Source organism: Megalobrama amblycephala, linkage group LG4 (genome assembly GCF_018812025.1).
Source record: "Megalobrama amblycephala isolate DHTTF-2021 linkage group LG4, ASM1881202v1, whole genome shotgun sequence".
In the NCBI taxonomy this organism is placed as follows: domain Eukaryota; kingdom Metazoa; phylum Chordata; class Actinopteri; order Cypriniformes; family Xenocyprididae; genus Megalobrama; species Megalobrama amblycephala.
The window spans coordinates 38,229,285-38,301,373 of record NC_063047.1 but is presented as its reverse complement, the minus strand read 5'-3'; the positions used below and the strand labels follow the sequence as shown (position 1 = coordinate 38,301,373).

At 37.7% G+C, this 72,089-nt stretch overlaps 2 long non-coding RNA genes across 2 annotated transcripts; both read left to right on the top strand.

Annotated features, from left to right (window-relative positions):
• Window positions 1–25,056: 25,056 nt before the first annotated feature.
• On the top strand, window positions 25,057–46,009 carry LOC125267488. Its single transcript, XR_007184684.1, has 5 exons — window positions 25,057–25,503; window positions 34,111–34,253; window positions 37,708–37,790; window positions 38,004–38,220; window positions 43,203–46,009. It is a non-coding gene; the product is annotated as an uncharacterized LOC125267488 (long non-coding RNA).
• Window positions 46,010–46,421: 412 nt separating this feature from the next.
• LOC125266130 lies at window positions 46,422–52,875 on the top strand. Its single transcript, XR_007184445.1, has 2 exons — window positions 46,422–47,188; window positions 51,965–52,875. It is a non-coding gene; the product is annotated as an uncharacterized LOC125266130 (long non-coding RNA).
• Window positions 52,876–72,089: the final 19,214 nt, after the last annotated feature.

The following is a 72,089-nucleotide window of genomic DNA, read 5'->3' as shown; positions in this document are numbered from 1 at the left end:
TTACGACCCAGACTAATTTGGTCTTAACCTCTTCAGCGTCGACTTTCTAACACCTTCATTATGACATTTTCCCAGTCCGGACTACAAGGTGGATAAATGCATACTGCTGCATACTCACTCACGCACTCACACACCTCAGTGAACTGTGAGCTGTCCTTCCTCCTCTCTCCGTTAACGTGGGCTGACAACACTCTCTAATCCAAAGGGTTTCAAAGGTTCTCTCCTTCGTGAATACAAAACATACAGGGTTCTGAACTTTTGATCATGGTTGAAGAGAGAGAGTGAGGGAGGGAAAAATCGAAGCACCTCTTGACGTAGTCTTCACAGGCTTTGGGTTCAAGCACAGTTCATGCCAGGCTTTTTCTGTTTCTCAAACACTCAAACAATTTATTCCCCGAGTTCTTCAGAAAAAGTCAAGGCCGAACTGCAAACACCTGCTATTCAAGACCAAATGGATAGCACATCCAAATCGTACAATACACACTTGCATACATCCTAAAGGCCTACAGAGACAGTTCACCCAAAATGAACTTTCTTCTGCAAATTTAAAAGAAGATATTTGTGAAAAAAATAGTAAGTTAATACAGTCCACTGTTGTTTTGATCCCTTTGGCCTTCATTTTATGTACAAATGTAGATTTAAAAATATCTTCTTTTATGTTCCACAGATGAAATAAAGTCATGCAGGTTTGGAATGAGAAGGTGAGCTAATTTTGGGTGAACTATTCCTTTAAGACATACTTTAATAAACTGTCCACATACATGAAGAAAAAATCTTGTGCTTTGTCGAAATAATATCAAGCAGCTAATCAGTTCAAAGTCAGAGGCCTTTGCTTGCTCAGTAGCTCTACGTGTCTTGTTTTCTGATTAATCAGAGACCATTACGGGCCTGTATTGTCAAGGATAGCGAGAACCTTCCAATTGTCTCTCAGATGTAAAGCAAACAGGTTTCTGTTCCATATGCTAATCTCATTGTTTAATGGCTACTCATAAAGTGGCCTAGATAATGAGGATCATTAATATAACCTCTGTAAGCACAGGATTTGTCAATTCTTAGTCACTTGCATAAGGCTGCATTAAGTCCAGCTCCTCCCTGGGAAAACAGCTGGAGTGGTGATGGAAACACTTTTCTTTTCTTCCCCCTCATCTTCAGCTATTTGTTTATTTTCCCTTACTCTAGAATGTACAAGAAAATCTCTTAGCTGGATGTGATGTGATTTTTTTTTAACCCACCCTCTCTTATTTTCTCATATTTGGTTCTGTGAGAATTTTCATGACAAGCAGCATATATCAACAGGAATGCAGTGAAAAAAGCAGACACTGGAGTTCCCCGAGAGGAGAGACTGAGAGAGACAGGAAGAGTGAGAGAGACATCTAGACAGAGTGACTAAGGCAAATGATATAGTCAGCGGATCCATCCTTGTATCTTTCCAGAGATGGGAAGACTCTTATAATCCAAACATCCAAATCTTCACACATTCACAAAATGTGGTAATTGGGGTGACCTTAATTACAAAATGTTTGCAAATTAAAAAAATAGTACACAGACAATTTCATTCATGTTTTAACTAAACCATTTAAATTAATTAATTAATTTATTTATTTATTTATTTTAATTAAAGCTACAGTATGTACATTTTTCGCCACTTGATGACGCCAAGTTTGAGCGCGGAATCTTGGGAAATGTAGTCTTCACCTCAGAGCCACTGGAAAAGAATAGGGATAGGACTCAAGCAGAAATCATGTTCATTGATTTGATTATTAATGTTACTATAGTATGAAGCAGAGCAGGGCCGAGTGATGTTGGAGCTGAACGAGACTGCTGGAGAGATTGCTAACGAAAGACGAACTCAACACGCCTCGCGAGCAGCGGAACTTTTATTATGCTGCAGTCGCCAGCGCCGCTTCTTCCGGTCAAGCGTATGAGCTAACACAGTGCTGTTTATCATATTAGATACATTTGACTGTTGAAAATGATGTTATAACGTTACTCTGTGCATTCGCTCTGTGGCTGCTGTGAGATACTTGTTGCACACTGCAGTAAGCTAGATCGATTTTAGAATATCATATTAATAAATGCTGGGTGGCTTGTGTTGATAAATGGCATGCAATTATTTTTAAACCATATAGTATGATGGAGCAAATGCGGTATTAATTAGCTACTTAGGCATGGTAAAAGCATGGTACTCTCGGAAAATCAAGAAAACTAGACTTAAATAATAAGACTAAACTATATATGTTACTATACTTATTATATGTTTAGCTATATAACAATAAATTGTTTTCTGTCTATAAATGTAATCAAACAGTTTTCCCTTGTCTGATAAAACATGTAATATATTACAGCGTCTTTGGTGTTTGCATGGTTTCTACAGTGGTTCAACCTTAATGTTATGAAGTGATGAAAATACTTTTTGTGCGCCAAAAAAACAAAATAACGACTAGTGATGGGCGATTTCAAAACACCGCTTCATAAAGCTTTGAAGCTTTATGAATCTTTTGTTTCGAGTCAGTGGTTTGGAGCACGTATCAAACTGCCAAATTCACGCCCCCCCAGTGGTGAACCATTGAAATTTCGAAACACTTATGACGTAACAAAGCCTCATTTACTGAAATCACATGACTTTGGCAGTTTGATCCGCTCTGAACCACTGATTCGAAACAAAAGATTCATAAAGCTTTGAAGCTTCATGAATCTGTGTTTTGAAATCGCTCACTAGATATTGTTGAATAAAGTTGTTATTTTGGTTTTCGCCATACAAAAAGTATTCTCGTCTCTTCATAACATTAAAGGCAGGGTAGGTAAAAAATGTATAAAAAACTTTTTTTTAAAAATTTGTTTAAACTTTATTTATATATCAATACATATTTAAAATGTAAGTACTCTGAAAAAGAAAGTATAAAAATCGAGTGTCTGTAGACCTCTCACGACTGTTTTAAAGACAGCTCATTATTTCCATTCACTCCACCCCCTCCCTTCTGGGCTCCTTCCAAAGCCACGCCCCCAAAACGCATGAACGTGCGACTCCGACCACTGAGCTGGAAGACGCATTATTTACCTGAGACGAGCGGAGAGGAAGGAGCACAGTGCATGTAGTGACATCATGTCAGAATCACATGTAATAAAAATAACTTTATAATTATGAAGATAAACATAATTTAATTCGCTAACGAGTTAGTTATCTATAAGGCAAAGCTAAAAACAGGTTGCATGATACACGTTTTTCCATTACCATCATTTACACTGTGATGAAGATGAATTTCGTGTAAGATTCATAACATATACGTTGTTCTACAGATAAACAGAGTAACATACACTCAAATATCAACTCACAACTGCATTGCAGACACAAAATAATAACACACACAATATACAAGATAAAGACATCAGTAAACATAGGTAGAGAATATAAAAACAAAACAAAGGCGGAAAAAAACGTGCAGGTAAACTTACAGGTGAACATGGTAAAAGAGTTAGACAGAGGGTAAATATAGTTCTAAGAAAAGTTCCTAGATGCGGAGTAACGTTAGGCCTACTATCTGTTAAACATGTATTTAGTTATCTAAAGCAAAATTATGCACAATTCAACACTATAGCTATCATCTTGTGCTAGGCCTATAGATTATTTATCGTCTCTACTACGGCTCGCTAAGTAATGTTATGTTAGCTATATTACGCAGCTACGTGTGCTAATGACACATGCTTCATGAAAAAATGAACAAAAAAATATGTATGATCAAAATACAAAAAGAAAGATTTACCTGTCCAGCAGAAATAAAGCCATCAAGGAGTCACTTTTCAGCCCCTTGAGTTCCCTCAGTTCTCGCCATCGCTGGAGAGCCACGCCGATATTAACTCGTGTTTTATTTCTTTGTTTATCCAAAGACTTTTTGTTCATTGCCTTTTCTTGTACTGTTACTGTCTTCCTTTTTTGCCTGGTTTGCCTTCACTAACTGCATAGGCCGGTACTGTGAATTTTGCTTGCTGTTTCTCTGCCATTGTTTTGGTATTCCTAGGATCCATGCCTCTTGAACTCCCCAAATCAAACGTGCGCACGCAAGTGGGCAGGTCATGTGTGGCAAAAGGGTGGTTGCCATGGTTGCGAGAGAGTGACAGCCGCCTAACCCAATCCTATGTTTCGTCCCGGATGGAAATAATGAGCTGTGTTTAATACAGATTAAACGGTCTAGAGTCACTCGATTTTTATACTCTTTTTATCAGAGTTCTTACATTTTAATTATGCATGTATATATATAGAAAGTTTAAACAAATTTGGAATAAAATTTCTTACCTACCCTGCCTTTAAGGTTGAACCACTGTAGTCACATGAACTGTTTTAAATATGTCATTAGCTTTCTGGGCATTTAAAGTGTTAATTGTCTTGCTGGCAACGCAGACCTCATTGAGCCATCGGATTTCATCAAAAATATCTTAATTTGTGTTCCGAAGATGAACGAAGGTCTTACAGCTTTGGAACGACATGAGGGTGAGTAATCATGAGTAATTAATTACAGAATTTTCATTTTTAGGAGAACTAACCCTTTAAGCTATTAAACTAATTTTAAAATGGACAACTGAGTATCCTTTATTTCAAAATAAAGACAGAATCACCAGTTGTCCACTACTTTGAGCGGAGCAGCTGTATCCTACGGCATCTCATAAATCTGGCTCTATTAAAAGTGTTTTTCAAGCTTTTATAGAGGAAGGCAAAATGAAAGTGGAGAGTTCACCACACCTCCACCACACATGTAGTATTAAAACTCCCCTTTGGATTTCTTTGATGCCTCTAGCTGAGGCAGATGTCTTCCCTTTGCCTTGTCCAGAGCTGCGATTGGAAATAATGTATTTTCACCCCTTTTTGCAAGAAGAACATTACATGTCCAAATTCTTCAAAAGATTATAAGAGCGAGTGGAGGAGGCATGCTACAGTATTTAATAAAACACAGCAAGCGAGTGTGTGGATTTTCTCAGCAGAACTTTGAAAGAATGTTTATTAAGGGGGTGTTGAAGAGGTGTTGAAAGCGTTGAGAGGACAGAGGGGCGGCACAGAGGTCTGTCGGCTCTGGAGCATGTGGGCAAAGCCATCGTTTATTTGCAGATGTTATCGGGTCACAACTCCAGCGAGGCCTTAGTGTCCCAATAGAGACATAAAAACCCAGATGTTAAAGACATCAGGTGAGAAATCTTAACTTTGATTGGAAAAAGAATAACAGCTTTGGGCAAGACATATCTTGCCTGATGTTTCACCAATTTGGGGCCTGTTATTATTTTAATTTTATCTATAATGAATGACATAAACAGTATCAGGAAAGAGGTTTTTTTTTTTTTTTTTGTCTAAAAACTTTTAGTTTTTAGATGCTTGTGGAAATTTAATATATAGTATTGCAGAAACAATTGCTGAAGTCCTAATTATAATACCAAAAAATATCTGTCAACTTAAAGCGATAGTTCACCCAAAAATGAAAATTTGATGTTTATCTGCTTACCCCAAGGGCATCCAAGATGTAGGTGACTTTGTTTCTTCAGTAGAACACAAATGATGATTTTTAACTCCAACCGTTGCAGACTGTCAGTCGTATAATGCATGTCAATGGGAACACAATCTATAAGAGTCAAAAAAACATGCACAGACAAATCCAAATTAAACCCTGCGGCTTGTGATGACACATTGATGTCTTAAGACACGAAACGATCGGGTGCAAGAAACCGAACAGTATTTATATACATTCTTTTACTTCTAATACACCACTATGTCCAACTGCCTTAAGGGTAAGGGTAAGCAGATAAACAATAATCAAATTTTCATTTTTGGGTGAACTATCCCTTTAACAAGTGTTTTTGACTTTGCTTGGTGTTTTAACCTAACCATTGCTATTTTAAAAAAAAAAGGACATTGCTTCTTCTGGAGTCTTCTTCTGAATGATGTCCTGATATCTTTAAGATCCTTGTGGTCATCTTCAACTCGAATACTTGAGAAAGTTTTGCTCTCTAACAACCCTTGGAAAAGACATTATGAAAGTAGGGTCATTTCTGCCAAACAGTGATCCCTTGAAGAAACTTTTGGAGCAGACTGGGAGGAGGGGCTCTGTCTTTTAGGAGACATCTCCAGACATGGGAAAGTCAAAGTGCACTGCCAAAAGATCTTGGAAGGGTGTTTCTCATGAAGATGAATGTTATGTCTGGAGTTTCTCTGCTAACTTCCTCTATTGCCAATTAGGCCACAGTATTCTGAGAGAATGCATTTAGAGACAACACAGGGCTTAGATTTTGAAGACAAAAATATTTTGTTTTGCAATTGGCAGATTAGGATTTAAACATGCTATCATAATTAATGTTTCTAAAATGTGGCAATATGGTACATGGCTTTGAACAAATGTCTCAGCTGGTTATAGATTATTTTCTACAACCAAAAAGTTTAAATGTGCTCCAGAAGGATGTCTAATAATGTTGCACAATTTGATTTTGCTCATATATACAGTATATTTTGTTATGCTAATTGTCATTTTGATGACTGATACATTTTTTCAAGCCAATATCCAAGAGAGTAGCATAAATGTGACTTCCTATTCTTGTGTTTATTGAAGAAATGTTGATGTTGACAAATAAGAGCTCGCCCCATTGGCCCCATTTCTTTAATAATGCTCTTTTGCAAAACTGAGGGATGTCATCCATTATGGATCAAGAGATTTTTCTGTTTGTTTGTTTGTTATGTGTGCAATGTCAGTACGCACAAGTCAAAGGGAAAAAGCCCTTTGTCTATCATGCCGCTAATAAACACGGGGAGTTAAATATTTCATCTCACGAGGAGGCGCGGCAAAGGCCTCCGAGATTGCGACGCCAGTGAGCTCTAGTGAACCGAGTTTGTGTAATCCTCCTTCTTTGGTGTTTGCTGGTAAACTTGCAAGTACTGCCGTGGAGACCTCCTCATTTAACTTATTTAACAAGGGCTTGTTCTTCTGAAAGCAGATCCACCCTGAGGATAGACGTTTTGACTCGACTTTGTGTCTGTCTATTAATAAATTAGCCATTCTGTCATAATCGGCCAAGGAAATATTCAATTATTCACAAAAAGTGATGCATAATTTCATTGACTTTGTCTTAAGTGGCTTGTGAATAATTTTGAGATTTTACTTTTGAGTAATTGAAGCTGTAAATCTAATTATGAGACTAATTGTGAGACAGGGCTGACCAACTTACACATGGCAGGAAATAGGCTTTCAGTACCGGTGTGGTAAACATTACTCAGCAGCACTTTATATGACTATATAATCTAAATGTTTTGGATTGATATTTGGGCTCAAATTCCGTATAAACAGATAACAGAAGTCAAGTCCCTTTCTATTATTGTAGTAGCAATGAGTCTCTAAGTACTGTAAATATCAAACATCCACAAATATCCATAAGACTGAAAATTATTATAAGGATTTGCACAGTACTATTGGTATTAAATATATAAGTCTAATTAAGATGCAAGTTCATCCATGAAATCTTAATTAATGAATAGTGTTGTGGAAAACTTTTTATTTTTTATTATTTATAAGCTAGTGTAAATGCAGCCTTTTGGTCACAACCAGGCCATGCCACTAGTGGCAGCAGCTTCAGTGGAAGAAAGTGACCAGCTCAACAACCTTCAAATGCAAACTCCACATGAAGTAAACAACACACGCACACACACACACACACACACACACACATACAGGTTTTCATGTTTTATGGGGACATTCCATAGACATAATGATTTTTTATACTGTACAAACTTTATATTTTATCCCCTAACCCTACCTCTAAACCTACACATCACATAAAACGTCTTAGGTTACATATGTAACCCGGGTCCCTGAGAGGGGAACGAGACACTGTGGGAACGGTTCGCGTGAGCCAGTGTCTAAATCACGTGTCTACACATAGCAATTTCTGATTGGCTGAACATGATGACGTAGTGATGTAGCACAGTACATCATCAAAATCATAAATAAATGCAAGACCAGTACATCGTCAGATTCAAATTGTCTGAAGAAGACGCACAGGCATGACTGGGTCATGGCAACATGACGCTGCATCTCAGGGAACCTGGTTACATGCGTATCTTGAGACGTTCGCTTTCTAGTGGAACTCAACACCACGTCATGATGTTGATGCTATGGGAACAACGCCGCCAAAAGGCAGGATAGTGCCTGCCCCACAAGGCTGTGTATCTGTACAGACAGTTGTTGAGCACAGGCTGAGTCCGGATCAACCCTGAAGGACTTAGACCCTGGGGTTTGTCCAGATGTCCAGATTATAAAACCCGATGAATGTGAGCGGAGAGGACCATCCTGCCTCAGCACAAACATCTTGTAAGGATGCACCCCTGGTAAGATCTTTGGAAGATGCAACACTCCAAGTGCAACTGTCCTCTCCTTTTGAGCCAGAACTGGAATGGTCTCATGTGCAGTAGGCCTACTGGAATGATACTGGCCGCTGCCGCCATGAGACCTAACAGTCTCTGAACCTGTAAGACTGAAAGCTCCTAACCTAGCCTAATATCTTTCATAGTGGTCAGGATCAATTCTACACGTGCAGGAGACAGACATGCCTGCATTGTGGTCAAATCCCACACCACCCCCAGAAAAAAAGATTACTCTGGACTAGAGACACTCATCTTGGAGTTCAACCTCAGCCCCAACTTCTTCATGTGGGCGAGCACAACATCTTGATGCTGTGCCCCCAACTCCTCAGATTGAGCTAATATTAGCCAGTCGTCTATGCAATTTAGTACACAAATACCCTAAAGTCTCAAAGGAGCCAGAGCAGCATCCTTGCACTTGGTGAATGGGCATGGGGGTAAAGCTAGCCCAAAAGGAAGAACTCAATATTGATATTCTTTGCCCCCAAAAGTGAACCTGTGAAACTTCCTGTGTTCTGGCAGAATGTCGATGCGAAAGTAGGTGTCCTTTAGCTCTATCATCACAAACCATTCCTAACTCTCTTGTGACATGATTAGGTTAAGGGTCAGCATCTTGAACCTGTATGTCCAGAGTATGATTCAGGTCCCTCAGATCTAAAATCGGAATCAACTCCCTGTCCTTTTTGGACACAATAAAGTATCAGCTGTAGAACTCTGTATCTCTAGGAAGGGTACAATTTTCTATGGTCTCTTCCGCCAAAAGAGATTGTAGTTCTTGGTTGAACAGTGGTGGACAGTGCCAGCTCCTAGATCTGGTGAAGGGATCAGTTTTCTGAAAGCCGCAGACTGTTCTTGGCCTTCTGCTACCTGTTGATGACGATGTTGACAGCGTCAATGAACAGGCCAGAAGGCAATTTGGGGCATCCAAAGGAAAGCCTTGTCTCTTTCCTTTATGCCCATGAGGTTGAGCAACAGGTGCCCCTCCATTACGATCATAGCAGCCATTGAACGGCAAATGGCATGGGCCACCTGCTTGGTCACATGGATGGCAAAATCTGTGGCCCTACAAATTTCTTTTACTGCCTCAGGAGCTAATCCCTCACAATAATCCAAATCTTTATGCAGGTCAGCTTCTTAGGCCTGCAAGAACATCATGGTGTGCAGGGACCAGCCTAACTTGCTGCCGCATATGTCTTACCCACAAGGGAAGATGTTGCCTTTCAAAGCTTGGTGGGTAATGCATATTTTCTCCATGATTATGCACTTGAGATGTAGAGATAGCCTGCAAGCATCTCTTCCACCCTTGGCTTTGCCCCGTATTCAAGCATATTGACCACCATGGAGTATGTTAAGGTGTGGATTCCTCCAAGACCTCGACACTTCAGGAGAGCCAAGCGGGATCGGAAATTGTGGATGTTGAATCTCTTGCAATGAATGTAGTCAGCCCCCTCAAGGACTAACCTTGCATGCTTCCCTCCCATCCAAAACACACACATCTCATGTGAGACGTCACCCGTAATATAACGCGGGCACGGCATCACACATCTCCTAAACTTTGAGCCTGACAAGTTGAAATCTAACTCCTGACTGAAGACAGACAAACATTCAGATCAGCAAAAACACGCTCAAATATGCGGCTTATATGCGGCTTCTGCATACAAAGAAGCTGATTATGTGCTGGCCTGGCATCTATTTATGATTTCGGAGATGTACTGTGCTACCTGGCTACGTCATCGTGTTCAGAAAATCAGGAATCGGCATGTGTAGACGTGCTTCAGACACCAGCTCACGCGAAGCGTTCCCATAGCATCAATGCCATGATGCGGTGTTGTGTTCCTATTGAAAGGGAATTTTCTGCATATTTAGATTTTCAAAAAGCATGACTTCGTATTTTTTATAACCTGTTTTTCTCATGTGGACCAAAATATTTCCCCACAAGGACAAGGATTTCAGATATTGCCATCTTTGTGGGGACATTTTGTCCCCATAACGTAGGGTATACCTGAACCACACACACACACACACACACACACACGTTCAGTGTGGAGTAACTCACTGTGACTCATGTGACAGACAACTAGTTGTTCCGTTCACACAACACAAGCTAACCATTTGAAATAATAAAAAGAAAAAAGAAAAGAGTGAAAAGAGAAAAGCGGGAGGATAGAATAAACAGAGCTTGTAACTAAAAATTCAAGAAGCACAAGAAACTATGAGAATTTAATTAAGACCTTAAAATGAAAGAAAAACAATGTGTGTCTGGGAGAGAAAAAGGAAAAGGGAGACACAGAGAGAAAGAGACAGAAAGAAAGAGACAAGAGGAGCATTTCCTCCGGCCTTTTCCCATGCTTAGTTAGTGATTTGGGGGTATTGCTCGAACTGTATCAGTGGGAAACCTCTCTACACTGCATACTTACTACAGATGAAAGACACCGGAGAGAGGGTTAGATTGCAGCTAAAGAGCTGAAACTTTTCTCTTGTTTTGTTTTCCGTTTAACGTGTTTGTTCTCCCCTGTTGGACACCATTTCCTCTGGACTGAGCTGAGATGATATATGGACTTTCCAACCCCATGGATCACTTCAGCAACAATTTTCAAACCATATCATGTTTTAACTGTGAAAGTATATTAACAATGCCTGGAAATGTGAATAGGACTTTTATGCACAGATTCATGGAACTAATCACAATTTTGCACTTTAACAATGTATTTAATCAATTTTAATTGTACTGTAAAGAAATGAACACCTGCCCTTGCATTGGTCAGGTCCATGTTGCTGTCTCAGAATGCTTGGGATGCTCAAATATGTAATAAAAATATCCTTTTGAGCCATTGAAATGAATACCTAAAACATTACTGGGAAGAGTTGGAAAGCATTTACCAATTCTCAACTCAATTTTTATTTTACTTATATTTATACTATATGCTGCACTTAATATTGAAAATAATTAAATATAGACATTATTTCATGTGACACTGAAGACTGGAGTAATGGCTACTAAAAAAATAATCTTTTCCATTACAGGAATACATAACATTTTAAAATATATTAAAATAGAAAACAGTTATTTTAAATTGTAATAATATTTCACAATATTGCTATTTTTATTGTATTTTTAATCACTTAATTGCAGCCTTTGGTAAGCATAAGAGTCTTCTTTCAAAAATATAAAAACTGACCCCAAACTTATGTCTACATAAATGTAATTAATAATAATTAATATTCACATACACTTTTACTTTCTTAACTTAAAAGTTTTTGTCTTCTAAATACATTTTTACACCATTTTGAAAGCACAAATTCACCTCAGAAGCACAGTAGTTCGAGTTCGGTTAACTTATAACTTGTATTTACAATCTAACATTAGTTTATATTTAAAGCCATTTCTCTTTATTTGTTTAATACACAAACATGCACACAGAGAAAGACATTGCACTACACAGTTACCCTGGCTCAATTAACCCATGCTTAATCTCGGACCTCCCATTGCAACATCTAAAAAGGAGCCAGGGACGAATGCAAGATGCTATCTGCCAGAAAGATTACCCTGCCAGTGGTAGATCAAAGAGGGCTGGACTCTGGGCCCCTGCGATTAGCCATAATTAAACAAAGTATGTCTGTTTAAACTTCATTAGCAGCTGGGCGTTTGCTTCAACAGAATGGGCACAACTCAAGCGTCCTTAATTAAAAGATAATCCAAAGGATTGCCCCCAATCTGCTCCCAAAATATACATTTTTCCCCCTCTGTTGGGGTGTCACTAGTGAGCTTGTAAGGTGTTTTCAAGGAAGTCCGCCAGGAACTGACCTAAGCTTCCTTAATAACTTCTGTCCAACATGGAGATTGGGGGTGGAGGAGATGAAGAAAGAGAGAGAAAGAGAAAAGGAAGGACAGAGGAATGAAAGATAAAGGTAGGAACACTGAAAGAGAGAGAGATAGAAAGAAAGAGAGAGAGACTCCTCATGATAACATCAATTTAGCATGCTATTATCTAAAATGGTGGAGAAGCACACGCCTGCACAGTCTGACATAAATCTTAGAGAGCTGGGGGGACATTGAATATGCATGAGCTGAAACAGATACGACACTGCCGCCACATTAATATTCCTGTCACTGGAGGTTTTCAAACTTTCAAGTGGATGACTTGAGCGAAGCCGGTCTGGAGTCACTCTAAAACAGGGGCAAAAGAATCTGATCCATAATTAAAGATGTACAAGCCTGTGAACCCTAGCAGGAGGCAAAGCAGAGCAGAGAGAGACACTTCAATGATGTTTAAATGAACCAACGTGTGAACAGAGTCAAGAAAGAATATGAACACAAATCAAATCTTGTATTATATCAAATATACTGGTGGTGAACTGAATGAACTGTATGGACAAAGCTGACATATAAATTAGGATAGTTAAGATAACACCAATGAAAAGTATCATAATAATATTTCTTTACAGTAAATACCACTTGGGTTTATAGATAAGACATATATGATTTAACAGCTCAAATAATTTTTGGGGCCACTGTATCAAAAAACCATGGTATTACCATCTTAATGGCCTTGTCTCAGACTCAGACATACCATCTTAAATGTAGGGGTAAAGCTAGACTCAAATCATCATATGATATGAGTAAAAATGTTTAAAAGTATTATAATCTGATCAAAAAGTTTTGAGATGAAATATGTTTGAGGGAAATCTAAAGAAAAAAAAGTAAATATCAGTTTTTCTATTGTTATATTTTTACTGTCTGTCAAACAGCACTTTTGTTGAATTATGTGTAAAATAATACTTAATTTTTGAAATATTAATTTTGTTTATTTCAGATACATAAAATGCTAACTATAAAATTAGCCTTAGCAAGACATAAATGTCACACAAATGTTTTTTTCCCAACACAGAATGCTATTAAACACTATTTTGAGACTGGAGAAAACTGACGTGTGAAGATTTATTTTCTGAAAGTCCACAATATTTAAACAGTGTCCATAGTTGAAGCAACACCATCATATTTAGTGTGTAGCATCTTGCCTGTCACTGCTCATGTGAGGGGAACACTGAGAGTGACCCATCTAGGACACTAGCTTGATCAATCTCAGATGTGAGTTTGTTTTTTTGGGTACAGATTTGTGTGTATGTGTTTTTCAGACAGACTAAGAGAAAGAGGATTCAAGTCCCTGGTTTTAATTTAACAGTGGCTGCATGAACAATGAAAGTCACTATGGGAGGAAGAGGTTATGAAGTCATGTGATGTATATATCACCACTTAAACCCGCTGCAGATCAAACTTAATCATGACTTAGAATCAAGAATGGTGTCAATTCCACCTTGGTTACACCATTGTATACTCATCTGATTTAAGTCACCAAAAAAAAAGAAAAAAAAGAATTGAAATAAAATGAAGAAACCAAAATGAACACAGGCTGATCAGAGATGTGGTGTAGTGGTTAGCGCATGCGAGGGTGACAAGTTCAAATCTGGTTTGTGACATTTCCTCTCCCCATCATTTCCTGTTTTCTTTCTACTCTACTTTAAAGAAAAGAAGAAAAAAAAATGACAAAAGGCAAGGCCTAATTCTGGTATTTTCCACAAACTTGTGGTCACAAGAGAGGAGTCATCACTCAAACAAATATTTAGATTTAAGATTTATGTAACTGATATAAAATTTCCATCCATGTGTATTGCACAGTTTAAACTAATAAACTTAGTGTGGTGCATGGCTTTAGATATTTATCACATATTAATAATCAATAAATCAGATTTGTTTCAATCACACACATTTTAAAATGAATATTGATTGTTTCACAGCTAGTCATATTTTAACCAATTTAACAGAATGAACTGGATAGGATTCATAATACACATATTAACAATATTGGCAACCTCATTTTGTAAACAAATTAACTGTATTTAACATTTAGGTTTCACATCCACACTTTGAGAGTTGGTTCAGTAAACCTATATGTATTATTAGGTTATAGTTATAGAAGTCTCCATATTTTATATTTACTTCAGTCATGAACTATGATTGGGAAGAGAATAACAGCTTTTGTGCAAGACATATCTTTGGTTATTCATTATACAGACATTATCCAATCCGCTCCTGTAATATGAACTAGGCAATCTGAGTCAAACCTGTTAGTAAATATGGTTCTCAGTCTCAGATACTGACTGAGTAAGACTTATATTAAACGCAAGCGGCCTTAAACATAAGAATCACAGCGTGCAGTGAAGTTCAGAGAGGAGACTAAGGATCTGCTAAAGAAAAACGTTGCTGTTCATGCGACACTCTTGACATGATGTTTACAATGAGTCTCCCAAAGCTATGTAACTGCCTCTCCAGCCTGCTCTATTCAGATCGATGGAGTTCAATCTTCCGTGGGATTACATCTAAAATCCACATGGGGGAAGGACATACTTTACCAAGACCAGTACAAGGAAACGTGAAGGAACCTTTTGGGTGCAGCCAATAAACAACGTGTTCTTAAATGATGTGTAAATGTCTGAACTTTTCGAAAAGACCTCTCTATCTAGTGTCAAAGCAACAGCAGTGGAAGATGGGTTACCATGGTGAAACACTGCCGAGTTAGAGAGGCGCGTGTCAGTAGAATTGTTAACAGACATATTTCGTAAATTGATCCAGCTCACAAAACAAAACCAGGAGAGCAGACACATAGCCTGACCTTGACCATCTCTTAAGCACAGCAACCATAAATAAATAAAATGACCTCTTTTGACAGGAGCTGTCCATAGCTTGCGCACACACACACACGCTCGCTCACACACTCTCTTTGTTTGGAGTGTTTGTGAGTGTTCAGGTCATTCATCACAGCCTGCCATATCCCGCCCTAGTCTCCCCCTCAAATGTATCCATTTTGTCCGTCCTTGCTCTCGCCCTCTGTACTGTGTCTCTGTAAACTCCACCATGGACTCTTGTGGTGATAAGAATTAGAGTATATATGTGTGTGTAATATATATATATATATATATATATATATATATATATATATATATATATATATATATATATATATATATATATATATATATATATTATACACACAAGCTGTACTTAAGCTGCAAGCTATAATTAAAAGTAAAATTATTGTAATTAGAGTTAAATTACGGCAAAGCTGCCTATTTGAAAATGTATTTAGCTACAAGCTACTAAAGAAAAGTAACTACACTAAAGCTATTTAAGAGGGAATATATGTTTAAAATACATAACCAATCAGATTATATATTACAATCAAAGCGAAAATAAAGAGGAACTCATTTAGATCCATACATTTACACTCAATACAACTAGTAAAACTAGAAAACACATCAAGTGATGATCAGTGTGAAGAGTCATCTTAGTGAATCGGTTTGCTCAGATGAAAATCAAGCAATTCACAAATTGTGAAAAAGTAAAAAATATTCACTAAAATGAATAGCTACATGAGAGAGAGAGGATTTTGACTCTCTGATTATTTTGTTTCTCTTCCTTATTAATATAATGTGCAGGTGGCTGAATGAAGCGCACTATGAAGGAATCGAAGGAAAAAAAGACTTTTAATAGAATCCACAAGAGTGTATACATACACAATAACAGACAAATTAACTAAGGAGAACTCTAGGAGACTTAAATACATGGACGATGATTAGAACTTAGAAACACGTGCAAAGTCAATGAATAACCATGGAAACAAACTAGCAAAGGGAACACTGGAAAAACAGGAACAGAACAGAGAAAACGAAACCAAAACAGAACTACATTACACCCCCCCTCCCGGAAGGCACATCCTCATGCCGTAACAGTTTAGCTGAGGAAGAAGGGTGGGGGCTCTGGGAGAGGACCTGGATCAGATAAAGAACAGGTTGGTGATGATGGTGGGTGGAGCCAGGAGCAGGAGGAGCCAGGTAGGGACCCAGAGAGTAGACAGGACAATAGTTCACAGCAGAGTCAATGGAGAGAGGAGCCATGGTGGAGACTTGGCTGACGACACCCGGGGGATGCCTGACAGAGACAAAGCCAAAGGTAATGGATCCCAGGGTTCAGACAGAGAGCAGATGGAACTGGGTGAGACCGATGGTTCTGGAGGCCAAGGTGGAGCTGCAGCGCTGTTGTGGAGCCAGGGTGCTTAAGGACTGAGGCGGAGCTGGTGGGACTAAGGACCGGGGTGGAGCCGGAGGGAAGGCAGAGCCAGACGGAGCCGAAGGGGTGGATAGATGGAGCGCAGCAGATAGCTCGTAAGTCTGTGCCGCAGACAGGGTGATGTCTAACCAAGCCAGATGGAAGGTATCTGGTGGCGCCGAGGGAGGGAGGAGACAAGGCAAAGCCGACAGGTCATGGATCGAGATGGAGTGACGGGATTAGTGGCTGGAGGCTTAGCCAGGGGATGCTTGTGCCTGGGCTACACAATGGAGTGGCATCAGCCGAGGGACTGAAGGGAACCTGTGGAGGCAGGGCTGACAGACTGGCTGAGTTTTTAAGAGGAGGAGGGAGAGGGAGACTGGGCAGGAATTTAGGAGACACAAGAGACTTCCGGAGAAACGGGGAATTATGCTCTTCCAAACAATTCAACAGAGCAGAGGCCGGCGGCTGCTCACCTTCAGTGGCCGGAGTATGGACGGGGCTCATTTCCATCCCCTCAAACTCCCAGGATGCTTGTGCCTGGGCTACACAATGGAGTGGCATCAGCCGAGGGACTGAAGGGAACCTGTGGAGGCAGGGCTGACAGACTGGCTGAGTTTTTAAGAGGAGGAGGGAGAGGGAGACTGGGCAGGAATTTAGGAGACACAAGAGACTTCCGGAGAAACGGGGAATTATGCTCTTCCAAACAATTCAACAGAGCAGAGGCCGGCGGCTGCTCACCTTCAGTGGCCGGAGTATGGACGGGGCTCATTTCCATCCCCTCAAACTCCCAGACGATGTAGCCAGCTCACAAACCTGGTCAGACGGACAGTAGGGCTTGGGCTCCGGGGCGATGGATGGCTCAGTCCTCTTGTCTGGCCCTGGCTAATGCCTTGCAACAGGCTTAATCCTCCATCTGCAGTGGGTACTGGCTTGTACTCCGTGCAACAAAGTGGGTGAGCTCTGGGTCACAGGCTGTGATGTAAAACCCTCCTTGCTGGAGTACCCAGCCCAAATACTCCAGTAAATTCCTCTGTTTGGGGAGGAGGAAGAGGCACACTCCTAGTGAGTCCATCGTTACTTTTCAATATACTCAGTTTGAGGGTCTGTTGTTATGTACTCTGCAGGTGGCTGAATGAAGTGCATGACAAAGGAGTAGAAGGAAAAACACACTTTTTATAAAACCCACAAGAGTGTACAGTGTACATACACAACAACAGACAAATTAACTAAGTAGAACTTAGGGTTTAAACACTTCATCTCTACATTTATTGTACAATACAGTGTTATTGATTTTACCTTTTTCAATTATTGTACATGTTTTCTTGATATTCTCAATAGGTTTTTTTTTTACTATTTATGTTTTTTGCTCCATTTGTATGCAGCTAAGCTGTATTATCATTGATAATACAAATGTACAATTACTTGTCAATCAATCAAAACTGAAAACAGAAAATGAGAGGACAGTTCAGCAGAGCACGTTTGATTATTCAACTTTGTTAAAAAACAGCTAAGTTTATGCTACTAAAAAATAAAGTTAATAGCATCACTACTCCCCAACACAGGCTCAAGCACTTTTACATTCACCAAATGGAGACATATTTAAGATAATGAGCAATGCCTTGGGCAGACCAGAGTGGCCAGTATCAAAAGCCACAGTCTGGACCAGTTAAAGGTGTTTTTAACCTTCTCCTGTAATAGAGCCAGCTCTTGCAGCAAGGTGCTGAGGTCAGGCCTTTAAATAGCAAGCAGAAATTTATCCTACTGTCCCACTTGGCTTCCGAATGCTCCTTTGCTCTCATCTCGCCGTTCGTTACGTTAATTTAGCGACTCACGGTTCTTGCCCATGTCAGCACACTGAACTGAATGGCCAAATGTCACGGCAGTACAATGGCGGGAGAGGACTTGTCAGCCACCTTGTATCAGTACATGGCAGCTGCACAGGAAGATAATAGATTAATTTCATGAGTGTCAGAGCCCTACAGGACAATATTGCTTTTCTGAGCTTTTTTCCCCCCACTCTTCCTCTCAGAGGAGTGGAGCAGTGAGAGCGGAAAGGGGGTGAAGTGGTTTCATTCACAGCCGCTGGACAGATACGACAAGGACAGGCCATTTTGACCTAATTACTGACAGAGCGGTACGGGATACCTCAATACGTTGACACACACACAAAAACCTTCAAATCAATGAGAAATGGGGAAACGGCTCTCTTTTGATTTTGCCTACTTTTTCACTCTTACTGTAAATAGAATTCTGAATCTGTGGCAAATGCTTGTAGACTTCATGAGATAAAGCCCAGATGAGAATTACAAGAGCTGATGTCTCTCTAGGAATGCGCATATGCATGGGAAATGGCCCAACATGAAGAAAAGGCATTTTACAGACCCCACAGAATCTACTTGTTAAGAAATACCAACGCAAAACAAGGCAGATTTCATCACTCTTCACCAATAATACCAGAATTCAAACGCGTGTGCATGTGCAATGCTTTCTCTATTCTCTTTCTCTGTTCTCGGCTCGAGAACATTACGGCAGTGACGTCTCACTGGCATAGCTACTATTCCGATGATGCAGCAGAAGTCCTTGGAATTCTTGCCCAGGAATTTCTCGGGGTGCGGAATGCATCTACGCCACATGTGTGATCTACACTTCAATAGAATCTCTTCCTCTTATGGGGACCAGGAATGTGACAGACCCTGATGATTTTAAAGACTGTCAAAGAGAAAAAAGAGAAAAGAACAAAGAGACCATTGACCATTGAGAGGATTGAGATGTATGAGAAAACACAGCATTATTATGTGACGGCAGAGTCTATCTGCTGTTTCTCAAGATCACGCGCATAGCCAGAATTACAGCGCGCACCAACACATAGCTGTCATTCTTCAACTCCCACTGCGGGATGCCACCCTGGTCAGAGCCATTTGCATGTGTGATGTCACTGCACCACGTAAGGGATTGGAACTGCCGGACGGTTCATTATACGTTCCAGTGATGTTCTCTGAGCGCTGCCCGGAGGCCATGTATTTATCATGGCAGGACAAAGTAATACGTGGTCTGGGTGCTAAAACCGATGCTAATGTTTTGGGGAGAGTTTTTCCACATTTCAACATTCTATTGGCGTTTAGTAAACCGGGGTGAGAATAAAGATGATTCTGCAAAGTGTCAAATAATGCTCATCTGGTTAGCGTGATTCGTATGACCTTCCTTGACATGCCTTCGATGGTGGATCTCTAAGGCGTTGGTGTTTGCTTCATAGCGCCGCTTTCCCATGTTTGCCTGTGAATGTTAACTAGCTGGTCAGGGTCCTGTCTTAGAAGAGCCAGAGCCTTCACGAAGGGGCACCCTGTAATTGACACAGTCAGGAGGCAACAGAAAGGGCAAAACAAAAGTCTATTCAAGGCCAAATCCTCTTATAGACTCACCCATCCCCCCTCTTAAAATGAAAAAAGAGAGAAAAGAAAGAATATGAAGGAGGAGAGGAGAAAGAGAAGTGTAAAAGGTCTGTATAAATGGCCTACAGCCATTAAGTAATGAAGAGTGCCTGATCACTGACTGTAGGTGCAGTTCGGTCCTTTTCATTATTGACGTCAAGCAATTTGTCCTCTGTTTACTTGCCCTTTCCACCATATACACAGAATATGTGTTCTTTTTCATTCCATATTGCTTGCGTAAAACATGATAAGTTCAGGTCTTAGTTCAGTTTGTTCCATTTAAAAAGAAACCAGAATGAACTTTTGCCCCTCTTGTAAACTTGCGACTTCACACTTTTGGTTGTTCGATAAATCATAAATCACAAATAACATGCTGAGCTATCTGCATTTTTTTTTTTTTTTCAAAATAAACCCTAAAGTGCCATCTTAAACGAGAGCAAATGTGAAATTATCTCCATAATTGACTAGCACGGTCATTTTCATTTTCCTTTCTAAACCCCCTCATGAATTCATGCTTGTCACATAATTCGCCCCCATCACCTGAAGATGTGAGGCTTGCTTGCCTGCAGCCCAGCGCAGCCGTTATTGTTCCTTAACAGCCCATAAATCCGCATGGAGATGTTTGCTAAAAGCGGAATCTGGGTCAAAGGTCACTCTTGCTATCCTTTGGCCCCCTCTCACCAGATGGCACCTCTAACTTTCCCAGGCTGTCATGCAGCAGCCAATGGCTGGCCCACCTCTACAGCTCCCGGGTGCTCTGGTTCCTTTGTGCTCGACAGTCTAAACAAAGATTCTTCTCCTTTTCTGGCACTAGGGGATTCAACTACGTGTAAACAGGAAGAGAAACCTAACTACAGAGCATGGCATTTCAGAGGCAAAGTTATTTTAAGACCTTATCAGGGTTATATGAGAAAAATATGTCTCAAGTATGTGAATATTGTAGTGCAGTATTTGCAATTAGAATAGCCTAGTTTAATTGTTACTCTGCGTTATACCAGGCTGTTTATGTAAATAACAGCATGCTGTTAGTTGCTTGGCAAAATAAAGGTAAAGAAAAAAATACAAAAATGCAACATAAACCCAATTTTAAATAACATATTGCAAGCTAAATATATTAAAAAACAAACAAACAAACAAAAATATTGGCTTAATCCTAATACTTTTAGTAGCAAAATTAGGCAATTTTATTGCAATAAAGCATTATTAATTGTGTGCATAATGGCTTAATCTATGCAAATCACCATATAAATATTGATATGACTTACTCCTACTCTATGTAAATGTAAAACATTAGAGGTGTAATCTCTTTTTGAACCATGACGGTAAGTGTAGATATTTACCAAATTAATAAATATGTGCTTATTTCAGCAGCACATCATGCAAATAGATTGACTTAAAATATACAGTGCTCTTGCACACACTAAGATCAACCCAGTTCTCATTCTTATTCTCTTTTTAAAGTTTTCTTTGTTTGATTTCTCTTCTAAAATGTTCCACATGTTAAGTTCCACTACATATACATTCTGTTAACAGACATAACCAATAAACCCAAGCAGATGAATGACATGGAAAGCTCTCCAAGTGTACTTATCAGGTACTTATCAGTAAACTCTATTACTAACTGCAACTTGCTCATAAAACATCATGCATCCTGGGCTAAAGAATTCTGTATAAAAGCCTACTTGCTGTAATGTGGTATTTTCTCCTTATGATTAACTCACTTGCAAAGCAGCTTTTCCTGTGCTAATGCCGAGACAGACTGTTTTACATTTCTAATTTGTCATTTCAATAGGAGGGGTAATAGCTTGAATTGCCTACCCTAGGCTAAGCTCCTTATGCTCACTTCTGCATTTTTTTTTTGTAAGACTGAACTTAACAGCCCAGGTAAGGCGGTCCACTCCTCATGCAACGTAAACAAAGGATATGAAGTCCACAGGTTTCCAAAAGCTCAGCTCAGCAAGGGGCCAGCATTTTCATTCATATTTAGTTCAGGTTTCCTCCTGACGAATGCACTTGTGGGAGACGGCTAAAGAGAAAGTGGAACGATTGCAGTCTGGTTTCCTACAGGTTTGTGATCCCAGAGCTGCAGTCTTGAGGTGAAATACTGATTTGTGAACTTGTCAAGGGGAGCAGGAATGGCTGAAAGGCGACGGAGGCTAAGTGTGTCACTGTAACTGTGGTGGGGCCATGCTGCTCGGCAGGATGGCCCACTCTCCTGTTTGCGCCAGAACCTCACTCCTGAAACCAGGGCAAGCCTCTAGTGAACAACAAAAAAAGCAACCATCATGAGAAGGAGAGAGGAAAGTGAAACGGAGTGGATTGGAAATATACAAATGAGAGGGAACAGAAAGTTTAAGCAAACACTGATGTTGTAAACAAGTTCCTGATCTTTTATTTTTTATCAAGGCAGTCATTGTTCTTTTCTTTTTTAAATAAAGAAGGAATGATTTAACATGAATAAAGGAACAATTTTAAAGCATAAATGCCATAAAACTGCAAAAATAGCATCAGACTTGGGACTATGATGACAAAAGCAGCATTTCATAGACCAGAACCAAGAGATACCAGATGGCTTTGTTTCATAACTCGGTGACCTACTGACATCCGATTGATGTGCTTGAAGAACCTTATGGCTCACAACCTGAAAACATTCCACATAGCCATTTAATTGTTAATGTAGCATTAGCTATTCCTCAATTCATTTGTGCACGCAGTACTGCATTCTCAAATCGAGCCCTACTTTTTCAACAATACCTAATGATAAAATAAATAAATAAGTAAATAAATAAATAAGTAAATAAAAATACAACATGGAAAATATGACAAAGTAATCTCCATGTGAACTGAGGGGGCACAGGGTCTTCAATAAAATTCCCATGTTTAAACCAACACTCTAAGAATTCTCACATTAAATCTTTCCATTGCATCTAAACACTCTTCCACCACTGGGTAAAAGACATTGCTTAAAGCAATATGACACACTTTGGCATTGGGCAAATGTTTGGATACATTTTCAACTAAGACAGTGACATTGAGTTTCCCTCAGATCTAGGCAGCATAAACAAGCATTGGTATTCTTTCAGTTCTGGCAAAAGCACTACAGAGAGAAAGGGAGATCTTTGATCCTGAGCAGTAAAATAAAGACATCAGAATTTGTGATTGATGACATTTGTTGGCAGAGGGAAAAATCTGAGGGTCAGACCCTGAGATGTAGCTTGAAGGTTTAAACAGAACTGGCCTTGCTGATTTGTAAAATTTATTCTGAAGTCGTAAGGCCAAGGTTGTAGACACATACTCTAAACAGAGCTCTGATATCAACTCAACACCATATCATACTAGCATATTCCCCTGATTCAAAACAAATAAACCAACGAAGACATTTCAAGTAGTTGTCTGGTACTATATGTACCATTTGTAAACACTTGGGATGTGTTGAGGTCTGATGTTGAAGAATTAGAAGACCACAGAATTTAATCAATATCTTGGCCATGGAAGTGAGACATGCTGCCAAGTGAATTGGCACACACAATGTGTCTTATTCAGGCACTACAGAGAGAGAGAAGAGACAAATTGTCCTTTTTAGGAGGTGTGCTTTGACCCCTTGGGACTGCCCACATTGGTTAGCAAGCCTACAGTTCAATGATAAACCACACAGGGGCGCACTGTATAAACTCAGTGATATGATTTTGTTTGTAATGTTTACATTATATACAATTATACAAAAGTTCTGTGTTATGCAAGATTCCTGCAAGAATTCATCCCCTTTGGACTGCCAAGAATTAAATTCCTGAAGAAATAATATAACTTTTCACAGGTGAGAATGTTTGTGTTTTATATGTATTAACTAAATATTACAGGTTTTTAAACTATGGTAACTTTTTAATGTTGTGTTAGCTAACGCCTTCATCTTGTCTTTCATCTGCTGAAGTCTATTGCAGATATAGGTATTCATACATGTGTATAACAACAGTTGCAGGTGCACAGTCAAGTGCGCTTGAGTGTTCACAGAGTGGTTTTTATTGTTTCAGTATGTATAATAGCAGGCTAATTTCCTATCTGTATGCAAACCTTTGTGGAAATGATTTTTAAAAATACCTTATTAATGATAGTAACTTACTACATAAATAATATACTTTTAAAGAATATACTTAAATGCTAACTGAATGTTTTCGGACACTTAATTGCATGTTAGTTGCAATTAAATGAAAATGGATAGTATTTTATTTTATTTTTATTTAATACAATTAGCTAAACTTTTGTGTTTTTTGACCCACTTAAGTAGGACTTAAGTTCACATCATTTCATAATTACTTTTTACATTGTTTTTGAAATATGGTTAAAGTGTCCTGCTGAATGTGATAATAATTTATGATAAGCTAAAAATACTATAATGTCATTTCAATTGAAAATTGTTTTATGTATTTAAATATGTTTAGCTTTTTTTCAGTTTAGTTCATTTAAAATGTAACAACTTGTAAAATGTAATAACTTTAATTTAAAATGTAATAAAATGCAACATCGAATAACACACTGAAGTTAAAATTATAATCAAGGACTTGTATGCTTTAGTATGTTTAGTATGTCAACACTTTAAGGCAAAAATTTTAATTTACAAAGAGCAGGTTTAAAGGTACTTTTTTAAAAAGTACTTAAGTGTGTTGAAGAAACAGACATGGAAAGAAAACGTGCCTTTTATTTAACGGAGTGTCTATTTACACCTTTGTTGGCAAATGGTATTTACACTAGCTCCGCCCACCAATGTCTGGTTGGGCCACTCAAGTTTTAAAAAAAGACGCACAAAATTCAATGTCTTCAGTGGTGCAGCAGTAGCGAGTAAAGTTTGCAGACCTGGCTTTTAACGTGACTAATGTGGTTCGAATTTGCTGAGCTCGCCTTTATTTTCAAAAGGAAAAATGAAAATAACGTTCTAAAAGTGGAAATAAACTGCGAACGAGTGTTTAATAATATTAAAATTGTTTATTGGGTAGAGTTATGGGAAGGAGTAGGGAGGGTTTTTATTCTCCCAACAAGGCAGCATCCATTCAGGGGCGGATCTACCGGGGTGGCACGGGGTGGTAGCTGCCACCCTAAGAAAAAGCTTTGCCACCCCATCTGCCACCCCAAAATGATCACAGAATTAAATATAAATGTCAGCAGTGTTTCAATTACTGCTTTTCAGCAGTGGTGCTTCAATGTGATGTCCTAAATAAAAGTCTGCGTAACACAAAATAATGGCAACAAAACACGTCTTTCAATAAACTATGATGGTTGCACGCGCACGCAGCGCGCCCATGTGTAGTCAGCTTCAGTAACAAATTACTCTTATGAACCGGTTCTTTAAGAGTCAAAAACACAGCGCAGCCAAGTTCACTTACGATTTTTCCCCTATTTGTACGTGAATCGGAAAATTACTGCTTCCCGGCTAACTCAGAAGTTCTGTGAGAAATGTAATTTCCGACTATGTCTGAGATTCATTTTCGTAATAAGATCATTTCGTGGATAAGGTCTTTTTGTCATCCGACGAAACAATAACATGAAATCAATAAGGAGACTCCGATCACAGAAAATAACAGCGGAGTTAGGTAAGAATCTAAACGTATTTTAACTTTTCTTGCTAACACATTATAAGTGATTCAGTTGGCCCAGTTTCCCTAAACCATTCGTTCAGTTCTCAAAACAAAGACACATTTCTCAAAACGTTTAACAATGACTACATTTGGTAGCAAAACTGATGACACACCAGTCAAAATCTGAGCGAGAGCTGAATGAATCATTTACATGGGTTTATGTATCAGTACTTTAGATGAGGGAAATTTCACTACAGTAAACTGTAGCATGTTGTAGCCTACACCTGTACAATTACCCATGTTGTGATTGACAACTTTTTTGTAGCCATGTGTTATGTGTACTGACTGTATTTTTGCAGAACTGAGAAATGACTGCCTAGGGATATACTCTTGTGTCAGAAGACCAATACACTGCTATAGTACTGTATACTGTAACGAAATGTGGCCAAATGTGCAGAGGATGCTGAATTTACTTTTACCGCAGTTGACAGTATACTGTATTGTGGTGCATACCAAGTTCATTCTTATTTTTCTCATGCTTTTCATCTACTGCAAGATCAATTTATAATAGTAAAATGAAAAAAGAAAAATAATCCCTCCAAAAGTTCATTGCTGTATTTGACTGTATCTGTATCTGTAAATGTATTTTTGTATAGTGTAGTAGACATTGAGCTGCAAAATAATTCCTGAATCCCAGTAAGAGGTATTTTTGTTAGTGTTATACTGTATGAATTGATCTCACTAGTGTTCACTGGGCAGTGCAGTAGTCTGTGTATTTGTTACGTTTTGTGTCATCTGATACCAAAGTTTGTCAGACAAGAATAAGTTTTTGACCAGAACATTTTATTTTGTCCTGGAAGTTTGAGGTTTGTACAAGTTGTTGTATAGTTTTGAGATTGTGTTTATTGTTGTGAGAAAATGTTAAATTGTTTCATGAATTGTGCCTTAGCAATCAAGAAAAACAATAAAGACTGAAAAGTTTGAAAGACAAATTTATGCTGGCTTGTTATAAAGCCAACTTAAAGTCTTGTTTAAAAAACGTTAAAACTTTGGTCAGTTAGGCCAGAATATAGAAGTTCTGGGTGATTGCTAAAGTGTTGCTAGGTGGTTGCTAGGAGATTCTGGGTGGTTGCTAGGCTCTTGCTATGCAGTTGCTGGGGTGTTGCTAGAGTATGTAGTTGATAGGGTGTTCTGGGTGACATTCCCACCTCTGTTAATAACAGAAACTCAACAATTGTTTTGTTGCTCTTTAACTTGCACTAAAACGTGATTTATACCATCAAAGTAGCCTGTGTAATATTAATTGCATAAGTAATGCAATGTTTTTGAACACAACTGTGTATGTTAGGCCATAAATCTCCAAAAACTATGCATGGGCGCTTGCTTTGGTGTTGCCACCCCTCATAGACCTCATGCCACCCCTTTGCCACCCTATAAATAATTTTCTAGATCCGCCCCTGCATCCATTTAATAATTTTCATACATATAATCATTTACACTCTATGATATTATTGCATCATGTTAATGTACAAAAAAAAAAAAAAAACTGAGGTGCAAATAGTATCTGCCAATATATAGTATAGATAGCATCTAATTACTGTTTACTCCTAATGCAAAGAACTGATACTATTACATGTTGTAAATAGAATCTATCGCTATTTTCACCTAGTGTAAATAGCATATCGCTAAGAAAATGCTGCTATTGTCACTTAGTGTAAATGGAATATATTGCTATTTTCACTTAGTGTAAATAGCATCTATCGTTAAGGAAATATGCTATTTGCACTTAGTGAAAATAGCATCAATCCCTATTTGCACTTAGTGCAAATAGCCGCTGCCTTAATTGAATTAATATTATATGATCTGCAATTACAGATTTTTTAATATACCTAAGATTTGTACACTACAGGTCCACGATAAAATTAAGGGAAGCTATTGGCTAACTGAAAAATATAGAACAAGGGTGTCCAGTTCTGCCATTGGAGGGCCACTGTCCTCCAGAGCTCAGCTTTAATTAAAAAGCCAGCTAGTTGAGGTCTTCAGAATGACTGAAAACCACCAGGCAGGTGTGTTGGGGCAATTTGGAGCTAAACTCTGCAGGACGTTGGTTCTCCAGGAGAAAGATATAGGATAGCATTTAATTTGACCATTTATAACTTTCATATGTAATATAATGTGTTACATATAATTTAAAAGATATTAATGGTCTACAAAAAGGGATTCTGTGGGGCTGCATTTTTCCACCATCAGACCGAGCTACCGTATTACCGTTGCTGAATCGTGACGTTATATTGCTTTTTGTCATTTCATGATTATCATTTGGATACCAATGTTACTGAAGTAATATTTTGATTTACAGGGTAAAGTGGCTTTTCAGAGAAAGCTCATTTATCGTTGGCGCAAAAATGAGACAGACACATAAGGGTGAAGAAAGACGTAAACAGAAAGAGAAAGGAAGCCTAAGCCACTCTTAGGCCGTGGGTAGAGTGCTGTGTGAAAAGGGCTTCAGCCTTTGGCTCTCTGTGCATTTTAACACACCATAAATCATTCTCCTAGCCGTCCCATGTATTCCGTGAATGATATATTTTATTTACACTACAGAGGAAAACACACATGGTCGTTATTAATCATCTCCCACCTTTAATAATGATTCAACTTCCACTCATTCATCACACAACTTCTAAGCTGGGCTTAACACAAGAATAAAAAAGAGAGAGAAAAAGACAGATGAAAGAAAACAAACAGTGCCGGCTAACAAGCAAGCTTTTTCAGAGGTTAAGGAACAAAGGGACTAATAGCGCTATTTTCCTATTGTGAATACAATGACAATAAAATATAGTCTGTTGATCACGTGCCTTCAGGTTCTGGAATAAATACCTGAGCACGATCTTGCTAACCTCACTTATCTTTTTATTGCTAGGTAAACATTAGCAAAGAGCCAGTAAATTCCCTTTGTTTTCTTTCTTAAGTCACTTGTAATGATGAGAAACTAACATAAACACACACATTTGTGCCATAGAAATCTTTGTGTTCCACTCTGTGGCTGCATTAGTGTCAAAAATCATTAAAAGTGCAGTAGACAGTTATCCCTCACAACGCTGAGGCACAGCCAGACTTCAGTGAACATGAGCCGTGTTGCGGCTCTCTGTAGTATCTTGGTGTGAAAAAAAAAAAAAAAATCACTTCCTGCAAGCACTTATGTCAGATACAGCCCTACATGTCTTTCAGTCGGCATTGATTTCTCCAGTTATTAGAGATTTAGCCACATATCTGTCTCACCGCAGACATTGTAAACGATATCCAACAGTACAGTCTGTTTGGATAGTCTCCAGATCACACAGTTCACACATGAAGTGTATGCTTTAGGGAAGCAAGGGAGGCACAAGGGTGAAGAATGAATATGATTTCTACTATCTAATGTTCGATTCAAGTTTCGAGTGGGTTGCAGTAAAATATCAAGCTTTGGTTGTCTGAAGGCTAGCAGCGAATAGACTGATTCTCTAGTAATTGCTTAAAAGGACAGTTTCATCATTTACCCTTATATCGTTTCAAACCTGGACATAAGGGTATGACTATGCAACAAAAAATAAGATGTTTTCAACAGCTTTTGTTATTATAATAAAAAGTCTATGGCAGGGGTGTCCAAACTCGGGGCCTCATTTATAAAATGTTGTGCAGAAACCATCATAAATTTGATCTTACGATCATTTCTCAGATGTGCGTACATGTGATTCATAGAATATCGTAAATACACAGAAAACGAGCATACGCCTCTCTTTCTGATGTGAAATCTACACATCGCAAATGATCTTGAACTTGCGTACAGCTGAATGGTTTCAGTTCTCACACTCTAAGATCAAATTTGTGCATACGCATGCTTTATAAATGAGGACCATGGTCCTGGAGGGCCACTGTCCTGCAGAGTTTAGCTCCAACTTGCCTCAACACACCTGCCTGGAAGTTTCTAGTATCCCTAGTAAGACCTTGATTAGCTGGTTCAGGTGTGTTTAATTGTGGTTGGCTAAATTCTGTAGGACAGTGGCCCTTCAGGAGCAGGATTGGACACCCCTGGTCTATGTGGTCCAATGTTGGTTTAGATCCCACTAAGGGTAAGTTCACTCAAAATTGAAATTTCTGTCATTAAGTACTCACCCTCATGTCGTTCCAAACCTGTAAGACCTTCGTTCATCTTTGGAACACAAATTAAGATATTTTTTGATGAAATCCAAGAGTTTTTTTTTTTTGTTTTTTTGTTTTTTTTTGTATCCTCAATAGAAAGCAATAAAATTACCACTTTCAAGGTCCAGAAAAGTATTAAAAACATTGTTAAAATAGTCAACGTGACTACAGTGGTTAAACCTTAATGTTATGAATGTTAATGTTGTGTTCGTCTCTCCCCTGTCATTCTCCTACACTGTTTTCATTGCAACGCTTCCAGGTTCTACGTCAGAACGCCGACTCGGTATTGGCTTATGCCTGTTCACGTGAGCAGCACGACACATGCATGTGATGCTGACGCTGGAGCCAGCCAATAATGAGTCAGCGTTCGGACGTAAACACGGTAGTGCTGAACTGCGTTCACTGCGTTCACTGCGTCAACTGCGTAGAAGTCTGACAGGAGAGAGACAAATTTGTTGAATAAAGTCATTAGTTTTGTTTTGTTTTTATGCACAAAACCTATTCGTGTCACTTCTTAACATTAACGTTGAACCACCATAGTCACGTTAACTATTTTAATGATGTTTTTACTACATTTCTGGACCTTGAAAGTGGTAATTTTAATGCTTTCTATTGAGGATAAAAAAAAAAAAAAAACTCTATGATTTCATCAAAAAATATCTTAATTTGTGTTCCGAAGATGAAAGAAGGTCTTACGGGTTTGGAATGACATGAGGGTGAGTAATTAATGACAGAAATTTCATTTTTGGGTGAACTAACCCTTTAAATCAGTGGTTCTGGATTAAGCTAATCCTAGACTAAAATGCATGTTTGAGCTATTTTAACTGAAAGCAATTTGTACTGGCATATCTTAAAATTTGTCATTGTTGCCATTATTTTGTCTTAAGATGCACACAAGTAATGTTTTTTTTTTAGTGTACGTTTATAAAATCTACTTAAATATCGTAATTGAACTAGGGCCTAATCCTGGTTTAGGCTAAGTTCATGTTTTGAAAAAAAAAAAAATAATAATAATAATACAAAGTCATTAGGTTGTAGACAATGGGGGGCCTCGGAGTCATAAAGGTGAAGAATCACTGTTTTAATTGTATGGATTACATTCTTTTTTTTTTTTTTTTTCTTTTTTTTTTCAATTTCGGTTTAACTATTCCTTTAACAACCCCATAAAATGCTTTGGTGAGTGAACGGTTTTGTCTTCATTCCTGTGTTGATGTATTGAAACAGGACTTTTGGGTGGGACACTGACATAAAAAAATTGCCAGTGGGCCTTTGTTACATTACATCCATCATATTACTTTTACAGAGAGTGCACATTTGAAATGCTAAAGGTTTATTTAATCAACATTTGTTTTAGCTTATAGATTAGCTTCAAAGCTAACAGATACAGCCGTAGCTAACAGACAAGTCAAATGTTCATTTCATTAGGTCTTTAACTAATTCTCATGGTAACAATCATCAAAGTCAATAGTTTTGATTCCTTGAAAGGCAGCAGTTTGAATCCACCAGGAGGCCAGTGAAATAAAGACAATCAAGCAGATCAGCGCTAACAGCTTGCACTCCTCCCTTCTTCCTTACAGAGGCATTCTCCCACGAAATAAACCAGCGTTACAACAGATTGATTTAAATGTCTGTGTGTTTTCCAGCACCTCTGTGGCAGACTCAACAAAAGGGATGAGTTTACAATACCACCCCTTACATCCAAGTAATTTATGGCACGCCATGCGCTCAGCAAAGTGCAGCAAAAGGCACCTGGCCTAAAGCATAAAAGAGCACATAGCACCAGAAAGAGAAGGATTTACCTTGCAAAATAAAGTGGGAAGTAATTGAAACAGTGCAGAAGTGCGCTTTTGATTATGTTGTGGATGCACTCCGTCATGTCATAATGGCTCTTGTCCCCTGAACCGCAAAACCATGTATGCTTAATGAAGCAAAAACAGCTCCACATGAAACAGCTATCTCCATCTTTTGAAGGCAATATTGCTATCATAAAGCATGCTCGGAGTAATAGAAATAAGATTTACACAGGTCCGGCTAATGCATGCTAAGGAGGTTAACTGCTGTGTTTCTTGACACCCCAAAACGCGGCCCCATCTAATAAGGGTGGCAGCGCCTTTATGGTCTCTCTCTTAGGATGACTGCTTTTCACTGGCAGCACCAAAAAGCATTGTTTATAAGACAGTGTTGAATATGCAATAAAACAGCTAAAAAACAAAACGATTCCCCTTATGCAGACCATAAATGGGGTAAATATGAACATCACTTGAACTGTTTAAAGAGACTGCATAATGCAGTGTTTACAAGTGTCGTTGCTAAGGGTGATACTGTGATTATTACTCATATCAGTTGTACCCTATTAACATAAGCACTGCATAATATTTTTGTAGTAAAAGCTGCCATTATAATGCTGGTAACTGTTCTGTCTACTGTATACAATAGTAAAGCAATAGGCCACAAGAGGCCATGCGTTACAGTGACTTTACCAAGGGGTGTTCTTAGGCACAAGCAGATAAGTAATAGTGGAAATAGCAATATAATAAAAGACATAAATGTTTAGTTCACTCTTAACAGTTTCCTCAAACTCAAATTGGCATACACTGGAAAAAGTAATACGCTCTATCTACTCAATAAAATTGAAGCAACAGATTATAAGCAATATTATTAATTAAATTCAACATATAAAAATTGAGTTATAATTAATCAAATTAATTTCTTAAAAATCAACCATTTAAAATGTGTAAAATTAGCAAACACCATTACAAAAACCCACAAACTGACATAAAAAGCAAAGAGTCAAACCGGCCAACTAAATGAAACACTGATCACCATAAACGTGACCAAACATTTTCAATAAAATCAACATCAACATCTAAACCTCTGTTAATTCTTGTGTTTCTCTTTGCTTCAGGGATTCTGCTTGTTATCATCAGGTGTCTTCAAAGTTCGCAATAAAAAATAAAGAGTTCTTAATTAGTTATTTTTTTGTTTAAATTTTACTTGTTTTAAATGGTTGACATCTAAGGAATTAATTTGATTTGACAATTCTATTTGTTGAATTTAATTAATAATATTGCTTGTAATCTGTTGCCAAAATTTGATGGAGTAGATATAGCGTATTACTTTTTGCAGTGTACTGAGATGCCAATCAAATAAAAAGACCAGAAATAACTGTAAATAAACAGCCTCTTTTCTGTTCTACACAAGGTCTTACAGTGGTATTAATTATCCAAACTAATTATGGAATAAGTTAGCTGCGGTCTTGTTTGATCAATAATTGAATAATAAGTTAACATCATATCTTACAGAGGAGCAATAAGTTTACCTCATACTTATTACTTATCAGTGACTATTTTAACCCCCCTCCCATCCCAACCCTACACATTCAGCCTTGTTATTCACAGCAATCACATTCCACCAAAATGTCCCACAGTCCTGACAAATAGCCATTAACATGATTTTTCTCTCCTTTCCCACTTTTGCCTTCTCAAATTTGGTCTCTCCCCTATTTGTGCAGATGATGTATTGAAATCCATGAGCCTATAATCCTATTAATACAGCTCTTGTCCATGTTACATTTATTTTCCTCATAATCTCCTGCTCTGGCCTCCCCTCTCTCTCTCCTCTTGTCCCTTGGCTGACCCCGGCCCACGTACTCTCCTCTCTGAGCTGAGAGAAATTCAGATTGATACCAAATATAATGGTCATTGCGGGTTTCATAACAAGCTTCCTGATGGTGTGATCAAGGGCTGTTTAGCTTGAATGACTGCGTCAGCCATCTTCTTGAACTGAGGGCAGGCTCATGGCAAACCGGAGAGAGCCGGATGGGAATGTTTACAGTGTCATTCTGTGAAATGCTATCAATACTTGACCTTTCTGATATTTTATGACTACGACGGTACAGGCCAAATAGTTGCAGAAAATGTTTTTTGTGAGGCTCAAAGAGTCATACTTTTCAAAGTTCTGCATAAACATTGCATTAAAAGTGATTTGTGTACACAGCATACTCACATAGAAGCAGTGCATGATGGGAATTTTTCATAAGAGCTTACTGTAACTCATTTCTAAAAGGGGGGGAAAGATGTATTTCATCCTTTAACTAGATCGTCCGGATGTCTGCCTTGATGTCTGCATAGGCGATGAAGGCCCCACAAACACGTAATCCTAATGGAAATCCTTGTCATACATGCCCCAGTAATGGTTTATGGTTCGGACCATAAGCGCCAATCCAAACCCAGTCCTCCAAACCCATAAACCAATCAGTTCCACAGACAAATCCAAATGAATCAATTCCAAACTCTTCGGATGGCCACAGACGTGCTCACTTACCTATCATCCCACTGAGAAAGGACGCAAATAGAGTGTTTTTACAAGCTCAGAGCTCTTCATGGAGTCTAATGAATGTGAATGTATGGGCCTTGAGTGAAGTGAAGACATGTATTTACACAGGATCTAGAATCTTCTTTACATGCTGAGAGGAAGAGAACGGTTTACTAAGCTCCTCACAGGATGATGGAGAGATCCTGAAGAAGCGCACACTGTGGACAATAAATGAACCATTAGCCAATCACAGTCTCTGGTATGGATGAAAGGTATGTCAATTTTTGTAGGCACTCAAACGTGACAGTTTAAAATCTAAAAAAATGCTGGGTTAAAAACAACACAAGTTGGGCTGAAAATGGACAAACCCAGCAGTTGGGTTAAACGTTTGCTCAACTATTGTTTAAAAAGTACTGTATTGCTTGCTTAAAATGAACCTAAAATATGTTGGAAATTTAAATGTATTAATATATTTAATAAACTAATATTTATTAATACGTTTAATGAATAATAATTAAACAAAAAACATTTAATTGTTTATTAATAAATAATCACTTTTTGATTATTATTGTTTCCTCTAGTAATTATGTGTCTGATTTTTTAATTTCCAACCTATTTTGGGTTCATTTTTAGACAGCTATAAAGTAATTTTTATAAAAAGTTAGTTCCTGTCCTTGATTCTGATTGGTCAATAGCTGTGTTTTATTCACAATAAAACACGGCTATGACCACTTTACCCAACAGTTCTGTGTATCACTACACAACACCCTTAGCAAACACTCTTAACAACATAAACTGTGTTCTCAATTGACATCGTTCATTGAAGCTTACTGTATTGTGTAGAAGAGTACTGTGAGAAAGATATCGAGTGAGCGAGTTTATTACCTGCATTCAGATTTAGCATTTTCCTTCATGTCAGTCCTATGTTCATAATAAAAAATCTGTTTAAATGGGCGATGTATTATCTTGTCCTTTTAACAGTTAAGGGGTCAAAGCATTTGTCAGTGGTGTTTTGTTCCGTGTTCACAACAATTCAGTCTTTTCAATATAAAAGTCTTCGCTACTGACTGACACACTCATAAAGACAGTCTTTGCCGCCATCTAATGGCGTAATAATGTAACTTCTGTTGCTGTTCATGGTCAGGGACTATTTTTTTCCAGCGGAAGGAAGGCTTTTAGTAAGCGATTACTTCATGAAAGTTGCATTGTTATATATTTTTGGCTTTAATATTTGTATTGTGTGGTATTGTGTGTGTTTTATAAAAAGCAATAAGGTACTCGAGGCTAGTGCTGTATCGTGAATAAGTCATGGCTGAAGGGGTTGCAGGCACTCTACTTCGCGTTGTGCCAATTCACGATACAGCACAGCCTCGAGTACTTTATTGCTTACTTAAACAATAGTTGGGTTAAATAAAACTGCCTAGCACGTTGGGCAAACTTTTAACCCAACTGCTGGGTTAACACAACCCAATCGCTGGGTTTGTCCATTTTCAACCCAACTTGTGTTGTTTTTAACCAAGCATTTTTAGAGTGTAGTTTTACAGTACAGTATGTGCTTACTGTAAATGCTCACAATGTGTCTTTTCTCTCACATCAGCAGGAATTCAGCCATGTCTACAACACTCTTCTCTGATATTAATCATCATATCAACACATAGCTCATTATGAAAATATATAATATGTAGCAAATATGTGGAGATTTACAGTCAGCTACATTTTTGGCAGTTTATTCTTTCTTCTATTAACATAAGCTAATATTCACAAGCACCATGTATGTGATTTGTTGTCATAGTCAGAACCAGGAAAATGAAAAGAAAAGTTTGCACAGATAGGCACTGTGGTGGATATGTCAGTGAATAAGGGCCGAACAATAAAAGTGAGGCATTGAAGGAGTAACTGAAAAGTTTAATGTGGCTTTCAGTTCACCCCATAATGCCTTGTGACTGATGAAATATTTCCCATGATTCACAGAGGCCTCTGTCAGCAGTGATGTAAAAAGCCCTAGAGGCAGGGACCAGCACCTAGCCTCAGTTTCAATTTTAATTTGTTCCTCAACAGAGGGAAAAAAAAAAAAGAAAAAAAAAAGTTTTTAATGGGAATTGAATTTTAGCTCCCCCTCAAAAAACCTAAAGGAATTCAGAATGGAAGCAGAAATTATGGAATTTGTTAATGGCTACACTAAAAGGAATGCTCGGACATCAAATTGGTTTGCAGAAATATGCCATTAATTAAAAATCATATTAAAAGTGAAAAAAAAAAAAAAAAAAAAAAGGTTTGCAGGGCTGAAATATGAGGTCATTTTCAATGTCTTGGTGTTACACAAATAAACTATTTATAAAGCATGTGGGATATTCATTATAATATCATAAGTACAGACGCTGACCAACTAGAAAAATTCAATTTACATTTAAATATCTTATCTGTGTCATTAAAGATGCCTGATGTAAAAAAGAACTGTGACAAAAAGAAAACCCACATGTGTCCCACATAACCTCCTGTTTGTAACTGGAAAAGGAACAAGTTATAATGGTGCAGAGGGAAGAGTGGAGAGCAAATGAAAGCCCTCATTAAAACATCTCCAGCTGTATTGTGGAGAAAAAAAAGCTTGGCTGAGGTGCTCAGTGATGTTAATAGAGATCAAATGGAAAGGTAGTGCAAAAAAAGAGGCAGGTTCATTACTCTGGTAGAGGGTAAAACACACAGAGACACCTCTCATACAGAGACAGCTATAATGGGTCAAGCAGCTAATGAACATCAGACAGACAGACAGACCAATAGGGCGGTTATGATGGGAAGGAAGAACGAGAGACAGACAGATAGACAGAGAGTGAAAGAGCCTCTAGGTCCAGCCTTTGAAGATGTCCGGGTCACATAGGCGAGCAAAGATCCTTTGTTCTAGTTTTCTTTTATAATTTGATCACTTCCTATACATGGAGATTTTCTTCAAAGGGAAAAAACATTCTACGCAGTGTTGGGAAAAGTTACTTTTAAAAGTAATCCATTACAATATTGTGTTACTCCCTAAAAAGTAACTAATTGCATTAAAGTTAATTTTTATGGAAAGTAATGTGTTACGTTACTTTTGTGTTCATTTTTCTGACCTGGGCTGGGCTTTCTTGTTTGTTTTTAACAACTACAACAACAAATTAGAAAGTTGAAAAGAACAGTAGGCCAGTGTATTTAATGTTACTTTTAATCAGCTTAATGCATCCTTGCTGAATTAAAGTATTAATGTATTAAAAAAAAAAAAAAAACATACTGACCCTTTTGAACGGTAGTGTACATATATGTCAGGAAGTCAAACATACCAACCCAATCTCACAGCAAAGTATTTTACGAGGAGGCTAATTCCTACAAATTCGTATGACCTAACCTAATTTTTTGCTAAATCATACATATTTTACGAGTTGCCAAATTCAAATGAATTCAAACGAATGACCTACCCCTAACCCCGCCCCTAAACCTACATGTCACTGGGGTTTAGACAAATCATATGAATTTGTAAAATACGTATGAATTGGTCATGAGATAGCATTAAACATATACATACAGATCTTGAAAACATAGCATAATAACATACTACTTTTGATCAATTTGACGCATCCTTGCTGAAAAAAAGTATTATTTATTAAAAAAGGAACTAAACAAAATCCTTTGAGTTTGTAAACTAGTTGCTGTCAAGTTATTAATGTTATTGGCAGAGATAATTATTTCCATTTTTTTTAGGGGTCCCTTTGTTGGCTGAGAATCTGAGTGGGGGGGTGCCTGGTTCAAAAAGGGTTGACAAACCCTGCCCTAGATAATGAAAGGTAAAAGAATGATGTTTTTCTCTGCTCATATGGCAATAAATTGTATCATAAACTGTATTCTCTCAGTCTATCTCTCGCTCAGGTGAGAGCTCCTCCACACAGAGGAAATGAGGGGGAAAATGATGATCCCCCCTTCCAGACCTAATGTTTTTTTTTCTTTTTCCTTCTCTCACTCTACATGCCCCTCCCCTGTTTTCTCTCTTGTCTGCCAAGACACAAGACTCTCCGGCCAGGATGACAGAAAATCGAGGCTGTGGTTGTTGAAATCCCTCCTGTGCCTTCAACTCTAAACACAGGGTCAGATGTCAGCCTACAGCTATGCACAAAACTACAGTATAAAAAAAAAAAAAAAAAAAAAAAAAAAAAAGGCCAGAGATGCTGCCTTTTTTATGTCCCAGTGTCAATCCAATTATGTCTCAAGCAAAACAAGGTGGGTAGTATCAATTCCAGAGAGGTTTATCTTTAGTCTGTTTTTATCTATCATTCATTCTTGTTTATTAAAATAATGCACAGGGAAATGTTATCAATCAATACTACATGTACAAGAGTGTTGTGGTAATAGCTAATATCCAATAGAATCACATGGCTGTGATTTTGCTTTTATAAAACATGGACCAGGTTGCTCTTATATTTTGTCTCGAAAAAGTTCTAAAATAGGCCAAACTTTCATGCCAACTGCAAGTCATATTAGAAGATCAGAACTTTTAAGAGAAAAAAAATACAATTGTTACATTTAAATTGATTGAACACTTCAGGTAGAATGAAGTGATTTTTATTTGCTTATGTGTATCAGAGATATGATAAAAGGACAACATTGTCTAACATGCAATATGCTATGGCACTAGATAATTTATCAAAAGAAAGAAAGAAAAAAAGAAAAAAAAAACCACAATCTTTACCATATAATCAAACACTTTACCAGCTCTAGAAATACTACAAGCAGCAAAAGACATTCATCTTCACACTGAAAATAAGCATTTGCCTTTGATGCAGGGATACCCATTTCATCAATGCAAAAAAGATGATGCCACTTGTAAAGGTCTATTTTGAATGACTAAGAGTCTGGTAGTAGGAAATGCCGCTTGAAAACACATCCTTATTTCAGACAGAGCGGATCTACGCCTGGAAGTGAAAAAAAGAAAAGCCTCCATAAAACCTTGCCTTTACTGCTTATAGCATTATCTAGCTTATGTGTATCATAAAAGGAGAGTAATTCATCTATAAAGTAATAAACTCCAGAATAAGGAGAGCATATATCCTGTGTAACAATACACCTAGCTGGGATAGATTAAACATGACAATATGATTTACAAAGTTCACCTATAAATTACCGGAATATCTAATAGGTTGAATATTCGAGTCGGGGCGATGCTGAAGTCTTTATCCGGCAGCAGCGGGTCACAAAGAATATCTGACATCCAGCGTATGGGTCCTGCCACGATGTCACACAACGCACTGTATCATTCCTCCGTTAATAAAGGCATGGCCGGCAGTAGGGCTTCGGAGCAGAGGCAAAGTTACGGAAAATATTTCTCTCCCAAGGACATGGCACCAGATGTGCAAAGACTTATGGGAGCAATCATAGGTGGCCAAGGCTCGGGCTGTGAGGCCTTATTAAGTTAGGCTGCAATCCAGCACCTTCAACTTATTAAGCTGTCAAGAGTTGCAATGATTAAAACCAAGGAAAGGTCACGAGCAGACCTTCGGCATTGTGCAAGGGCTGGTATTTTCTTTAGTAGTGCCGGCCCTAATGAAGACATTTTACACTTGCAGGTGGGATTTGATGAAATGGCTCTTTAGCAACGAGCTCTTGTTCTTTCTCTTCCTCTCCTTTTTTGTATGTCTGAGAGGCTTGTGCAAATCTTCAAAAGTTTCGCTTTTTTTTTCTCCTTCACCTCGTCGAAGGTGGCATACAGAGAAATTAACTTATTCTGAAAGACAGGATGAATGGGAGAAAGAGAGAGACCTGAAAGAGAATCAAAATCATTTCTTTCGCCCAGCACTTGGGCGACCAGTCTCACTCTCAGATGGTTTTGCATACGATCATCCGTGGAGATCAAAGCCGAGAAGGCTGTGGTAATAATTACCGGCTGGGTGCGCGAACGCAGAAACGTTCAGCACGGGCAGGGCTGCCGCCTAAATATCAGCCAGCACATTCTGCTGATGAAGGGATTTTAATGTCTGCCGGCTTCGTGCCATCATCTGCCTACGGAGATTAAAGAAACAGCAATCCGCCAAGAGTTTTATTGAGACCTGTCACTAGTGTACATCTCAATGCCTGAGGTCCAGGAGCGTTCCTGATATATTCACCTGCCAGGTCGGATGGTGTGGTTTGTGGAGTGAATTGCAGATAAGTTGTGTTGAAAGGGCAACTCGCTCGCCTGAGGGTCAGACAACTGGCCCAAGACCATTATCTATCGCAACAAGACTTATTTTAGTCCAGACAAGATGTCAGTAATGACACCTTCACTTTGTGACACTTTGCCTAGTTCGACCACTCTAAAACAAAAACATACACTATGAAGCCACGAAGACCAAACTCAAGTATTTTGTCACGGAAGCCACGGCTCGGTTGCATTGTGTAGTCGATTTCAGTAATATAGCCCTGGATATTGTTGAAACATAAGGTGGAAAAAAGGAGGGTACGGAATGTGCCTGTCTCATTTCAAAGCGTGCCCTTGACATCTTTGTAGATTGGCTTTTTTCTCTCTTTCCTGCATTGCCCAGGACACTGCTACAGCTGCAAATTGCCAATGACAGATATGCAAAATGGGGGTCATACAAAGTTCTTAGCCATTTTATAAAGGAGACACATATACTGTGTGTCTGTCAGCTTGCTAGAGGTGCTGTGTGACCTCCAAAAACTATTTTCATATACTGAAATATATATTGAATGGCACATATTGCTGTATCTCCAAATGAGAAATCCCATGTAGCGAGAACTCATTTAGCTGTTCTTGAGGCTAGTGTCGCTGTCAAAGTTGAAATGAGAACAAGCAAATGTGGTTTAGGGGCACACGGTTTCCAACATTGTCTTACAAAAGTTGCTTGCACTCTGTGAAATGCCAAACTTTTCTTTAAGTACACAGGGAATGACTCCTTGGCTCTTTCACTTCTCAACATTTGCAAACAGCTGTCAAACAAAAAAAAATTCTGGTGTCCATGTATCGGCTAACATTCTTTTCTTTAAGGTTATGGTGACCTATCTACACGCTGCAGGATCTACGCATATAGTCAAAGCCGTTGAGATGCCCCCTTCCTTAGGCTTCAAATGTCCTAATTACTCCTGTGTGCCTCACAGGTCAAGCTGAGCTTTCCGTACTAGCCTGGCACCATAAGAGTATTCTCCACTCCATTAGCATGACATTTCAATGCACAGGGCTAAATGTTCCCACTCCTTAAACTCTCAGCCTCAGAGGATTCTGTGGCCTACATAAAAGACTCAGCTTAGACCTAAGCTGCTCCTTTTTGCTGTTGGGGAAAATGCTATCAGAGAACTGAATGAGAAAAGTTTGTTCCAATTGAGGAAAAGCAGAGAAATAGAGCTATGACCGTGTTGCATTTATGTAAAATTTGAGACACTGTGAAGCTTGAGGAAAAAGAAGCATATACTGTATGTTGCACACACAGAGGAAACAGTGTTTTCTGGTGCCACATATATGTCATGGAGGCCAGCTAGTAGTTGTTGTGTGAGGAAACTTCACTCCTCTGATCTCAATAGATGCGACTGACACTAGGTTGCAGCCTTTATTCTCCTTTTTAGAGCATCCGACTCCCATGCCGGAGAACCAGGTTCGAGGCCCGCACAGTCGTGGGGCTGCTGGATAAAGACGTGGGGCAGTCGTGGCCTAATGGATAGAGAGTCGGACTTGTAACCCAAAGGTCATGGGTTCGAGTCTCAGGTCCGGCAGGGATTGTGGGTGAGGGGAGTGAATGTCCAGCACTCTCCCCACCATGACTGAGGTGAGACTGTTGAGCAAGGCACCGTACCCCCAACTGCTCACCGGGCGCCGCAGCAATGGCTGCCCACTGCTCTGGGTGTGTGTTCACTGCTGTGTGTGTGCACTTGGATGGGTTAAATGCAGAGAACAAATTCCGAGCATGGGTCGGCATACTTGGCCACATGTCATTTCACTTCACTTCACAGAGCGGGGCAAATAGAACCTGAATGAGGGGTTACATGTAGGCCACGTCCACACTGCAGCTAAATTCGGTTGACAGTTCACCTTTTAGTGCTTAATCGTGCTCTGTACACACACAGTTCAGTAAAATACGGGAGTGACAACCGCATTCTACAACCGAATTAACTCCCGAAAAATACAGGTAGACAACCACATTTACAGAAATTCTATGCATTGTGTACAGGGTTCTAAATTAACACCCGCCAACCCGTCAAATGCGGGTTAAAATTCATTTTGGCGGGTGTTAACAAAAACTTACTAGCCAGTTTGGCCGGTGATGCACGAGTCTCTCTTCTGTATGTGCGGTCAATCACATGGAAAGCACGAGCCTTTTCTCATTCGAGTTGCCAGATCTTGCTAGAAAAATCAGCGAACAAGAATAAGCCCATTATATACCGAAATAAATCCAAATGCTTTATGCTGAAAATAAGACCATAATATCGCGATTCATGTCTGCTCACTTTAATAACTCAATAAACCCGTTCGCTTTATGAGACGAGCTTAAACAACAAGCCGAAAAACGCTTATAATGAGTGCTCATGGCAACACACAAAGAGCACAGTGTGTGAAGCTGTAGCCTACACGCATAAACAAAACACGACGCCTCCGTCGCCTGTGTTAATGTGTTTAGTTAAATTGCTGAAAATAACGAGTTCTTTCATTATCGTTGTCACTGTAACATTACTTTGGTCACAATAACGGATACCAAACAAGAGAGACGCCAGAACGTCGCTATGGTTTCCAAGCTGTCATCGCATTTTCGAGAGTGAGTCGTGTTCCATACACACATAGCGATAATTTATGGGATTCACTCCCGCATTTAAATGCGGTTGTCACTCCTGAAACTTACAGTGTGCACGTGGCCATAGTCTTTTATTACAAATGGCACCAGCCATTTGTAAGTTCTTACTTAAATTGGAATGTAAAGTCCACGCAGAGGCTTAGTAACAACTAGCAAGTTTGTAACTAACTTTGTTCCATTTGACCATTTGTTCTTAAGGCAGAACATAGCTAGGTCGGTACCGTTTTAACTAAAGGTAAAATAATTTTCCAATATGATACTTAAAACCAAATGGCAAGCTTTACCAAGAGAGACAGCAGATGAGTAAATGCTGTTAAAAGACTACAGAGCACACCATATTCTCCTTGTTCGCAAAGCAGAATCTATGAAGGATCTAAAAAGCTCTACCAATCCCTTTTTCATTCTCTCTTTCTCTCTCTTTTCTAACAGTTCCCAGGTTACCTTTTGCTGCACCTGAAAGCTCCCGTTACCTGAAACAAATTGCCTGAAGAAATCTGCACCGCTTCTGGTCCTAAAAATGCAAAGGAGATGCAGAAGCTGGCACGTTAAATGAACAATACTCTCATGTTTCAACTCCCTTTAAAAAAACAGCCTGCTTAAGACATAAATAAATAAATAAAAGATGAGAAAGTAACTTTGTAGTCTCTGTGCACTTGTGGTTTGTGCTCTGGGCGAAAACCAGCACCGTTGCGCAATAACTCCCCTGCACGAAAGCATATCGACACACTGCTACAAGATGGAGTTTCACAGTGTGTTTTGAGTGAATATGTTATGAAAAGATGTTAGCGACACAATTTTCATCACAATAGTGGGGTGCGAGATGCTCATTTAAAGACATAAGATTCACCAGGCTGTTTTTCTATGAAACCTGCTGTGCCACATCCAGCTTCATGTCTCTTTAATTTGCTGCTGGAGAGCAAACATTACTCTTTTGTTATGTGAAATGCACAGCGATATCTTACATATACATGAGACCACTGAACGCTTCTTAAAGAGAGATAAAACATATTTACACATCATGTTGTATGACTGAATTAGTGAATACGTTAGGATAAAATGTTAAAAGCATAAGTTGGAGAGAAGAAAACCCTCAGGTGAACTCTTATAGAGGAGGTCTGCATGCTAGATGTACATATACGATGGAAAGCTGGCCGGGGAGCCCATCCTAATGCAGCTGGAATGACAGAGGAGAGAGCATCCCTTGCTTCCTTTTCCCCTCTTTTCTTTTCTCTATCTGTGCCATTAGAGAGCTCATTATAGAGTATGCAGAACTCAGGAGGAACAAGTGAGTGAGAATTGTGGGATTTCTGTACAGCTGTAAGCTACACTGCCATTCTCTCATTACAGGCAGTTACAGACACTCTATTGATTGCCAGCTTCCCAACTATTCCAAATCAGTTTTGGGATTTTGCTTACTTGCGACTTGTAGAGACTAGTCATTAATCCAAAGATCTGATTGCAGATCAGGTTTTATAGATGGAGCCACTAATGACTTCATAAATGGATCTCAGATGGATGGGGAACTTCGAAAAACTCCAGCTTAATCACTTTTAGCCCTGATGCGCTAATAAAGATTTCAAATCCCCATCCACTTCTGGAAATGCTTTGAAAGAAGACAGGCTTATAATGCTAGACCGGTTCAAAAGGTAACCTTGTGCACATCACCTATTGCAGCAAGACCTGCAGAACAATGCGGAGCTCAGCTGAATAACAAATTTCTCAAAAAAAAAAAAAAAAAAAAAAGCATGGAAGAAGACATGAAATATATAAATAACATAGCCAGGTTCACTCCAAGTTCAGCGGAGGAAGGCCAGCAGTAAGACAGGAGAGCAGGAAGAGAGAAAGAAGAAGGCAAAACAGGGAAAACTTTTCTCTTTCCCCTCGCTCGAGCCGTGCCCCCTGCTCATAGGTGTTGCTAAAATGATTAGCTGCCAGCAATCAGCCTGTCGCCGAATCAGCTTTGAACTGGTCAGGGTCGACTTATCACATGACCGGCAGCCGTTTGCAGCGGTGGGCTGAGACACGCTGTCAGGTGAGAGATGCGTTTTTTCTTGCATAATTCTCCAGATGGGAGCGATGAGTTCACAGTCCGCTTTAGCAAGCACCAAATTGGGGGGGGATTGCTGACATATAATCGTTTTAGGAGGGCGAGAGGCTTGGTATGGATTCTGTAGCGTAGGCAAGCGCACAAGCACACGGAGTGAATGACGGAGGGTAGACAGAAGGAGGTCAATAACAGAGGCTGGGCTTAGCTTCCCGTTTTCAATGCTCACCTCACCCAGGGTTCATCGCCTGTAGCAGCAGGGTATATGTGTGTGGGTGCGGGTGTGTGCTTGTATGCACCATACACCATCCCAATGACACATACGTATCTCCCGGGTCTCCTTTCCAACTACAAAATCAGTGGAATATGAACAGATGAAAGTGTTTTTCCCCTCTCTGTTTTTTTTTTTTTATCACATCACCTTTTCCTGTGGTTTAACACATCCGCGGCCCACCAACAACCTCTCCCAGTGGAAGTGCTGAACTGAGAGATGACCCCAGTCATCAGACCCAGTCTGGGCTGATTTGTGGGTATATGCTCTCTCTCCTCCTGATACAAAGTTTCATCACCTCACTGCTTTTGTCTGTCTGCTTTTGCTCAGACATGATTCAATATATAATACCATACATAATTGATTAATTCATAACTTAAAAACAAAATATTTATTTAATTAAATTTATTAATTGATACTTTAAAAGCAATTCTGATTAAGGTCATTGTTAGGGTTATGTTAGTTTTTGTTTTCGTTCTTGTGTTTAATTTCAGTTTGATCTTATTTACTCTCTGTTGGTTGTCCCTCGAACCGACTAAAGAAATGAACTGCCCTTTGCAGAAAGACTGAACTTTGAAGAAGTTTGCAGTGGAGATCCTGGATTTATACCCTGAGGCGTGCTGGGATGATGAGGCTCTTAAGTACATCTTTTAGAGTGGGATGGACAATATCTTAGGCTTGATGCTGCTTGTGGAGGAGAATCTGAGGAGGACTTCATCAGCTATGCCCTGTGGGTGTGTGGATCCTCCTTCACAGTGGGAGTCGTCGAGGAAGACACCAACAACTCCAACTCCCCAGAGACAATCACAGGCAACCATCTCCCTGCCCGCTTCATACCAGAAGCCTCATCTTCCCAGCCCAGAGAGACCAGCTGTTACTCCAGTCTTGAGTGCCATATCATCCTTCAGAAATCATTCTAATATGCTGATTTGGTACTCAAACATTTTTTATCATTATCAGTGTTGTACTGCTTAATATGTTTGTGCAATCTGTGATACATTTTTGATTTTTCTAGGATTCAATGACAAATTGAAGTTCAAAAGAACATTTATTTTAAATAGATTTTTTTTTTTGTAACATTATGATTTTTTCTCACTTTTAAACAATTAATTTGTATTAATAAGTGTGTATATACATATATATATATATATATATATATATATATATATATATATATATATATATATATATATATATATATATATTAACATGTATATAAACATCACCATGAACTTCAGTTGCATTGTAGTAGGTAGAAAGTGTTATGGGATGTGAAAATGATGGACAACAATTTTTTTTTTTTTTTTTTTTTTTTGAAGTTGCATTTAAAATATACTTGGCTCAAAAAAAAAAAAAAAAAGGAAGGGCCATGTGTCCTCGCTTCTGTGCATGTGCTAGAAAAATCATTGGCTGTTTCAGATGCTTTAATCTGTCAAATAAATGAACATTGATTTGTGTCATAATTGTGTGATTCAATGTTTGTGCAAATAAGATATGGTGACAGTTTGTCACATCACTTTCTCTGAGCTTTTGCGAACAAAATGTATAATTATGTGAAAATTTGTCATGAGGTGATAAAATGAACATTGATTAATTTGTTTAATATCTGTTTTCCCGTGAGTGTTGACTGTTCTAATGTGACAATACAGCACAGATCTCATATACAGAATTATATAGTGCACTCTGCTCAGACGGCATACAGTAAGTGTTAATAGCTGCTTGTCACATCCACCTGGGTTCATATGCTTGTTTGTTTGGCACTCTGTCACTTTGAATTGCTGGCAAGTGGCACCAATGCACACTGGCACAATGCCCTCAGGGGTGTAATAGTTTCTCTCACTCACTCACTCTCTCACTCAAACTCACCCATCACAATTATCATGCCACAACCACTCAGTGCTCATTGGAGGTCATCTCAGAATGACAGCTGTCACTGCTTTCTGATTACCCCCACCTGGGAGAGAATTAAAGACAAATAAACCAGCGGTAAATGGTGTGTGCGTGTTTGTGTTTGACGTGGCTACCCAACAGCCTCTTGTTTCCTCACATCTTTCTAACACAGTGGAGGCATCCGAGCTGACTGTACAGCACCAGAGGAAGGTAATAATGTTATTACCTGAATCTCAACATCGGCCTTAGCTAACAAACCAACCATTTTAAAGTTAAAGCCAATATATTTACAGATTATCTCGAAAGATAAATTCACACTGAACATTTTATAAGACAAATGGCAAACCATTTTATAAGACAAGATAGCATCAACAACAACAGTCCTGAACAGCTTTGGAAGTGTGTAATTAAATAAATATATAAATAAAAAAATTATATATATATATATATATATATATATATATATATATATATATATATATATATATATATATATATATATATATATATGTATAATGTATAATGTATATATATATATATAATTTCCAAACCTTTATTTATTTTTTTATTTTTTTATGAAATTATTAACTTTTATTTGTCATTGTAAAGCCAAAATAGATTATTGAAGTTTTCTTTGGAATTTTCAGTTAAGTCTCTCTCTCTCTCTCTCTCTCTCTCTCTCTCTCTCTCTCCATTATTGGAATATAAGGGAAACATATTCATTTCAAATGTATTTTGTATAGCACTTTTCATTACAACTATTGTAATAAAGCAGCTTCACAGAAAAAAAGTCAGGCAACTAGCTAAAATAAGCCATATCCAGACAGTGATGAGTAAGGACTCCTTAAAATAAAATAAAAAAATAAAAAATAAAAAAACCTTTTCTGAAAATAATAATAATAACAATATGAATTGATATGTTCTTTATAGCCATTTTAAAACTTAAAGCAACAGAATTTAACTAACACACAAAAAAAACATCACTTCAGAATTTTAAAATGGTAAAAGAAATAAAAGACATACAATAACATCAAAGATACACAAAGAGAAGCATATTTTGTTTTCAAAATAAGTAGAAGGGTCCATTTTTAGAATGGGTGCAATTCAGAGATGTGGATCAAATGTGTGAGACCTTCGTGACTCAGAAAAATCTAAATGATTAAATACTTTTCATTACTTCATAATACAGGTCTGTTTTTTTTCAGCCTGGTCTCACTGTTAATACGTAGGTACTAGGTAGCCTATTAATACGTAACTTTCAAAGACACAAAACGGCTACATTTTTGTATGTTTTGATCGGTGCTGAAACGTACAACATGGACGTATTGTCAGCATTTAAATATAGCATAATTACGTTTTTACAGAAAAAAAAAAATATATATATTTACTTATCTTTCATGTCATAGGTAAATGTAAGATCACTAAATCCCACCCTGAATCTAAACATACCCATTTTAATACAGAATATTAAAAGAATAAAACTTAATGACAATTTGACAATTTTAATTCAAATGACAATTTTAGTAACAATATAGCATTAAAACGATATCTTGAGCTGCTATACCATCTTGAGCACATACCATTGCGCGGCTCGCATGGCAGTAAATAATACGGTGATATGATCTAACTTGAAAATGAGCAGGTCAGACAGAAATCTGCCCTATGGCTTTCTATGAGAGCGCGCTGCAGTTCCATTTTTCACCACAGATTTACGTTGGAAATTTGTGGGGCGCTGTAGAGCTTGGGAGGGCTCCACACACCCTGCGAGAGACCGGCTGCCCGAGTACATGCCTGTCGAATCCATGCGCTACATTTTAACATATCCTGCTCACTTTGCGACTTAAATTGTCTAGAAAATCCGAAAAAATCTCATCCATGAACACTATAAAGAGGAAACCGCCTCACCAATGAACATCTTGCATGCCTCACAAGGATTGCAAACAACAAGCTACAAATACAACATGAAGAAAGTCAAGGAAAAGCATGCTTCCGCTCATCCCAGCATTAAGGTAATCCTGCTTTTTTGTCATTAGGGGAAATCATCTTGTCTCAATTACAAATTTTACTGGTAAATGATAAAGAATTATTTTCTCCCGCCTTTTTTATTTATTGCATTGCATATTGTGTGTTCAGGGATGACCGATTGATATGCTATTTATGAACATGACAAAATACTACAGTAATTTATAGTAAATACCAAAGTGTTTTTGAACCATACTATAGTAAAGTACTTGAATTAATTTGTTGTGGTAATTCTATAGTTGCTGTGGTAATATGACAACTATAGTACTACTTTACACAATACTGTACAAAGTTTTTTACAACTATAGGGTTGTAAAAAACTATATATTATACTACAATACACTATAGTTTACTTAGTAAAAACTAAAGTACACTACAGTATTTATTACAGTTTATCAGTTCACTATAGTTAATACTACAGTATGCTGCAGCATTAACAAAGTGCTGTAAATAATATCCAGTATACTACAATTTACTATAGTATGGTTCAAAAACACTATAGAATTTACTATATAAATTACTATAGTATTTTTTTCATGTACTAGAATGTAGCTTTTGATTCTTTGCGGTAAAAGTGGCTATCCTATTGACTTTGTCCTATCAGTGTGGCTCTCATGAAAAAAATAAAAAATAGTGATGACCACTGCTCTAAACCTACCCATAACCATTACTTAAAACTACGTACTGTTATAAATAAAAGAATAATAGACAAATAAGCATAATCACAATAATTTATTTATTGTGAAAATGTCAAAAGCGGTATCAAAAGTAGCTCAAATGATGAGTCGTCGCAGTCCTGTTTCTTGCAAACATATGGATTCTAAAAATTTGGAGTACAGAGAACAAATAAATTTGATGTGATTTGTGAATTTATGTTGTGCTTTGGTGTATCTTATGGTTGTATTGTCAGTCGCTGCATAGGAGAAAACACCTTCAGTGTTGCACAGCAAACAAACTAAATATTACATAATGGTTTAACAATTACAGAAATGTTATTCATTTTAAGGTTTTACTCGTGTTTAACATTATGTAATCTTCCGAAATGAGTTTGCAGCACAAGTCACGAACAGAAATGTTGTTTCATATTAAGAAGATGAATAAACTGCATTTACTAAATGCGACTAAAAACATGACATGACAGTTGAATACAATAGAATCAAAACAATGCCATGATTTGAATTTTATTACATGGGAATTCATACACATTCACACTTAATAATTTACATTTTATTGCTGTCAATACATAAGTATTTCACATTTTAGTGCTATAAATACATCAATATTGTACATTTCTGTGTGTATGCAAATGTAAGTAAATGTACATGTGGTAGAAACACACTTTAAGTAAAAACACACACGAATTCTCATGAGATCACGTTAGTTTTTTAACTGAATTGAATGAGTTATTGTTTCTCTGTGATAAATAAGATGTGGTAATAAGGTGCCGTTTATGTAACTACGGTGTATATTTTATTCATATCCGTCATTGCATCGCAAGATAGTCTGATGGTTATCTTTTTTCCTTTTTAAATCTTTGTAATATTTTCTTAGCATATATGCATATATACATATAGTATTAACCCTTTAAGGCCCTTTTTTTTTTTTCTGAGCGACACACACAAAAGTAAAGACTCATATCTCCAAAACTGTAGCAAGGAGAGTCAAAGGGTAGGGATCATTTGAACACTTTTTAAATTATTAGAAAATATAAATTACATTACATTTGGACATTTTCATGCTGAGAAACTGCTGAGAAAATGCGATTTCTTAAATTATTATTATTATTATTATTATTATTATTTTTTTTTTTTTTTTGACATGGAATAACTCAGGAAGGCAATAAGATCTGAGAAAAATTCTCTTTTTTTGGTGATGCTCTCCTACATGTCAGCTGCATCTGATTAAAATTTTGTAGTCATAGCATAAAGTATAGTTGAATAAATTGTTATTCGTTTTTTCGCAGCCAGGTGGCACCCACGGGCGGTAAACTCCGGTTTAGAGGTGCTCCTCAGCACTCGTTAGGAGTTTTTCAAAATGGTTAGATGCATTAAAAAGATGAGATTCTAAGCTTTAAAATTATATCTATTTTGTGTTATTCTACGTTGGAAAATGAACATGGATGGGTCCGGGAACATTGGATACACACTGCATCCCAGAAAGATGAGAGACATGTTTTTAGCCAAGTATGTTAAATCATTCCGTGAGTAATATTTGATTTGGGGTTCATTTTAATAGTGAGAATCTTCTTTAAATAATGATGCGCCATTTTCTATGATTTGTTTATTTTTCATGGTTATGAGCACGTGAAATCTACATATTTGTATTCAGTTAGCGGCTGTGCGTTTTTTATTGTAAACGCATATTACTCAGACTCATTAGAGGGTGAAAACAACGCAACAGAAGCATGTTGGAGGCTTGATCTGAATGTGTGTAAAGTCTCTGGTTTCGTATGCAAAAAGAATTTTTGTGCTACCTATATGGGTTCAGTTTTTATTGGCTCTTAAAGAGAGGCACGCAAATGGGAGCGCTGACGCTACATCCGGTCTGAAAAGGTTAAGAACCTCTGACCCACATGCTGACCGGCCATCTTGGAGTCCCAGTGCTCCCTATGGTAAGTCCATCCCTAGCTATAGGTCAAATATCAAACCATTCAGCATCAGCTCTCTTAGGTTAGTCCATGCAGCAATGAATGGGGATTTCACCGGAAATGGGGTCCACTTCGTGGTTAACATGTGTCTCGGTCATTTAGCATGCGAGGCGGGTATCATGCCATGATGACTTTTAACCCCAGAGGAGGGAACTTGACGGCAGACCTCAGGGGAGAGCCACATGGTAATGGTAATTTCGGTGTGAAATGTAGTCCCTGGTAGAAAGGTCAAGGTATCAGCATAAGCCCCCCTTGAGCCAGGCTTAAAGCCTTTTCAGGATCGCCGGTACAAGACTGACCCCCATTCTCCTCTGCAGATCCTCCAGATATCCCTACACCTTCCAACCCCTCAGAGAAAGAGTCTGAAAGCTGTGGAGCGCCGTGTCGGAGAGAGGAGGGGGTCTGGTGAAATGAGGGAAACATTGAAGGATCGCTCCACATCCCAATGAGAGAATTTGGTGTGGAAGTGAGTTTGTGTATGCAAGTGATCGATACCAGCAACCCATCTCGCTCATCTTGAACACACACGCGAACGCACCCAGGGTGCAACAGTGCTGTCTCACTCCGCCTCGTAATGAGTGTGTAGGCTCAACACTGGCAGATGGGAGAAATGCCACCGTTGCAGAGCGTGTCACTCAGCTGTGATAAGATGTATTAGAGAGGAACCGCTCCTTAAATCATGAGAGTATAAGCATATGTTGTTTGTGCTACTTTGTTTGCTTCTGGCTGGATTTTTTTCTGCCTGTTTTATTTGTGAACTTGCTGTGATGTGGCGGGTCTTCAACAGCTGGCTCAGTCAAAGATGTTTAATCTGGGTAAATTTATGGGAAAAAGGAATCAGAATTGGAGACGAAACGTTAAAAATTGCTAAAAGAGCTGTGAAGTGATGTGCTGCTGTAGGTCGGTAGAGTAACAGATCAAAAATATCAGTCAGAAAGCAAAGCTATTTGTCTATCACTTTCCACATTATTTGTTATAGCTCTAGATGGAAGTTTGGGATGAGCATGTAAATCTAATCCTGTCAAAAACACAAGGACATACATTAGCATTTAAAAGTTTGGGGTCAGTTAGATATATATATATATATATATATATATATATATATATATATGTATATGTGTTTTTGAAAGAAGTCTTTTATCCTCACCAAAGCTGCATTTAACAGTATTAATGTGTAATATTGATACAATTTATATAAAAATAAATAAATGTTTTCTATTTGAATGTATTTTAAAATATATTTTATTACTGTGATGTCAAAGCTGAATTTTCAGCATCATTGCTCCAGTCTTCACTGTCACATGATCATCCAGAAATCATTTTAAATATACTGATTTGCTGCTTTTTACATTTCTTCTTATGTTGAAAACAGCTAAATAATTGGGCGGCAATCATGATATATATTTTAAGTATACGTTGATGAATTGACAGATCAAAAGAACAACATTTACAGTACTTGAACCAGAAAACCTTTGTAACATTATGTCTTCAGTGTCACTTCTGATCAGTTTAATTGATCCCTGGTGAATAAAAGTATTAAAGGTCCCATTCTTCGTGATCCCATGTTTCAAACTTTAGTTAGTGTGTAATGTTGTTGTTAGAGTATAAATAAAATCTGTAAAATTTTAAAGCTCAAAGTTCAATGCCAAGCGAGATATTTTTTTTAACAGAAGTCGCCTACATCGAACGGCCAGTTTGGACTACAAGCCTCTACTTCCTTCTTTAATGACGTAACTAAAACAGTTTTTTGACTAACCTCCGCCCACAGGAATACACAAGAGTTGCGTTTGTAGAGTGTGTTTGTCGCCATGTCGTCGAAACGCTGTTATTTTCATCCCGCAGTCCAATCACCGGGTCTGATTGCGGCTCAAATTGATAGGGTAAAATTAAAGACATGTTTACAATAACACTGAGCGTGTGCATCTCCACGTTATGGTAAGAGGCGTGACTTTTCCGGGCACGGTGCGCTAAACTGCTGTCGAATCACAACACAGGAACCGCTGGCACAATCAGAACTCGTTACGTATTTCTGAAGGAGGGACTTCATAGAACAAGGAAGTCATCAGCTCGTTTTTATGACAGTGGAAACAGCGGTATACAGATAAGTAAATTATGTGAAAAATACTGTGTTTTTTTACACGCGAAACATGAACACATGTTATATTGCACACTATAAACACAATCAAAGCTTCAAAAAAACATGAAAAATGGGACCTTTAATTTCTTTCTTTTAAACTTTGAATATCAGTGTATAAACAACCACTTAAAAATGAATAAACATAATTCTGTATTTCCCCCATTTATTTATATATTCTTTATTGATTAAGTAGTACAAAGAGAGAACATGGCTCTTCTAGGTAAGCAACATAGTTACCTTCATCTCATTCAAAGATCATACTGAAATGTTGTGATTTATTTACTCTGATTCAGTTTAAAGGGTTAGTTCACCCAAAAATTAAAATAATGTCATTCATTACTCACCATCATGTCGTTCGACACCCGTAAGGCCTTCATTCAACACTGCTTCGGAGCTTTGCGAATCGAATCAGTGACTCAGAGCGCCACAGTCACGTGATTTCAGCAGTTTAGCCGTGTTCGCATGAACTGTTTTAAATATGTTTTTAGTACCTTTATGGATCTTGAGAGAGGAAATGTCATTGCTTTGAATGCAGGCCTCACTGAGCCATCAGATTTAATAAAAAATATCTTAATTTGTGTTCCGAAGATGAATGAAGGCCTTACGGGTGTAGAACGACATGAGGGTGAGTAATAAATGTTCACCTGGTCTAGTATCTAGTCTCGTGTATACTACATTTAGTCAAAGAGGCTAAACTGCCTCCCTGCCATAAATATGGTAGAACCATCACTTCTACCACTAAAGATCACTTTATAAATAATCTTTCTAATCAGTTTCATCACCTTAGCATACCAGACAGCTTAGAAGACCTCGATGTTGCAACAGAAACTATTGCCTCTGTCTCTTCCAGCACATTAGACTCAGTTGCTCCTTTGTGTTTAAAAAAGATTAAGGAAATTAATCCAACGCCATGGTACAATGAGCACACTCGGGCCCTAAAAACAGCAGCTAGAAAAATGGAGCGCAGCTGGAAGAAAACAAAACTAGAAGTATTTCGCATTTCATGGAGAGAGAAAATTGAGTACAGAAAGGCCTTAAAAACTGCTAGATCTGCCTATTTTTCAAAACTTTTAGAAGAAAATAAACACAACCCTAGGTATTTATTTGATACAGTGGCTAAATTAACAAGAAATAAAGCTTCAACTTCTGATGTTTCCGAAGAGCATAGCAGTAATGACTTTATGAACTTCTTTACTTGCAAGATTGATAATATTAGAGAGAAAATTATAGCCATGCAACCGTCTACTACAGTATTGTGTCAGACAGTGCATTGTAGTGTCCCTGAAGAAAAATTCAATTCATTTTCTGCTTTAGGAGAGGAAGAATTGTCTAAACATGTTAAATCATCAAAATCAACAACATGTATGTTAGACCCTATACTGACTAAGCTATTGAAAGAGATGCTTCCGGAGGTCATAGATCCTCTTCTTAATATTGTTAATTCATCTTTATCACTAGAATACATACCAAAAACTTTTAAGCTGGCTGTTATTAAACCTCTTATTAAAAAACCACAACTTGATCCTAGAGAATTAGTCTAGGCCGAATTAGTCAGGCCGATTTCAAATCTCACTTTTCTATCAAAAATACTAGAAAAGGCAGTTTCATCACAACCATGTTCCTTTTTAGAAAGAAATAGTATCTGTGAGGATTTCCAGTCAGGATTTAGACCGTACCATAGTACTGAGACTGCTCTCATTAGAGTTACTAATGATTTGCTCTTATCATCAGATCGTGGTTGTATCTCTCTATTAGTGTTACTGGATCTTAGTGCTGCATTTGACACTATTGATCACAATATTCTTCTAAATAGACTCGAAAACTATGTTGGCATTAGTGGAATTGCATTGGCATGGTTCAAATCATACTTATCTGACCGTTATCAGTTTGTAGTAGTAAACGATGAGATGTCATATCAATCACAAGTTAAATATGGAGTACCGCAAGGCTCAGTACTAGGACTGTTGCTTTTCATTCTGTACATGCTACCCTTGGGAGATATCATTAGGAAGCATGGCGTTAGTTTTCATTGTTACGCTGATGATACTCAGCTCCATATTTCTTCACGCCCTGACGAAACTTACCAATTCGCTAAATTAACAGAATGTATAGCTGATATAAAAAACTGGATGACCAGTAATTTCCTACTACTAAATTCAGAAAAAACAGAGATTCTAATTCAAAAACTACTCCACGCATTAACCTAGAATACTGTCTTAACACTTGATGGCTGCTCTGTTAAGTCTTCGTTGTCAGTTAGGAACCTGGGTGTGCTCTTTGATACCAATCTTTCATTTGAAGGCCATGTTACTAGCATCTGCAAAACCCCATTCTTCCATCTTAAAAATAAATCTAAACTAAGACATATGCTCTCAATGAAAAATGCAGAACAGTTAGTTCATGCGTTCATGACCTCAAGGCTAGATTACTGTAACGCTCTACTGGGTGGTTGTTCCTCCCGCTTGATAAATAAACTACAGCTCGTACAAAATGCAGCAGCTAGAGTTCTTACTAGAACTAGGAAGTATGACCATATTAGCCCAGTTCTGTCATCACTGCATTGGCTTCCTGTTAAACATCGTATAGATTTTAAAATCTTGCTAATTACTTACAAAGCACTAAATGGTTTAGCTCCCCAGTACCTGAGCGAGCTCTTAATGCATTATAGTCCTTCACGTTTATTGCGATCTCAGAATTCAGGCCAGTTGATAATACCTAGAATATCAAAATCAACCGCAGGCAGTAGATCCTTCTCCTATTTGGCACCCAAACTCTGGAACAATCTTCCTAGCACTGTTTGGGATGCTGACACACTCTGTCAGTTTAAATCTAGACTAAAAACACATCTCTTTAACCTGGCATACACATAACACATTATCAATTTATATTTTCAAATCTGTTAAAGGATTATTAGGCTGCATAAATTAGGCCAGCCGAACACTTCCTATAACACCAGATGTACTCGTTACATCAGAAAAAGAATGGCATCTACGCTAATATTAGTCTATCCCGAGGTTTAACGTAGTCAACCGGATCCAGGCCGTATCCAGCTGAGACCAAGGACCTGCGCCTTGACACGACCACAACGCAGCCCTGAAGAATCAGCAGAGATCGAGTCGACTAGATCATCCATTGTGAAGACATAATCAACATGACAGCCAGTGCCACAGTTCCTCAAACAAATAAATACTTTGAATGTTGCGATCCTATCAGATTTATGATAGCAACCTGATTCGTAACAAAGCACTGTTCGCCAGAGGAGAACTGGCCCCCCGACTAAGCCTGGTTTCTCCCAAGGTTTTTTTTTCTCCATTTTAACACCTATTTGCCACTTGTTTGCCACCTGATGTCACCTGTTGGAGTTTGGGTTCCTTGCCGCTGTCGCCTTTGGCTTGCTTAGTTGTGGACACTTGACATTTGACTTGACATTTGATATTCAACAGTATTCTTGACATTTATTCAACAGAGCTTTGATCTGCCTGCATTGACACTATTCTTGAAGAGCTGCTGTGCAGCAAAAATTATGTACCAGTTATCAATGTAAAGCTGCTTTGATACAACCTGCATTGTAAAAAGCGCTATATAAATAAAGGTGACTTGACTTGACTTGAGGGTGAGTAATAAATGACATTATTTTCATTTTTGGGTGAACTAACCCTTTAAGATTGAAAGATCTGTTGAATCCAGATACTGTGGTCCCAGAAAGCATTTAAACACTTAAGCCACAGCCAAAAATGTATGAATTTTATTTTATCATAAAAACAAGTTTGTTGGGTTTTAAATTAAAAATAAATGATAAACGGACCAATGACGTGACGGGGCATTTTTTTTTTTTTGTCCAAAGGCCTTAAAAATAATTAAAAAAATAAAGATGTGACATCCAAAGTTTGTAAGGTAGAACAACTAGATCTATTTTATTGAATCCAAAAGGTTTAATTATATTTTGCTACATATAAAGTTATTTTAAAGGTGCCCTAGATTCAACATTTGAATTTACCTTGGCATTTCAAACTCCATTGCTTTCTCTTTCTTATGTAAATCTCATTTGTTTAAAAGACTTCCGGAAAACATGCGGATCTCAACATAACGACTGTTACGTAACAGTCGGGGTGTATGCCCCAATATTTGCATATGCCCGTCCATGTTCCCAACATTATGAAAGGCATTAGACAAGGGCAGCCAGTAACGTCTGGATCTGCACAGGTGAATCAACAGACTAGGTAAGCAAGAACAACAGCGAAAATGGCAGATGGATCAATAATAATTGACATGATCCATGATAGCATGATATTTTTAGTGATATTTGTAAATTGTCTATCTAAATGTTTCGTTAGCATGTTGCTAATGTACTGTTAAATGAGGTTAAAGTTACCATAATTTCTTACTGAATTCACGGAGACAAGAGCCGTCGCTATTTTCATTTTTAAACATGTCTTGCAGTCTGTATAATTCATAAACACAACTTCATTCTTTATAAATCTCTCCAACAGTGTAGCATTAGTCGTTAGCCACGGAGCACAGCCTCAATCTCATAGAGAATCAAATATAAACATCAAAATAAATACTTTACTCACATAATGCGAAGCATGCATACAGCATGCATGACGAACATCTTGTAAAGATCCATTTGAGGGTTATATTAGCTGTGTGAACTTTGTAAATGTGCTGTAATATAATCGAGAGCTTGTGTGGCAGGGAGCACGCGAATTAAAGGGGCGGCGCGCTGAAAAAATCAGTGCATAATTAATGATGCCCCAAAGTAGGCAGTTAAAAAAAATTTATTTAAAAAAATCTATGGGGTATTTTGAGCTGAAACGTCACAGACACATTCAGGGGACACCTTAGACTTATATTACATCTTGTGAAAAAGCATTCTTGGGTACCTTTAAAGATTTTGAAGTGTTTAAAGGGTCATTTAACCATCCAAAGGCCAATACAGCCATTTCATTTGTGATTAAAATATCTTAAAATGTAATAAATGTACTGTATTATTATTTTTTTTTTATTCTGGAATGAATTTATAACATCATATATCAACATAGTGCAAAATGGTATTCAAATTATGTGTAGAAGTCGTTATGAGAATGTCTGGAAAACTTAATTTCATTGATGTAATTTGGAGCAACCAATATAAAGGGATCATTTTGGATAAAGTCATGCGGTCATTATCATGTGACATCATTCAAACACCTGCAAAGGACCACATGGTCATAAAGCAAAGTAACTATCTCTGTCTTAATTTGAAAAATGTATGTTTTCACTTGCTCATACGCATGTCCCGAAACATCAGGTCATTCGGTACAACCGCTATAAAACATGGAAAATGTTGTAATATTTTAAAAACTGTTTGATTGTCCTTTTGCTTGCTAGCTAGATATCAGCCTGTTAGCATTGTTTGAAAATATCGTCATTTGGTACAACCAAAAGTGTCATTTGGTAAAACTGACATTTTGGTTAAACCAATATACTTTTTTGGTGACACATTTTGTCCATCTTGAAAGCAGAGTTAATTGATTTATAAAAACCACATAATCTCATTGTTAAAACTTAATAAAACTTCAAAATTAATTATATCTCCATTGTTTTTTACACTTTAAAAAATCGTATTCATCAATAACCCATACATGTACAAATGTAGATAAAAATGTCATTATTTCTGGTTATTAAACATTAGTTGCTCATGTTTGTAGTTAATGTGATGTAATGGCAGCTGTGGTTACTCTGCCAGAAGAAGAAATGACTTAAATTCCACTGCAGAATGACCTTGGGACCAGATGATTAAAAATAATAGTTATCAAGTTAGTATGAGAAAAGCTCTTGCAGCATTTGCATGCAGATGCCACAGTCAAATGCAATGACATTCATACATTCTTAAGTGTTCATAAACTTTTTAGGGTAATTGTATGTTTAATTGTATGTTGTCACACCTGTGTGTATTGTATCCCTAACAAACTGCTTATTGATTACTCTGCACAAAAGTGCCAGTGTTTCAACAGAGGGAGAGTTAGATGGAAAACAAGGGAGGGGGAATGATGGGAAGAGATAACTATTAATTTCCCCTCAATCGCTCCATTAGTTAATCATTTCTACTTGAAGGAAGCAGCACTGTATAACAAGAGCTTTAATTACAGAGAAACATATGTGCCCCTATTTGGCAAGAGCCACTCACAGGGAAAGAGAGAGAGAGAGAATGAGAGAGAGGGAGTGAAAAGGGGGCACAGAGACACTGGGATAGTTTTACAGAGAAGTGCAATTTAAAAGCTGTAAAGTTGGTAAGCTGGGCCCATCTAAACTGTGTTTTTATTATAAAAACAGTGTCAGGGCTAATTTCCCCCACAGACAGCATTTAACAATGAGCAATGCAGCAGGTTTTAGGAGGCTGCCACGAAACACGATCCCAGGAGCATTAAGCATATTTTCAAACATGTGGGAATGCTTTCGTTCTGACATAAAAGCTGACCTATTCCCAAGTGGGAAGCCTAGCTACCATCAAATAATGTTCGTTTTGACAACTCTCTGCACTGTTTTGTCCAGAATTAACCTTGAGACAACCCTGCATCTTTGAAGCTTGGGCTCTGATGTGAGGAGAAAACCTGGTCGAGGCCAATAACGCTGACGATCACGGCAGCATTATTGAAAAATGGACGTGAGCTCGAATTTTGACCCTGGTGAGGTGATTGCCACAAAGTGTGAAGGGATTTGAACTCTACTTGAACCTCGGTCATTAAGTGGAGAAAGAATGGTGACATTACAGCAGTGTGTACATTGTAATCATTACAATCACAGAGCCACAGTGGCTATAGTGTACGACAAGGGGTTCCCGAAGAGTTCAATGCTGTGAACGCACAAGGAGGACACGTGGTGTGCAAAAGAGCAGCCATCTACAACATGCCTATCAAAACAAGCCAGGAAGCATTCGATAAAGCAGGCAAGATGGAATGAAACGCACCTCGGAAAAGCAAAATGTCGATGGGCGGAGGATCAATGGGACACTTGTAATGGATGGCGATGGATTGCACGGTTTAATATTACATCTAGCAGGTCGAGCATTACAATATCTCTTCCGAATAAATGTTAACCTATAATCCCTCTGCTAAGAACACCTGCTTTGTTTGTCCTCGCAGCCATCGATTCCACTTTATTGAATTCTCAAACACAGTGCACCTAGATTGATCACCACTAATTAAACGTTCTCAGAACGTTCCCTTTCATGTTTCTCTGCTCGCCCCTTCATATCTGAATGTTAATTTGCAAACCATCTGATACGGTAAGCTCCGGTTGGGTAATGCATTTCGATGTAATGTGCTTATTTTCTTCTTTTGATTTTGCCAGGGCAAATCAGTGGGCTTGACCTGTGCTCTCGACCTCTAACCCTTGACCCTGACACATCTGACCAGGCTCCACTCCAGGGGCGGCAAATTAATACAGGGGCCACAGATTGTTAATTGTCGAAAAGATTGGCTAACTGATTCATCACCTCAGTCATGGCCAATGCTTTAGTTTGACCCCTCTGAGATCCCAAGGGCATCTGTAAGCAACCCCAGCTGCGCTCTCGCCCATAGCCGATGTTTGCAGCGTAATTATTCAGTATCGGCCCACTTATTAATCAAGTCAATGCTCCGCATTTTAAATGGAAATTGCAGGATTAATACAAGCATTCATTTTGTCTGGGCGAGATCGTGATGGCTTTAGCTCTGCTAATCAAATTGGAATAAAAAAGCAAGCTGAGAGGAGGCGATGATTGAATTAGGAGAGGCACTTGGGCCACCCACACACACTTACACGTTACGCTGCACGTTGCAAGCAGGGCCCAACCCTAAACCACCAACGCCCCAAAATGAGCACTGCATGTAAATTATGAGACCTTTTCACACTGAAGTGAATATATAGTCACACATGTTTATGGTTAATGGCTAATAAGTCTTAAGACCATTAATATCTATGGATGCACTGTAAGCAGTCAGAATATTCAACATTACTCTATGTTTGTTCTAATCTTAAAAGGACTTTGAGTGTCTGTACATATATCTTTGAAGGAATATACAGCACAAAAAAGTCAAGATAGGAATATAGACATGCAAGAAACACCAGAAACACTGTTTAGGGTTTTACTAGAGTTATAAATAGTCATAAGGAGTGATAATAAATAGACAGTATATGGGTTTATTTAGCATTATATAAGTTGCACGGGTATATTAGCAATAGCCAACAATACATTGTATGGGTCAAAATTATTGATTTTTCTTTTATGCCAAAAATTATTAGGATATTAAGTAAAGATCATGTTCTATCATGATCAAAAATGTATTTTTGTGAGTGGATATGCATTGCTAAGGACTTCATTTAGACACCTTTGAAGGCGATTTTCTCAATATTTATTTATTTATTTTTTTTTTGCACCCTCAGATTCCAGATTTTCAAATAGTTATATCTCGGACAAATATTGTCCTATCCTAACAAACCATATATCAATGGAAAGTGTATTTATTCAGATGATGTTTAAATTGCCCCTTATGACTGGTTTTGTGGTCCAGGGTCATATATGGTAAGAATAAGGTTTGAAGTGGAAAAATGAAGGCTAACAAACAATTGTGTAGGATAGGAACTACTTCCTCTTGGGCTCACCTGAACACAAACAGAAAATGACGAAAAAAAAAAAGAAAAAAAGCTGAATATCTTACTAACTGGTTAGGTACAAATGTAATGCTTGCAAAAATGTTCCATTAAATCAACTGGTATCAATACAGTGAAAATGACCTTGATAGTATGTGGTTTGGGACTGAAAAGAAAAGAATTATCACCCTTCCTTTTACAGACAGTATAGTATCATAAGTCTTGTGATTAATTAGTTTATGAACAGGTGGGCATGTCTAGCATCTGTGCTTTTCTTATTATTCACCATTGCCAGCTTCCTTCCCTTAATTCCCTCTTCACACACATACACACACCACAGATTGATGGACAGATCAGATCAGACAGAGCTGACAATAGTGTCCTATCTGGTGTTTGGAGGTGTTGTTTGTTCAAAATGACAGGGATGTAAAGCGTTCTCTCCATATGAGTTGCCTTCAGTGCTGATAGGTGATAGCAGGGCTGCCACATCCACAGTCTTGCTTCGATTAGCATCAGGTCGCGCTGAGGTGTTTCCTCAAAGTCTGTCATTTCCTGTCATTTGTTTGTCAAGCCCTGGCACGCCGACCTCTTCACCACAAGTGTTTGTTCTAGGGAATGCACAGTGGCACACTTTTTTCTTCTTTTTTTCACCTGCCCTCCTCCGGGTTGGATTTTCTCTGCTTGATATGGTCTTGACACTCTTTGACAGTATGTAGATTTGCTGCTGAAAGTAAAAGGGATTAGAAAATACATGTGCTGCTGAAAAAAATATTGTGATAATGTGCTTATTCTGTAGGGATAATGTTCACAATAAAATGCTTTTAAAATACAATACAGTTATTTTAATATCAATTACTTCATGCCATTACAAACACATATGCTTTTCTTCTAAAAGAACACAAAATTAAATGAAAATGGCTCCAAATCAGGCTCCAAATTAACAAAATATGAAAGTGGTACATATATTATACTTTTATGTATAACAAAAGACCAGAATTACATTGATAACAAATCATTATCATATCAAATACACTACTGTTCAAAAGTCAATAAGATTTTTTTGAAAGAAATTAATACTTTTATTCATCAATGATACATTAAATTTATAACTCGCAGAAAATACTTTTATAATGCTACAACATTATTATTTCAGATACTGTTCTGGTAAATTTTCTGCTCATTAAATAATCCTGAAGGAAATCATATCACAGATTTTACAAATATATTAGGTAGCAACTGTTTTCAATATTGATAATAATAAGAAATTTGAAAAATCACCTTTGCCATCACAGGAATGAAAATAATTATTTGAAATAGTGAAACATTGAAATAGTGTAATATTTCAAAATAAAATTATCACTATTTTACTGTATTTTTGATTAAATACATGCACAATTGATGAGTGTAAGAGATCTTTCAAAAAAAAAAAAAAAAAAAAAACAATCTTACAGACCCCAAATGTTTGAACGGCAGTATATGTAATATCAAAATGTAAGTTTAGGGATCTAATCTTTTATGGCATTACATAAATACTGGATGATGAACTGCAATTTTATTTCAATGAGTGTAGATTGACGTTAAAAATGAACTTTGTTAGTTTCTAAAAGAGCACTGATTTTTTCATGAAGACAGCCAAATGAAACTCACAGGGGAGATAATTAATGACATTAAACCAATCACTATGGCTCAAAAATGCAGCCTGTAGAGGTTCAAGTTTGATGAACGTGGGAATTTCTCAACTTGTGGTGCTTTCCTGTCTGTGGAAACTCTGGGGCCGTATATAAAAAAATAGATGAGCGCTGAGTTTTTGGCTTGTATATAACAGTCCTCCCATATTTTTGTACTGATAAACAGTTATCTCAAGACTGTAGGCCACATAAATCATCCTTGCTCTGTTTAGACACTGTGCATTTGGGCAGTTCAATGAAGTAAACTGTGTACCTCTGAGATGATTGAAGGATGCATCATACTCGTGGAACAATATTCCAATTTCTTTTAAAAGCTGATATCCGTTTCTAATGTGCTGTGTCTGACTGAAAGCAGATCCAATGTGTTCATCAAGGTTATGCACTGACAACATATACATGGCAACGTTACAATGGTAATGTCTTCCACATTCATTGCATTTCTACTTCTGACTTGCTGATGTACTTGATAAACCATAAACTTCTAACCATTAAATACAGTGGGTCAAGCGTTTCCTGGCTTCTTCCATTATTTTCTGTTTACCTCATATGTTGATCAGATGCTTTAATTGGACCTGTGCTATTTATATAGGCACTGAAATGAAAATGCCAGAAACAAATCACATAAGGTCATAATCTTCATAGACTGACTAGACATGCTTTCATTCATTACATTACATTAATTTAAGAATAAATCAAGAGTGTGATGAATTAGAATGTTTTTCTTTTTTACAGCAAAAAAAAGTTACAATTTCCTTTACATTATTACTTCTTTATCTCAGAGTATTGGATTTATACTGTTTGTTTATGACACAAAGATATGGCATCAGAACACCTGGACTGTAGCGCATTAATTGTATGGACTATATTTATGATACTTTTATGTGCTTTTGGATGCTTGACAGTTTCAACCATCATCCTCTCATCCCTCATGCATCTTTTGAGTTTCACAGCAGAATAAAATATGAGAATGTTTGAAAAGGTAGGGTGCACTGTACAAAAAAAAAAAAAAAAAAAAAAAAAAAAAAAACATTTTGAGGATTATTATAGTATATTACAGGAAAATACTGTTTCAGTCTTTCTACTTCAAAATTCCACATTTAATTCAATGTGCTGTTTCATTGTAAATATTTGTGACATTTACAATCAGTTTTTGAGTGTAAATTTTAAATCCTACACCACTTTTTTTTTTTCTCCCAGTGTTAGTAAGTGATGACAGAACATTACATTTTTGGATGGAAAAATACAAAGAACAATTTAATGATGAATAAAATCAATCAATTAATCAATCAATCAATCAATCAATAAAAAGCACTGCAGGAGTAATAATAAAGGGATAGAAATTACATCTGCAAAGCATTTTTATTGAGTGATTAATCAATTAACAAATCAATTAACAAACAAACGTCTTGTTAAGTTGCCTCTGTTTCTTTTTCTTGTTTTTTAGCATCTACTAAATTAAAATTATAAGAAAAAAAAATAAATAATCTGCATTACTAGTGTCTGGATGTAGCCTCTTTGGAAAATCCCAAAAATATTTTTAACAAACAGAAAATCACTTCAAAATGTAGCACAGCCCTGAAACGGCACAGCCCACTTTCCCTGATGAATAATGTCGTTAAAGTCAAGCTATCAGTGGACATGAGTGAAGAGATGCCACAACAGCCCAGCTCACCATACAAACAAACAAACAGAGAGAGAGAGAGAGAGAGAGAAAGTTTTGATTAATGTCAAGGACATCCTGCATGACTCTTCTGTCTAAAGACATTCATCACTCTCGATGTTGATCCTCCCTCGTCTGTCCACTCCACTCTTCCGGGATGGAAGCAGCAAGGAGCTTGTGCTAACAGAGATATAACGCTCGGCTTATGTGGTCAGTCAGCACGTAGCCCATGCCAAACCAACTGAAATATATGATGCGCAAGTTTAAAAATGCTAACAGTTGAAAGTAAAGGGCCAAGCCTAATATGCTAAACAATAAGCTTTTAATTGTCTAAGCCACAAATCACTGGTCAGGAAATTAGCAAAATTTAAGCAAATGCACTACTTAAAAAAGCTATTGCTGTCTCAGAAAACATCAAAGACAGAATTACGTTTTTGGCAGAATATGGGAAGTTGTGTGTGGAGCGATGAGTCATAATGAAACACGGGTTGCATGGTGATTCTCCAGAGCAGTATCTTTGAAAATCTGGTGAGATATTTAAAAATAAATGCATCTCTACCACAGTGACGCATGGAGGAAGAGGTGTCATTGTATGGGGAGTCTTTTTATCTGCTGGTATCGGTGAGCCACTTCACTGTGAAAAGTCATTTACTGCTTTGGAGCACAGGAGAATATTGCAGAATGGCTTGGTTCCCACAAATGAAAAGTTGTTTTCTAAAGAGGAATGATCACATGTTATTTTTCAACAAGTCAATGCTCCTGCCCAAACCGTAAAGACAACCAAGAAGGCTTCAAATCATCAAAAGATTTGGATTTGACCAGATTAACCACATAGTGAATATTTGGTCTCACATTAAACTCAAACTAACTGGGAGACATTTTCAGTTACTCATGAACTGTTTAAAGCCATTAACATTGAGTGGAAAAACACTGACTCTTCTTCCTGTAAAAAGCTGTCTCCAAGGTTACCCACAGGGCATAAGCATTTAAAGAAAACAAAGGGGAAGGTTATTCCACACTAAGTTATTTTATTTATAGCATTTGTGCAGTTCTTGCTAATTTCCTGACCAGTGATTTGTGATTAAAATGGTTAAGACGAATATTTTTTTTTAATAGCACACTTTTTTATGATTTAAGAAGCAGAAATTCACCAAACAACCTGCATTTATTATAACTGAAATACACCAAGTTCTATATTAAAACAACACCAAAACACAAGATAGTCCATCCTACAACTACACCAAAACCCATTTGCATTATGCCTAGCTACATCATAAAAGCTCATCAACTCAACATAATAATAATAAAACAATACATACCAAAGAGTGAAAAAAATAAGTAACCTAGATCTGTAACACACTGAAGTGTACCAAAGACTGTACTCACCATTAACATAGTTGAAGGCAGTGGGTCTCCAAGTGATAGTCATTTATAAATACAATTATGTTTCAAGTTTTGTTTTGTTTAATAATTTGTTAAATATGAAATTTCAGGGCACTTCCCTTTTAAAAACACATTTAAATATAATTCCTTGAAATACTTTCAAGTTATGTTTGACCTACACATTCCAGCATAAATGCTCCTGATAACAAATAATTTATCAAAGCGTCTACGTTCACAAAGGCACTGTTAATTTTAACAGACGAGCAATGTAGGATTTGGCATGACAGAAAGCACACAAAGAGTGCTCACTTTATAATCACTAAAAACCTGTCACTCATCTTAAGTTCATTGCGAACTTCATTCCTCACAAATTTCCGTTATAATCAACGAAGCTTATTGCACAGTGAATGTTTGTGATTGGCTACATTGCTCAACGCTGCAAAAACACATTGTAAAAAGAAACCTTTGACGTTCTCCAGAGCGCAAACACAGATATGCACTGGATCGTTTGCCATATACTGCCAAAAGAAAATTACAGAGAAAACTGATTCTAGACCAGCAGTTATGGGCAGCTTTTTTTCCCCCAAAAGAAACCAGAAGCAGCAGCAGGCAGTGGTTTGAGAGAGAAAATTGTTTGCTAGTCTCAAGTCTGTGGCCAGGAGAAGGTTATAAGCCTAGCCTAGCCTAGCCCAGCTAAGTTTCTGAAGATAATGTGTTGTTTAAAGTTACTATTGTAGAGATAAGTATTCCTGTGAGTTAAATGCTGCTGAAGACATTTAATTATGGACTATGTGAATGGCTAAATCCACAGAAATAATAGTAAGTTCGCTGAATGACCAGTTAGCACTGCCCTTCAATGCCACCCCCTTGGCGTTGGGCCTGCCCTAACCTAAGAGTCTACTAATACTCTAATGAGAATTAGTTGACAAGTTGTTGCAAATTAATGAGAGTTAGTTGCCATGTAGTTGCAAAGTTATAGTTAGTAGAATATAAAGTGGACTATAGAAACAAAGTGTAACCAGAGATTTTTTACAGAACATATTCAATGCAGCTGTATTACAGAATATTTGAAAGCTTTAAAAGTTTGGAAGCACATTATAAATTTCAGTTTCCATGTCCTAAGTTTTATATATCACGTAATGTGCCTTAATACACCTTTTGTTAATTGGGCTATCAACAAGAGCTCTTCTCTAACAAGAAGAGAGGGCACAAGAAACATGACTTTCCTTGTTCTACATTGAACAATCCAACGAGGGCTCTGTGTCATTAATTTCTCATATCTTCATTATACCTCTCTTCATGCAGAGAATAATAAATAGACTATAAGTACACGGAGGTGAAAATATTAACACACTCACGTAAACAGACGCAATTGCTCCCCTTGACTTCCTGAGAAATGTTACATGCTGGGAATCCTAAAAAGAAGTGCTGAGAATGCAATACTGTCAGAGTTTACAGAGGTTTAATACAAGCATCTGTCCTAATGAGGGGGGACTGGGAGGACACCAGAGTCTATGGGAAAAGCAGGACACTTCAGTGTGCTTATAAAGTTTGATCTAAGGGCAAGAGACTTCCTGTTAATGTAAGCAATCTTCCACTGTTATTACTAAAGCCACTCTGGACATCCACTCAGGGGCTGAGACATACAACATTATATATCGGCCAGAGGTCAAGAGTAAAACATATTGTCCCAAAAGTAGGGGAAGGAGGAAAAAGTAAATATGGACTAAGGCAAGCAATTTAAAATGACAAAACATTTATATACTATTACATATCTAAAGGATAAATAAAATATCTGGTGACAGACAACTAAATAACTGTAAAATGTCATATATATAACATCCAGTGAGCTCAAATATTTTAAATATTTTGACAGTCATGAGAGAGGCAGAATGGATCAGTCAGCATGCAAATAAAAGCACTGAGAGAGAGAAAGTGTGTAGTCAAAGAAACAACAAAAATATGTGAATAAAAGCAAACTAACACTTAAAAGAGGGGGAAAAAAACTGAAGCGATTAATTCAAATCCCACTGTAAAGTGTTCAGAGTCAATCAGAACATATGACACTCAAACTCCAGACAGAACCTACCGTTATAAACAAAACACCTGATACAAAGCTTCATATTTAATGTGCTCAGTCTCTTAAACATCTAACGTGTGTCTTAAGATGTCAGATATGAAAGGAGCATGACAAGGTGACCTCGTTACAAAAACAAGTGTCAGAACTCAAAGTGTGTCACACTGGAGTTCACGACATTTGGTTTCATGTATAATTCAGAGCAGCGCAAGATACAAAATTATTTCATAGAAATCCCAAGGAAAAGAGCTTGATGAATAAATCCCTCAACTGCCTTCCAAAGCTCATAATTAAAAGAGAATATTATAATTAAGAGAATACAAACAGCTTCAGATCAAAAGGTCTTTTCCTTCTGGTTACGAAAACTACAGAAACAGGATTTATCAACATAGCTGCAAGTCAGTTGACTGGTAGCAATGCATAAGTGTATAATTTTGAGGCATATTTAGGCTTAGGCAATGTGTTACACAACTGTCACTAGTAGGACTTCTAATAAGATTCTATTAGTTTTACTAGCATTACTAGTAAGATTGTTGCTTCTAATTAAATGTAAATTTATTACCTTTTGGTTAAGAGTATGTACATAGATCTGTGTATGTTTACAATAAATAGAGATTTTATTAACAATGCTTAATGACTTCTTAATACACCACAATAAATGGAGATATTAACCAAAATATCAGTATTCTGAAAGCCAGAATAACAATATCCTGATAGGAGGTCTGTGCTGATTGGTTAAAAATGTTGGGTTCCACTTTATAATAGGTGTTTTTAACTGCTATGTACTGACATTTAAATTAATAATTTAATACAATGCACTATATATATATATATATATATATATATATATATATATATATATATATATATATATATATATATATATATATATATATATATATATATATATATATATATATACATATATATATACATATACAAAAAAACGAAACTTTTTTTTTTTTTTTTTTTTTTTAATTGTCGATCATTTCCAATAATGCTGCAGTTTTGTCAAATTATGCAAAACGTGTTTTATATGTATTGAATATGTTTAGTAGCTATACAGGTGCTGGTCATATAATTAGAATATCATCAAAAAGTTGATTTATTTCACTAATTCCATTTAAAAAGTGAAACTTGTATATTATGTTCATTCATTACACAGACTGATATATTTCAAATGTTTATTTCTTTTAATTTTGATGATTATAACTGACAACTAAGGAAAATCCCAAAATCTGTATCTCAGAAAATTAGAATATTGTGAAAAGGTTCAATATTGAAGACACCTGGTGCCACACTCTAATCAGCTAATTAACTCAAAACACCTGCAAAGGCCTTTAAATGGTCTCTCAGTCTAGTTCTGTAGGCTACACAATCATGGGGAAGACTGCTGACTTGACAGTTGTCCAAAAGACGACCATTGACACCTTGCACAAGGAGGGCAAGACACAAAAGGTCATTGCAGAAGAGGCTGGCTGTTCACAGAGCTCTGTGTCCAAGCACATTAATAGAGAGGCGAAGGGAAGGAAAATATGTGGTAGAAAAAAGTGTACAAGTAATAGGGATAACCGCACCCTGGAGAGGATTGTGAAACAAAACCCATTCAAAAATGTGGGGGAGATTCACAAAGAGTGGACTGCAGCTGGAGTCAGTGCTTCAAGAACCACTACGCACAGACGTATGCAAAACATGGGTTTCAGCTGTCGCATTCCTTGTGTCAACCCACTCTTGAACAACAGACAGCGTCAGAAGCGTCTCACCTGGGCTAAAGACAAAAAGGACTGGACTGCTGCTGAGTGGTCCAAAGTTATGTTCTCTGATGAAAGTAAATTTTGCATTTCCTTTGGAAATCAGGGTCCCAGAGTCTGGAGGAAACGTTGTTTGAGGTCCAGTGTAAAGTTTCCACAGTCAGTGATGGTTTGGGGTGCCATGTCATCTGCTGGTGTTGGTCCACTGTGTTTCCTGAGGTCCAAGGTCAACGCAGCCGTATACCGGGAAGTTTTAGAGCACTTCATGCTTCCTGCTGCTGACCAACTTTATGGATATGCAGATTTCATTTTCCAACAGGACTTGGCACCTGCACACAGTGCCAAAGCTACCAGTACCTGGTTTAAGGACCATGGTATCCCTGTTCTTAATTGGCCAGCAAACTCGCCTGACCTTAACCCCATAAAAAATCTATGGGGTATTGTGAAGAGGAAGATGCGATACACCAGACCCAACAATGCAGAAGAGCTGAAGGCCACTATCAGAGCAACCTGGGCTCTCATAACACCTGAGCAGTGCCACAGACTGATCGACTCCATGCCACGCCACATTGCTGCAGTAATTCAGGCAAAAGGAGCCCCAACTAAGTATTGAGTGCTGTACATGCTCATACTTTTCATGTTCATACTTTTCAGTTGGCCAAGATTTCTAAAAATCCTTTCTTTGTATTGGTCTTAAGTAATATTCTAATTTTCTGAGATACTGAATTTGGGATTTTCCTTAGTTGTCAGTTATAATCATCAAAATTAAAAGAAATAAACATTTGAAATATATCAGTCTGTGTGTAATGAATGAATATAATATACAAGTTTCACTTTTTGAATGGAATTAGTGAAATAAATCAACTTTTTGATGATATTCTAATTATATGACCAGTACCTGTATATAAAATGTGAATTAGTCATTTGAATCCAAAAATGTGAAAAGGTAAGTTCCACCATGCAATGTAATGTTATTAAACACAATACATTTGAGATGTGATGAAAATTACACTGTGGTAGAAATATCAACACACACAGAAAAAGATAATTCTCCAGTGATAAGTATGTCCACTGTTGGACCTTGTTTGTTAAATAAACTGAAAATTGTGCTTTAAGTTTATTTAGACCAAAAT